Raw genomic sequence first — 56808 nt, 5'->3', positions numbered from 1 at the left:
CAAAAACCAGTTGGATTTCTATATACTAGAAATGAGTAACCTGAAAATAAAATCAAGAAAGCTATTACCATTAAAATAACATCAAAAATAAAAAAATAATATGTAGGAATAAATTTAACCTAGGAGATGCAAGACTTGTACACTACTGAAAGAGGTCTTAAAGGCTACAAACAAATGGAAATACATCCCTTGCTGATGACTTGGAAGAATTAATAGTGTTAAGACAGCAGTACTACCAAAAACAATCTACAGATTCAATGCAATCCCTACCAAATGCTAACAACTTTGTTTACAGAAATGGAAAAGCTAAGAAAACTTACACTTCCTGATTTAGAACTTACTACAAGGCTATGATAAAACAGTGTGGCACTGGCATAAGGACAGAAATATAGATCAACGGAATAGAACTAAGATCTCAGAAATAAATCCATAGATCAACAGTCAATTGATTTTTGACAAGGGTTCCTAGACAACGCAATGGAGAAATGGTGCTAAGGCAAGTGGACATCCACATGCAAAGGAATAAAGTTGGATGCCTACCTCACATCACATACAAAAATTAACTAGAAATGGATTGACAGCCTAAATATGAGCTAAAATTGTAAAACTCTTAGAAGAAAATATACGAGTAAATCTTCATGACCTTGGATTTGACAATAGATTCCTAGATATGTATGACACCAAAAGCATGACCAACAAAGAAAAAATTGCTAATTTGGATTCCATCGAAATTAAAAACTTTTTTGCATTAAAGAACACTATCAACAGAGTAAGAAAACAAGTGACAGAACAGGAGAAAATGTTTGCAAATCATAAATATGACAAGGCTATGGCACCCGTAACATATAAAGAACTATTACAGTTCAACAATAAAAAGACAAAGAATCCAACCAGTAAACAGGTAAAGGACTTGAACAGACATTTCTTCAAAGAAATATGCAAATGGTCAAGAAGTACATGAAAAGATGCTCAACATTCTCAGTCATTAAGGAAATTAAAATCAAAACTACAGTAAGATATCACTTCACACCAACTATGACGGCTACAATTCTTTTTCTTTTTTTCTTTTTTTGTGACAGGCTTGCTCCGTCACCCAGACTGGAGTGCAGTGATAGGTACACTCTCAGCTCACCGCAACCTCTGCCTCCCGGGTTCAAGCAGTTCTCCTGTCTCAGCCTCCCAAGTAGCTGGGACTACAGGCGCCTGCCACCATGCATGGCTAATTTTTGTATTTTTAGTCAAGACCAGGTTTCACCTAGTTGGTCAGGTTGGTCTCAAACTCCTTACCTCAGTTGATCAACCCACCTCGGCCTCCCAGGCGTGCACTACTGCACCCGGCCAATTTTTTTTTTTTAAGTGTTGGAGAGGATGTGGAGAAATCATAACCCTCTTACATCAATGGTTGAAATGTAAAATGTTGCAGGCACTGTGAAGAAAAATTTGATGTTTCCTCAAAAAATCAAACATAGAATTACAATGTGACCCAGCAATTCCACTGACACATACATAACCAAAAGAATTAAGCATAGGTACTCAGGCTGGGTATTGTGGCTCATGCCTGTAATCCTAGCACTTCAGGAGGCCAAGGTGGGCAGATCACTTGAAATCAGGAGTTTGGGGACCAGCCTGGCCAACATGATGAAACCCTGTCTCTACCAAAAATAAGCTGGGCGTGGTGGCACACAACTGTGATCCTAGCTACTCAGGAGGCTGAGGCACGAGAATCACTTGAACCCAGGAAGCAGAGGTTGCAGTGAGCTGAGGTTGCACCACTGCACTAAAGCCTCGCCAATAGAGCGAGATTCCATCTCAAAAAAAAAAAAAAAAAAAAAAGGAAAGAATAGATACTCAAACAAATCCTTGTACACAAATGTTTCTCACAGTATTATTTACAATAACCAAAGAGTGGAAATACCCAAATGTCCACTGATAGATGAAGGAATAAACAAAATGTAGTCTGTATATACAATGGAATATAATTCAGCCTTAAAAAGGAATGAAATCCTGACACATCCTACAACGTGGATGAATTCTGAAGGCATTTTACTAAATGAAAGAAGCATGACACATGCTTCCACATTCCACTCATGTGAAATTATAGTATGTTTATAATAGGTATATCCACGGAGACAGAAAGCTGACTAGCGGTGCCAGAGAGTGGGAGGAAAGAGGAATGAAGAGTTACTGTTTGGTGGGCATGGAGTTTCCTTTGGAAATTAAAATAGTTTGAGGCTAGATAGAGGCAATGGTCACATAGCATTGTGAATTTACTAAGTACCACTGAATTGTTAACTTTCAAAGATTAATATTATGCGATGTAAATTTAACTCAATAAAAGAGAAAAAAAGAACCTGGGCCTTTGAGAGTGACAACATCACCATGGCCATCACCACCATCACCATCACCAACATTGCCACACCATTGTCACGACCACCTCAACCACCATCACCACCATCACCATCACCAACATCACACCATCATCATTATCATCATCACCCGCACCACCACCATCATCATCACCAGGTAAGGTGAGGCAGGACGACTTGAACTGAGGAGGCAGAGTTTGCACCATCACCAATGTTGCTACACCACCATCATCATCTGAACCACTATCATCACCACCAACATCACCACACCATTATCATCTCAACCACTATCATCACCACCATTATCACCATCACCACCGACACCAACATCACCACACCATCATTATCATCATCTCAGCCACTATCATCATCACCACCACCATCACCATCATCATTGACACCAACATCATCTCAACCACTATCATCACCACCACCACAATCACCATCACCACTGACACCAACATCACCACACCATCATCACCTCAATCGCTATCATCACCACCATCACCACCAACACCAACATCACCACCACCATCACCACCGACACCAACATCACCACACCATCATCTCAACCACTATCATCACCACCACCACCATTATCATCATCACCACTGACACCAATATCACCACACCATCATTATCATCATCATCTCAACCACTATCATCACCACCACCACCATCATCATCACCACCATCAACACGGACACCAACATCACCACACCATCATTATCATCATCTCAACCACTATCACCACCAGGATCATCAACATCACCATCACCATCACCACCACCACCACGACCACCATCATCACCATCACCACCAACACCAACATCACCACCCCATCATCATCATCTCAACCACCATCATCATCACCACCATCACCACCAACACCATCACCACACCATCATCATCTCAACCACTATCATCACCACCACCATCATCACCATCACCACGAACATCACCACACCATCATCATCATCATCTCAATCACTATCATCACCACCATCACAAACACCACCAACAACAACATCACCACCATCATCACCATCACTACTGACACCAGCATCACCACACCATCATTATCATCATCTCAACCACCACCACCACCACCACCAACACCAACATTACCACACCTTCATTATCATCTCAACCACTATCACCACCACCACCACCATCACCACCAACACCAACATCACCACACCATCATCTCAACTACTATCACCACCACCAACTTCACCACACCACCATTATCACCATCTCAGCCATTGTCATCAACACCACCATTGTCATTATCATCACCATCACCACCAATACCATCACCATCACCACGCCAGCATTATCATCTCAACCACTATCATCACCACCAGCACCATCACCAACATCGCCACACCATCATTATCATCACCCCCATCGCCATCATTATCACATCAAACACCATCATAATCCTCACCGACATCATCACTATCACCATCATCACCATCACCACCATTACAAACTCCATCATCACTAACTCTGGCTGAGCAGTCACTCTGAGACAGGCAGCATGCCAAGAACTAGTCTAATACCATTATTTTCCAACAATGCTGCAATAATGGGAATTCTTATTTTTAGCCTTATTTACCGGAATAGGGAAATTGAGGTATGAGAAGTTAAGGGCCTGCCCAGACACAGATTAGTCTCCTTATTCATTCATTGGGGATAGTACTGCCCTTGCCCTTAGGGCACTTACATGTGCAAATAAAGCCAGGCAAAGAGATGGGTGGGCCTGGCCCAGAGAAAACATTTGTTAGACAGGGTGAGCTGTTACTGCTAGTGCCCAAAGTATCAGACTAACCCTGCCAGGCCAGCAGGGTCTTGGGCCCTAGATGGGTGTTCTCTTCCACAGCCACCAGTCCTGAGTTCTGAGAACAGAGCGTGAAGCCCAGAAAAAGATCTTGGCAAATTATTTTTGAAAATATAAAGTTCACTGTATCCTAGAATACAAGCTAAAATAAAATCAATGAAGTCCAAAGAGTCAAGTATAAAAGGCAGGCCATTGGCCAGGCACAATGGCTCATGCCTATAACCCCAGCACTTTGGGAGGCTGAGGCAGGAGGATCATGAGGTCAGGAGATCAAGACCATCCTGGCTAATACGGTGAAACCCCCTTCTCTGGTAAAAGTACAAAAAATTAGCTGGTCATGGTGACACATGCATGTAATTCCAGCTACTCGGGAGGCTGAGGCAGGAGAATCGCTTGAACCCAGGAGGCGGAGGTTGCCATGAGCAGAGATTTCACCACTGTACTCCAGCCTGGTCGACAGAGTGAGACTCCGTCTCAAAAAACAAACCAACAGAAACAAAACAAAAACCCTCTAATCCCCGAATGCTTGGACAGACTGATTTGAGTAACAAACTTTGGTCTGCCACACAGCCAGCTGTGCATGAATTACTTTCTCCACTGCGATTCCTCTATCTTGATAACTTGGTTCTGTGTAGGCAGCAGGCAAGGTGAACCCATTGAGCTGTTACAGGACATTTTATAGAGTTAAAGACCTCCCCTTTTTTTCCTTATCTTAGACTCTCAGATTCTTGATAACCTATTTCACAACCCTAGACAGTTATCAGCTAAATAACCTTAAATTTGAATATGAAAGGAAACAATTCAGTTGAAAATCAAATAGCAAAATTTACATCATAAAGTACAGAAAGAAGAAGTCTGATGGTGCTAGAGGGAGACACTAGTATTTTTCTTTGAGCCAAATTAAACATAAAATTAAATTACACTCTTCCTTAAAAACCCAAGATTAGCCTCTCTCGCAATAACTATTTGAGAGAAAAAAAAAGTGAAAACAGAATTCAGTCAACTGAGAAGACAAAAAAAAAAAAAAGACAAGGTCTTGGGTGAGTAAAACAAACACAAAAACCAAAACCATGAAGGCCTTTCATACAAAAACATGCACACATGCACACGCAGCACACACATACATCTTGGAATTTACCCTTTAAATTAAGCTGACTTTTACACAGTTGTTCTCCTTTAAATGAAACTCTTTTCATCTTATTACCATATTTCAGCTAGGACAAAATTCTGCTAAACTAACAACGATCACACAAATTATATGATTTCTGAGGACTCTAAGTGTAAGCAGAAATTAACACCAGCTGGATGTTAAATGTTAACTTTATTCTTCAAACGCAATTTGCAAGACAGAATCCAAAACCAGTTTCTTACCTTGTCATGGGTCTCAGGCTGTAGACTGCTCTCTACCATCCCAGAAGCAGGGAAAAAACAAAGAAACAAACAAAAACGAATTTGCCTGTTGGAAGAAGTGAGCTCAAACTCCGTACAGGAGTCACCTGCCTTCCATCATCACGGAGGTACGAAAACTTGTCTTCTCATTGGACAAGTAAAACTCCAAAAACCGAGGAGTTGTACAGCAAAATAAACTTTAGATCTTGGCCAAATTTTTGGAGATCACGGATTCTCTGGAGGGGGTGCTCTCAGACCTCAGCAAATTGTTCTACTGGTTTGAGCCATAAAGTTAGCTCACGCTGGTACCAAGCAATGATAGGAAATTTGTCAAAGCTCAGGGCATCTCCACTCAGAATCCCCCCGTGGTTACCAAAAGGAGAACTCAGAAAATATGAAACAGGTTTCAGTTAATTTAGACAGTTTATGGCCAAGGTTGAGGACACACTCATTACAAAGCCCCAGAAACTCCTGACATGTGTCCACCAAGGTGGTCAGGGCACAGCCAGGTTTAAACATTTTAGGGAGACATGAGACTTCAATCAATATACATTAAGAAGTACACAGGTTCAGTCTGGAAAAGCTGAACAACTTTAAGCAAAGGCAGCAAGACCGGAAGCAGGGAGGGAGCTCCAAGGTCATGGAAAAGTGATACACAAATAATTACATTATTTTGAGTTTCTGGTTAGCTTCTCCAAAGGAGGCAATCAGATATGCAACTATCTCAGTGACCAGAGGGGTGACTTTGAATAGAATGGGAGGTGGGTTGGCCCTAAGCAATTTACAGCCTGAGTTTTCCTTAGTGATTTTGGAGGACCAAGATATTTTCCTTTCACAACAAAGAGTAAGCACATGTTTGAAAAGAACCACAAAAGTCACCCTGAGAAGTGACAGTCTGTCCAATACAGCGTTTGGGGAACAGGATATCCCTAGGAAAATAACAACATACAGTCTTTATTGTGTGAAATTCACAATAATTCATTCAGCATGAATGAAAGACCTATACCCAGAACTTGAAAAAGTCACTCTCTAAGAAGAAAACATACAGTGTGCAGACACCAGGGCCAACTTGGATCTATGCTCATGGTTTGCCAAGAGGAAAACAAAAAAATAAAGAGGACAGAAAAAAATACAACCAACCAACAACCCAAACTCACTGACAACAGATTGATATGCTAATGAATTTCTTTTACTTCATCTGTTACCAACGTTAACGGAAAACCAGAACACTACACACACCTGAAACTGCATCTGACTACACGGCTTATGGGCAAGAAACAATGAAAACAATGAATGAAAAGAAACATACAAAGGATGATAAGAAGTGTCTGGAGAGAAACACAGGTGATGAGGCATTTTTTGGAAAAAGTATAAGTAACTAACGTTACTAACTAGCAAAAAACACCAGAACAAAGAAATTAATTACCAAACCCAAACTTATAAACCAGAGGCTTTTCTGCAAAGAACACATAAAACTGAAAACAAGTATGCGTGTTAACACCTGGTTAACATCACTAATCACAGCAAAAATGAAAATCAGAACAAGACTCAGACACCACGTCCCTCTTGGTGAAATGAGTATTACAAAGACCTTCACATATCTTAAAAGAAGGGAAACCACAAATGCTGCTGTAAATTTCCAGAGAGGAGAGCTGTCTTATCCACATCTGTTGACAAGGTAAATTAGTATGTATGCTACAGAGGCCACTTGGATGTTCCTCTGAAAACCAAAAACACACCTACCATTTCATTGAGCTGTGCTACTATTGGAAACATATGAAATCAGTACAGGAAAGACATATCTGCCTTCCCATGCTGACTATGGCACCAGTCACAATAGCCAAGATAAGGAATCAACCTACTTGTCCACCTGCAGAGGATGAGATCCAGAAACTGCAGTATCCAGTCACAACCAGATACTCTTCAGCCAGACATGGGTACTGATATCAGGTCATCTGTGGCAACATGATGTAACCTGGAGGACATTATGGTAAATGAAACACACTAGGCAGAGAAAGACAAACCTCGCATCACCTCAATCATGAGGAATCTAGGAAACTATCTCACACAAACCTACGAAGCACCATAGTGCTTGCCAGGGTTAGAACTGAAGGCTGGGCATGGGTGGGCATAGGAAACAGGTACAAAGACACATTGCATAAGAGGAATGAAACTTGCCGTTCTATTCCTCAGCAGGATAACTAGGGAAAACTTTACCAAAGGGTAGTTTTCAAGACAACCAGAAAGGAAGGTTCTCACTCTCCTCAAAGATATGAAAACTCTACAAGGCAAAAAACAATGCTAAATATCCTGATTTCATCACTATGTGATGTATACATGGACCCAAATGTCCCACTCTACCATCTAGTTGTACATCTTAAGGACAGGGCTAATTTTGATTTTTGAAAGCAATGTAGAGAAACAATGCTAAAATTACCATGGGACCACAAGAGGCCCTTAAACTCCAAAGCCAGGCTGGGAGATCCAAACTACATTGGATGGAACGCACTCTCCGATTTCAAATTTCATGGAAGAGCTACAGACCCACTTCCGCCTACACAGAATAGGGAACCCTGAAGTAACCTGACATACCTACAACCATTTGACCTTTGAAACACCAAAGGTCAGATGGACAAAAGGCTCACTATGCAATGAAGGGCACTGGGGTAGGTAGCTAGCCACATGCAGATGAACAACACTGGAGGCTTAACTCTCATCAGATGCAAAAAGTAATCCAAAGTGAATGAAAGATTTCAGCAGAAGACCTCAAACTATAAAAGTCCTACAAGAAACCCTAAGACATACCTTTCTTAATACGGGCTTTGAAAAGCATTTAGATAAGAAGTAACAGCAAGAAAAGCCACAATGGACAGTTGGGCATGAGAAACTGAAACACTACCAGATAGCAAAATAAATCACAAGCATGGTAAATACAGAGTCTACAGGATGGGAGAAAATATTCCCAAACTATGCTTCTGACCAAGATCTAATAAGCCAAACTTTAACATGACCTTAAAAAAACCAGGAGATAGAAAAACAAACCATTCAAACAATGAGTAGACAATATAAACACACAGTTGTCAAAAGAAGATGTACAAGTGACTAACAGACAAGAATAAAACCTCAACATCACTCATCATGGGAGAAATGCCACTCACACACACACTGAGATACCATCTCATGCCGATCAGGATGACCATTTGTCCTAAGTCCAAGCATTAACATGCTGGCAAGGCAGAGGAGGAAAGCAAACACTGCTACACTCCTGGTGGGAATAAAAACTAGTTCTCACACTATGAGAAGTGGTTTGGCAACTCCTCAAAGAACTTAGAACCACCATCCAAATGAGCAATTACATAACTGGGTATCTACACACAGAAAAATAAATCATAAATCCTTCTTTCAAAATGACACAGGCCGGTATGTTCCTGGAAGTGCTATTCACATGGAAATATAAAATAAAATCGACCTATGTTCCCCTTAAGTTGATTCAATGTTTTAAAAGTGTTGTACATAGATGCCACAACATCCCATACAGTCAAAAAAGATAAAATAAAATTCATGCCCTTGGCAGCAACAAGGATGGAGCTGCAGGCAACTATGCTAAGCAAACTAAGGCAAGAACAGAAAATCAGATTCCATATAGTCTCATGGGGAAAGTATCTATAGACAACACAATGACTTTGTGATCCCTTTTTTTTCTCTCTGATGGGACACAGAAATTCCTGCTGACAAAAGCAAATATAAACTTGTGAGACAAACACTTCCGAGCTTCTGCATGGGGGAGAAAACAACAAACCCAAAGAGAAAGCATCTTACCCTGGCGGAAAGGATGATTGGGGTAAAATTAAGGAAAATCATAATTTTGGAAGAGTTGTTATCGAACATATTCAAGCACTATAGCTACTAAGTGGGGAAAAGATTAAATAAATACACAAGCTAAAAATATGCAAAGGACCTGCACAACCTCTTCTGCACAGGACATGAAACTGATTCACAGGTGAAACTAAAGATTCTCCACATAACTAGTCACTCCAAACATGTAAGTCAGAATCACACTCTGATATCAGATACCATTAAACTCCACTGAGAATGAACATTACCAGAAAAAAGCAATAAAAACTTTGGAAGGTAAAAGCAAGTGTAGGCTTACAGAAAGGGAAACTCTTATACACTATTCATGCCAATGTAAATTAGTGAATATACTGTGAAAAAATGTTGGGATGTTCCTTACACTGTGTATATGCATTTAAAGCAAAGGAAACCAGTACCTTAAGGAGTTATCTGACTTCCCATGTTTCATGGAGCACTATTCACAATACAGAAGATATGGAATCAACCTACCTGTCCACCCACAGATGAAGGGATGAAGAAACTGCAGTATATCTGCACAACGCAATACTCTTCATCCGTAACAAAGTAACGTAATTTTCATTTGGAGTCACATGGATGAACCTGGAAAATATGTTACATAAAATAAGCCAGGCATAGAAAGATAAAGACAGATTCATCTCACTTATATCAAATCCAAAAAACTTTGCCTTCACTAAGTAGAAAGTACAGTAGTGGTTTTCCAAGCAGAGGGGAAGGAGAGGATGGAAGGATTGGTTATGGAAACAAAGTTGCAGTTAGTTGGGACAAATACATTCTTGTTTGTGCTCTATACCACAGCTTGGTGTTTCTGGTTAACAAAATACTGTATTTTTCAAAAAACCTGGAAGGGAGCAATTTCAATGTTCTCACAAAAGAACAATAATACCTGTATGAAGGAACAAATATGATAAGTACCCCGATTTGATCATTACTAAAACTATACATGCATCAAAATGTCCCAGAGGAAAAACAGTCCCAGCATACTCTCTTAATTATATACTTTACTATGCACAGAAATGTAACGTGAATACACAATGCTAACGTTCACATGGAAACACAAACGGCCCTGAATGTCTAAGGAATCCTGACAAATAGAAACTAAGTTGGAGGACTCACAATCCCTGATATGCCACTATGCTCCAGCCTGGGTAAGAGAAAGAGACTCTGTCTCAAAAAGATTGTTAAAAATTTTGAGAGAATCATAGAAGTGATAACTACAGGGACTCTGTCACTCACGCTGGAGTGTGGTGGCATGATCATGACTCGCTGCAGTCTTGACCTCCCCAGCACAAGTGATCCTCCCACCTCTTCCTCCTGAATAGTTGGAACTACAGGGCACACACCACCACGCCTGGCTAATTTTTTGAATTTTTTTTATACAGATAAAGTTTTGCCATGTTGCCTAGGCTGGTCTCAAATTCTTTGGCTCAAATGAGCTGCCCATCTCGGCCTCCCAAAGTGCTTGGATTACAGGCATGAGTCATCATGCGTGGCGATAAAAAAAAGAATGGCTAAATCAAAGTGAAAAATTTTTGCAAAAGAAAGGAAACAATGAACCCAAAGAGAAAGGCTGGGACAAGGTTTTGATGAATCACATATTGGCTAAGGGATTGTTATGGAGAATATGCCATATATTAACAGGACTAGGTAGCAAGAAAAAAACAAATGATCCACCCAAAACTCCCTTCCCCAGGTCAGGTGGCCATGAGTAGAGGGAGAGAATTAGGCAGGCGCTTGCATGGAGTGGAGAAAAGTGACCCCTATGTCCTGACAGCAGGGACAGAGATTTAAACATTCAGCAGACCAAGCACACTGGTTCACACCTATAATCCCAGCACTTTGGGAAGCTGAGGCAGGAGGATTGCTTTGAGCTCAGGAGTTCGAGATGAGCCTGGGCAACATGGCAAAACTCCGTCTCTACCAAAAATATTTTTTTTTAAATAGCTGGACATGGTGGCACAGGCTCAGCTACTGTGGAGGCTGTAGCTGGAGAATCCCTTGAGCCCAGAAAATGGGGTTTGCAGTGAGCTGAGATCTGCACTGCACTGTAGCCTGCGCAACAGGGCCAGACCCCATCTCCAAAACAAAACAAAAAAAAAAACAATTAAAAAATCACCAAACTCTGCAGGTTAAGTTGGATCCTTTCCTTCCATCTAAGGCTTGGATGCAAGACAGCCAAACTGGGGCCTGACCCAGGCCGGGCTTCCCCTTCCTCCCACAGCCAGAGCCTTCCTCTCTCTCCAACTACATGGGGAGTTTCTCTCAGAAACAGCCCTAAAGTCTCCTACACTTTCCAACCTCAAAAGCCCTTAAGGAATGAGTACTACTGTAAAATCAATACTAAGATGGCAAGAGAGAAAAAAGAAAAAGAGTGGGAACCTAGCAGGAATACACAGAACATTCCAGAAAATGAAATCTTCTGTACTCACCATGAAGGAAAAATGCCCCAAAGAAGCTGGGCTGTGGAGAAATCACATCGAAGTTGTCCTCAGCAGTCAGCACCAGGGATAGGAGGCCTTCTTCTTCCCCAGGATGCAGCCTCGAAGTTGTCCCAAAGGGGCCATGGCACGTGGTAGCTCCTGAGAACACACGAGCTCTTCTGGTTTAACATAGACAAGTCAATAAATGTAATACACCACATAAACAGAATTAAAAGCAAAATCACATGGTCATCTTGGTAGACACACAAAAGGCATCTGACAAAATCCAGCATCCCTTTATGATAAAGGCCCTCAGCAAAATATGCATAGAAGGGGCATGCCTTATGGTAATAAAAGCCATCTATGGCAAACCCACAGCCAACATTAATACTAAACGGAAAAACTGAAAGCATTTCCTCTGAGAACTGGAACAAGACAAGGATGCCCACTCTCACCATTTCTATTCAACACAGCACTGACAGTCTTAACCAGAGCAATCAAACAAGTAAAAGAAATAAAGGGAAATAAAGGGCATCCAGATTGGTAAAGAGGAAGTCAAACTGTTGCTGTTTGCTGATGATATGATCGTATACCTGGAAAACCCTAAACACTCCTCCAAAAAGCTCCTAAAATGATAATTTCAGCAAATTTTCAGGATACAAAATTAATGTACCCCAATAAGTGGCTCTGCTATACACCAACAACACGTACACCAACAACATGCAAGCTGAGAATCAGATCAAGAATTCAACCCTTTTTACAATAGCTGCAAATAAAGAAATAAAACACTCAGGAATATAACTAACCAGAAGGTAAAAAAGCTGTACAAGGAAAACTAAAAAACACTGCTGAAAGAAATCACAGATGACACAAACAAATGGAAACACACCTCATGCTCATGCTCATGCTCATGGATGGGTAAAATCAATATTGTAAAAATGACCATAATGCCAAAAGCAATTTACAAATTCAAAGCAATTCCCGTCAAAATATCACCATCATTCTTCACAGAACTAGAAAGGATAATTCAAAAATTCATATGGACCCAATAAAGAGCCCGCATAGCCAAAGCAAGACTAAACAGAAAGAACAAATCTGGAGGCATTACGTTACCTAACTTCAAAATCTATACTACAAGGCCATAGTCAGCGGAACAGCATGGTACTGGTATAAAAATAGGCATGTAAACCAATGGAACAGAATAGAGAACCCAGAAATAAATTCAAATACTTACAGCCAACTGGTCTTTGACAAAGCACACAAAAACAAAGTGGGAAAAGGACACCCTATTCAACATATGCTGGGATAATAGGCAAGCCACTGCCAAAAAATGAAACTGGATCCTTATCTCTTACCTTATACAAAAATCAACTTAAACCTGAGACCTGAAACCATAAAAATTCCAGAAGATAACACTGGAAAAACCCTTCTAGGCATTGGCTTAGGCAAAGACTTCATGACCAAGAACCCAAAAGCAAGTGCGACAACAACAAAATGAAGATAAACAGGTGAGAATTAAACCAAAAAGTTTCTGCACAGCAGAAGAAACAATTAGCAGAGTAAACAGACAACCCACGGAATGGAGAAAATCTTCACAATCTATACATCTGACAACGGACTAATATCCAGAATGCACAACTCAGACAAATTAGCAGGCGGGGGAAAAAAAAAGAAAAAAACAAACCATTCAAATAATGGTCTAAGGACAATTCTCAAAGAAGATATAAAAAATGGCCAACAAATATATGAAAAAATGCTTCTAAAAGAATCAGTAAAAAAATAAATAAATATATAAAGTTCACACCAAAAGTAGTAATACTAGGAATAAAAGAGGGCTCAACACTGCAACTACTTAGAGGCAAAAGTTAATAAAGTCTTGTTTTGGGTTGTGAATCTTTGCCTTAAAACATTATACATGGCCGGGCATGGTGGCTCACAGCTGTAATCTCAGCACTTTGGAAGGCCGAGGTGGGTGGATCACCTGAGGTCAGGTGTTCTAGACCAGCCTGGCCAACATAGTGAAACCCTGTCTCTACTGAAAATACAAAAATTAACCAGGCATGATGGCAGGTTCCTGTAATCCCAGCTACTCGGGGGACCAAGGCAGGATACTGCTTGAACCCAGGAGACAGGGGTTGCAGTGAGCCGAGATTGCGCCATCATACTCCAGCCTGGGGGACAAGAGTGAGACTTTGTCTCAAAAACAACAACAACAACAAATACTACACATGATTCCCCCACATTCCTTTTTCTCTTGCAAAGAGGTGGGGATGAATCAGGTTTGCCCATGCGGCTGACAATACTCTTGAAAATGGTGGCAGAGAGCTGGGCGTGGTGCCTCACACCTGTAATCCCAGCACTTTGGGAGACTAAGGCAGGTGGATCACCTGAGGTCGGGAGTTCAAGACCCACCTGGCCAACATGGAGAAACCTGTTCTCTACTAAAAATACAAAATTAGCCAGGCACGGTAGCGCATGCCTATAATCCCAGCTACTCGGTAGGCTGAGGCAGGAGAATCTCTTCAACTCAGGAGGTGGAGATTGCAGTGAGCCAAGATCACCCCATTGCACTCCAGCCTGGGCGACAAGAGTGAAACTCCATCAAAAAAAAAAAAAAGAAGAAAAGGAAAGAAGAGAAAGGAAAGGAAATGAAAGGAAAGGAAAGGAAAAAGGAAAAGGAAAGAAAAGAAAGGAAAAGAAAAGGAAAAAAAAGAAAAGAAAATGGTGGCAGAGAAATAAAATAAAGTGAATACAGTTCACGTAATAATCTCATAAATTAGCACTTACTAGTCCTGTGACTCTTGCAAAGCTCCAGACAACTATGTGAGAGAGATGAAATGGCTCTTTACTACCAATATTTTATGTGATGCTTCGTTTTTTGATACCTTGAATACCTACTTACAACACATTAGCCCATTTATGCCAGAGGTTGCAATTTTTTGAATTTTTGCATGAGTGAAAAATCAGACTTTGTCGATGACCTTGAGCAGTAGGATATAAGTAACTCCCTCATGCTTACCATTCCAATGATGGAACACTAGACATAAGTGGGTTAACACAATCATGAAAGCATAGATATTCAAGTAACTAATTATACAACACAGTTTTGTTTCCTAATCTCTAGAACACAGTAAGGGACCATTTATTTCAAAAATACAACACAGTGACAACTAGTTTCTTTTTAACTCAGTTTTGGTTTGTCGTTTGTTATGGCCATTGCTGGGCATAAAGAAAACAGAGAAGAAGAAACAATAGAAACATGAAATAGAAGCAGCAGCAAAAGAAAATGAAGAGGAACAAGATGAAAAGAAGAAAACACAGGCTAGAAGAAAAAAGAACAGGTGTGGGAATCAGAAGGCCTATTATGAAACCTTTTATCCCCTCTGCAATTCAGGAAAATGTCCAAGACTATCACAACAAAAAAGAAGCAAAAAAGATACACAAATAGTCACCCCCTAAATTTTGTTAAGAATGAGATAATGCTGCCACTTGCCTAGCTCAGTCACCAGCAGGAGGAGGGCACTCTCCAGAGATTGCAGGAGAAGGGGGAGAACTCCTCCTTTCCCTAGGTGCACCTCCACCACTGCCACCAAGGCCACCGGTACATCACCCGCAGGTTCCTCCCCACCCCAGGTCGGGCTGAGCCCTGCAGCACTCCTACTCCCCCTTCCCGGCTCCCAGACTTGCTGCTGCTACCACCACTAGCACCGATGCCAATACAACCACTGTCACCCTCAATGCAGCAGCCCACCCTACAAGGTTCCTAACACTTTGCCCCCGCGGGCATCCTCCTACCACTCCAGTCGAGTTGCAGTCTGTCGCTGCCACCAACCGCGCATGAGGTGATCTGCAGAGCCACGCTATAGGAAAGGCTCCAGCGTAGCACAGGTGACTTCTCCTCCTCCTCCCGCCTGGCTTGCAGCAGCTGGGCAGGCAAAGCCAGAAAAGCCTAGAATGGGACACAGGGAATGGTAGTGTTAGAGCCTCACCTTGTCATGCTGGCAACTGGGTGGCAGGGACCAGTTTCAGTGAAGGCACTCACACCCATCCTCCAAAGCCCAGCCTATCCTTCTGGCAAAAGCTGGCCAGGAACTGGGGCCTGGGGTGGGTGTGAGTGCCTTTGCTGAAACCGGCCCCTGGCCAAGTGCAGCTGGACAGAAATTGCTGGACCCACCAGCCTGCGCTCCTTGCGAAGCAGGAGTGGGAGAAACTCAGACCCAACTAGCCCTCCCCACCCAAGTGCTGGTTCCCATTCCTGACACCTCCACCTACAGTGCCTCGCCCCCACAGTTCCCCATGATACCTACTAATCCCTACCCGGTGGTCTCTGCAACACAGAGCCTGGGGGCATGGCCTAGGGAACCATGACAGGTGTGGAAGCCCTACCCTGCTCAAGACTGCAGGAACAGGAGGAGATCACCTTCTAGAGTTCAGAGTCCAGCAAGAGGAGAATGGTCACCGCAAAGAAAAATGAGGCCACTGCTGACACTGTCACTGCCACCTCCACAGCCCACGAACACCGCTGGCAGTGTAACTTCTGATAGCATCCCTAATCTGCCCCCTGCTGCTGGCAGTGAAGCCCCCAGATAAAACACACCCAACACATCCCGTGCCAACTGCAGGCAATGTAACCCCGATATACCCCCAAAACACCCGATAGTGCCCACAATCTGACCCAGCCATGGGTGTTGCTGCATAGATAGTGCCCCAATACCACCCCACTCCGCCATGGGCAGTGCAGCTCCTGATAGCTCACCGCAAGTAAGGACAGAGCAGCACCTGACAATGCCCCTAAACCACCCCCCACTGCCAACATTGCACCTCCAGATAACCACCCAACCCGCCCCCTGTCGCGGGCGGTACAGCAAAAAATAGCGCCCCAACCCGTCCCCAGCCACTGGCAGTACACGTTAGTGTACACAACTCACCTCCCCCGAGCACCTCCGCCACACCGTGGGCAATGTGGCCCCTGACAGCCAGCCAACCCACCCCACCACCAGCAATGCAACCCCAGAGAGTGCCCCCAACCAGTCCCCTGCCACAGGCAATGCAGCTTCCGGCAATGAGCCCTAATAGGGCATCCAACCCCTGCCCCCAGAGGTGGACAGTGCGGCACCGGATAACTCACCTACCCCATGACATTTCTACCACTCTGGCCGAGCTGCAAGGTCCGAAGTCACCACCAACCGCAGCGAGGCGAGCCGCGGTGGCGGCGCAGCCTCCAGCATGCGTCAGTGCCTCTCCTTTCTACTCGTCTTCCCGCCCGGCAGGAAAAGCTCCTGCTGCTGGCTGCCCTCCAACCGCTCTGTCGCCGCCACCAACCACAGCCCCAGCTCCAGTTGGCAGAAGCGTTGGCCCCTCCTCCTAGTTCCCTAAGCCAGGGACTCGCCGCCAACACCGAACAGCCTGAAATGGCCTAACGCTGCCTCAGCATGCTTTATATACTGATGTTACCCCACACGCAGTTCCTGGACTACATGGTCTGATTGGATGGGAGAAAAGCCTCCAAGCCTACTTTGATTGGACTTTATTTTCATGCTGTGACTGGTTGTCTTAAGACTTGCTCTCACCCAATAAGAACATGATAATAAAGTCCAATCCGAGTAACCCTGGAGGTTTTTTCATGTCCAATCAGAACACGCCATCCAGGAATCCTCATGTATATAAGCTCAGTATATGCACGATGCTGAAGGGAAGTGAGGGCCTTCCAGGTTCCCATACTTTCCCGTAGAGCTGCTTAGTGCCTGGCTTAGAGTATCGGGAGTGGGTAATTACCGGTCGTTTGCTGGAGGCTGGAGCATAGCGGCTCGACTCGCTGCTGTTGGTGGTGGTGGCAACTGAGACAGCAGCGCGTCTGGAGCAATAGGAGGAGGAAAATAGCTTTGGGATAGATGGAGGGGGGTCAAGAGGGTGGTTAGTGCGAAAGGGAAAAGAGGATAGCGAGCAGGAGAAAGTGTTGCAAAAAGACCGTGGGGAAAAAGATGGTGGGAAAAAAAGTTTTTGGGTAGATGGAGGGGAAAAACAGGGTGGGCAAGCGGGAGGGAGGGAAGGTTTTGCAGAAAGGCGGTGGGTAAAAGTTTATGGGTAGATGGAGAGGGAAAAAAGGATGGCAAGAGGGAGGAGGAAAGAGAGTGGGGGGGGAAACGGGGGCGAGCAGTAGGGAGAGAAGGTTTCGTGAAAAGACAGTGGGGAGAAAAGTTTTCAGGTAGATAGAGGGGGAAAAGAGAGTAACAAGTGGGGGAAGGAAAAAGAGGGTAGCCAGCGGGAGGAAAACAAGATTTTGCGAAAAGACAGTGGGCAGAAAAGACAGACGGTGAAGAAAGAAAAGATGGTGGGTAAAAAGAGTTTGCGTAGATGGAGGGGGGAAAGAGGGTGACGAGGAGCAGAAAAGAGGGTGGCTAGAGGGAGCGGGGAAAGAGGGTTGGGGAAAATAGTTTGGGGTAGATAGAGGGCAAAAAAGAGAGTGGCAAGCCGGATAGGGCAAAGAAGAGTATGAGTGGGAAGGGGGAAGACTTTGTGAAAAGACAGTGGGGAAAATTTGGGGGGATAGATGGAGGGGAAAAAGAAGGAGGTGAACAGGAGTTGAGGAGTAGGCTTTGCGAAAAGACGGTGGGGAAATGTTTTTAGGTAGTTGGAGAAGGGAAAGAGGGTGGCAAGGAGGAGCGGGGGGAAATACGATGAGGAAAACAGTTTTTGGGTAGATGAAAGGGGAAAAGAGGGTGGTAAGCAGCAGGAGTGGGGAGAAGGCTTTGGGAAAAGATAGGGGAAATGTTTTTGCTTAGATGAAGGAGCAAAAGAGGGTGAAAAGAGTGGGACGGGGAAAAAGAAGGTGGCCAGGGAGAAGGGGAAAAGACGGTGGGAAAAAACAGTCAAGAAAGAGTTTGGGTAGATGGATGGGGAAAAGGGTGGTGAACGGGAGAGTAGAGAAGGGTGTGCGAAATGACGGTGGGGAAAAAATGGTAGGGAAAAAGTTTTGGGGTAGATGGAGGAAGAAAAAGGGTGGCATGGGGGAGGAGGCCAAAGGCAGTCGGGAAAAGAAGGTGGGGAAATAATGGTGGGAGACAAAGTTTGGGGTAGAATTTTTTTTAAATCAGATTATTTGTATTTTTGCTTTTGAGTAGTTTGAGTTCTTTATATATTTTGTGTCTTAACCCCCTTTACTGATGCATAGTTTGCAAATACCTTCTTCCTTTCTCTGGGTTGTTGCTTCTACTGATTGCTTCCTCTGCTTTGCAGAAGCTTTTAAGTTTAATGTAATTACAACTTTGCTTTCGTTGCTTGTGCTTTTGACAAGTTTAATGTAAATACATCTTTGCTTTTGTTGCTTGTGCTTTTGATGTCTGTTAGAAAATTCCTTGTCCTAACTGATTTCATGAAGCATTTATCCTATGTTTTCTTCTCTAGTAGTTTCATAGTTTCAGGTCCTACATTTAAATCTTTATTTTGAGTAGACTTTTGTATATGGTAAGATAACAGTCTAGATGTATTCTTGTACATGTGGGTGTTGGGTTTTCCTAGCACAGTTTATTGAAGAGATTGTCCTTCCCGAATGTGTGTTCTTGGTGTTTTTGTTAAAAATGAGTTGACTGTAAATGGGTGAATTTATTTCTGATTTCTCTATTCTATTTCATTTGTCTGTGTCTGTCATTACTTTGTTTCTCTCTCTCTCTCCCACCCCTTTTTTAGATCGTACCATGCTGTTTTGATAGTACCTGCCTTACTATAGATTTGTAATATATTTTGAAATCAGGTTGTGTGATGACTCCAGCTTTTCTTTTTATTCCACATTTTTTAATCTATTTGAAGTATTTTGCACTTCCATGTGAATTTTAGGATTTTTTTTTTCTGTATGAAGAATGTCTTGTAATTTAATACGGATTGTATTGATTGTGTAGATCACATTGGGTGATACAGATACTTCCACAATATTCTTCTAGTGCTTGGACGTGGAATATCTTTTCATTTACTTGTGTCTGCTTTAATATCTTTCATCTATACTTTATAGTTTTCATTGTGGATCTTTTGTCTTTTTGGTTACGTTTATCCCTAGATATCATTTTATTGGTAATGAAATAGATTTCTTGATTTCCTTCTTAGTTATTTCACTATTGGTGCATGAGTATGCTACTCATTTTTATATATTGATATTGTATCTTGCAACTTGACTGAATTTATTATTTCTAGTAGGTTTTTTTGTGGAATCTTTAGGGTTCTCTTTCTACGTATGATCATATCCCTTGCAAACAAAGACAGTTTGATTTCCTTTTTTTCCAATTTGGGTGTCTTTCATTGCATTCTCCTGTCTAGTTGCTCTACCTAAGACTCAGTACTATGATGAATAAAAGTGGTGTAAAAGCAGCCACACTTGTTCCAAATCTTAGAGGAAGCGCTTTTGACTTTTCCCTGTTGGTTATGATGTTAGCTGTGGGTTTGTCATATGGCCTTTATTGCGCTGACATATGTTCCTTCTATACTCATGCTGTTCAGTTTTTGTCATGAAGGAATGTTGATTTTTTTGCCAGCATTTACTGAAGTGATTATATGGTTTTTGTTCTTGATTCACTGAATGTGATGTCGCACATTTATTTATTTGTGTTTATTGAATCATCCTCATATTCCTGGAATGAATTCCACTTGATCATGGCAGATCATCTTTTTATGTGTTGTCAAATGCAATTTTCAAGTATTTTGTTGAGGACTTTTTGCGTCTGTGTTCATCAGGGATATTTGCCTATGGTTTTCTTTTTGTGTTGTGCCCTGGTTTGGTTTTTGTACCAGGGTCATGCTGTACTCATAGAACAAGTTTTGAAGCCTTCATTCCTCTTCATTTTTTTTGAGGAATATTTTGAGTAAAATTGGTATTAGCTCTTTTAAAAATGGTAGAATTCAGCAGTAAAACCATGATTATTGTGTTTTTCTTTGATTGAAGACTTTTTATTACTGCTTGAATTGCATTACTCATTATTGTTCTGTTCAGGTTTTTTATTTCTTCATCATTCTATCTTGGGAATTTGTTATGTGTCCAGAAATTTATTCATTTCACCTAGATTTTTCAATTTGTTTTTATATAGGTGTTTTTAATAATCTCTTACCATCCTTCGTATTTCTGTGTTATCAGTTGTAATGTCTCCTTTTTCAGCTATGATTTTATTTGTTTCCTTTTTCTTTTCCTTGGTCTAGTTAAAGCTCATCAGTTTTGATTTTTTTCTTAAAAATCCCAGTTCTTTGTTCCATTGACTTTTTGTATTTTTTGTTTCTATTTTTAAATTTTCCTCTTTAATATTTATGATATTTTTTCTACTAAATTTAGCGTTTCATTTTTCTTGTTTTTCTCATTACTTCAGGTGTACTGTCAGGTTGTTTATTTGAGATCTTTCTACTTTTCTGATGTAGGCATTTATAGCTATGTACTTTTCCTCTTACAACTGCCTTTGCTGCATCCCACAGGAATTTTTATGTTTTGTTTCCATTCTTATTTGTTTCAATAAATTTTTAATTATTTTATTTTATTTATTTATTTATTGGTTGTTCATGATCATGTATTTTAATTTCCATATATTTGTACAGTTTTTAAAGTTCCTCCTGTTACTGCTTTCTAGTACTATTTCACTGTGGTCAGAAAAGATACTTGATATGATTTCAGTTGTTAAAAATGTGTTGTGACTTGTTTTTTGGCCTAACACATAGTCTGTCTTGGAGAATAATCCATGTGCTACTCAGTGGAATGTGCATTGTGCAGTTGTGGAGTGGAGAGCTGTCCATATTAGGTCCATTTGGAATAGAGTACAGTTTAACTGATGATGTTTTGTTGTCTGGATGATCTGTCCATTGATGATAGTGGGGTGTTGGTTATAGTGGAGCATTGAGGTATTCTATTACTGTATTGCAGTCCATCTGTCCTGTAAGGTTTGTTGATATTTGCTTCTGTGTTTAGTGCTTGAGTGCTGGTTGCATATGCACTTATAATTGTTATGCTGCTGTTTACTTCTTTCTGACTATATGATTATCTTCATTTTTTTTCCTTTTTTGACTGAAAGTCTGTTTTATGTAAGTAGAGCTACTCCTGCTTTTTCTGTTTCCATTGGTAAGGGATATCTTGTATCATCCCTTCACTTTCAGTCTATATATTATATATGTCTTTACGGGTGAACTGAGTTTCTTGTAGGTAGTATATAATTGGGTCTTATTTTTTAACCCATTCAGCCCCTAAGTCTTAGAGAATTTAATTCATTTATATTCAAGGCTATTACTAACAGGTAAAAACACACTACTGCCAGGTTTTACTTGTTTTCTGGTTGTTTTGCTACTCTCTTTTTTTTTTTTTTTTGTTCTTTCTCCCTTCCTTCCTCTTTCTCTTCTCTCTGATCTCTCTCTTTCTTTCTTCCTTTCTTTTCTTTCCTCCTTCCATTCCTTCCTGTCGTTATTTGTAGTGAGGTAATTTTTTCTGGTAGTGTGTTTTAATTCCTTGCTTTTAATTTTTGGGGTGTCTGTTATCGATTTTGTTTTCTGGTTACCATGAGGCTAAACAACATAATTATAACAAGTTATTTTAAACTGAAGAATACTTAACTTTGATTGGTCTCAGCTACTCAGGAGGCTCAGATGGGAGGATTGCTTGACACTAGGAGGCCGAGGTTGCAGTGAGTTGAGATCGTGCCACTGCACTCTCCAGCCTGTGTGACAGAGTGAGACCTTGTCTCATAAAATAAATAAATAAAAATGCAATAGCTTATAATGAATTCTGATTGTAAATTTTGAGATGATGATTGATAAGGTATAGAAAAGAAAGTGGAAATCATTCGTAATCTCATTACCCAAAGATGACTACTACTAATGTTTTGGTACATATGCTTCCTAATTCATAACCCTCTCTCCCTCACACACACACACAAATGTACACATACAATAGATACATTTTATACACAAATATAATTTTATTGTAGCATTTTAAGAAAAACAGCTTTGTAATTTTTTATTTAAAATATTGTGAATATCTTTTGTGAATAATATTCATATAAAATATTATACATCTTAGGCCAGGTGCGGTGGCTCATGCTTGCAATCCCAGCACTTTGGGAGGCCAAGGTGGGTGGATCATGATGTCAGGAGATCAAGACCATCCTGGCTAACACAGCAAAACCCCGTCTCCCCTTTTAAAAAAAAAGTTAGCCGGACATGGTGGCACACACCTGTAGTCCCAGCTACTCGAGAGGCTGAGGCAAGAGAATCACTTGAACCAGGGAGGTAGAGGTTACAGCGAGCCAAGTTCGTGCCACTGGACTCTAGCATGGGCGAAAGAGCAAGACTCTGTCTCAAAAATATATATATGTTATACATCTTAGTTTTAAGATTGTGGTTTCTGCTCTTTGGGGTGGCAGGTACACTTCTTGCTAAAATGAATCATCTCAGTGTCTTTGATTTTCCTTCTCTCCCCTAGGCTATTGCTTTTGGAAGGGGGCCCTGGATCTCCCTCCTGTTTACTTGGGGGCAAACATAGTATCATGGGGTTATGAAAACGTTGCCTGCGCCACATAGCAACCCTGGCTCCAGTTCTGAAAATAAAGGTAACGTAGGAGTTTTTGCTCTCTGATTAATACTAAGATGTAAATAAAGTGGTTTTAGATCATTGTAGCAAATGATTTAGATATAACTCTGTGTTCCTTTTAATTAAGAGCTCAGGATTTCTTCACGGTATGTTCATTGCCTGCTTTATCAGTAAAAGTATAGTAGAGACGGGGTTTCACCATGTTTATCAGGCTGGTCTCGAACTCCTGACCTCAGTGATCCACCCTCCTCGGCCTCCCAGAGTACTAGGATTACAGATGTGAGCCACCACACCCAGCTGTCACCTTCTTATTTAGATGGAGTCTTGTGTGAAACACACCATGGAACTCATGTTCACTTACAGCTGGGAAAGGCTGACCACCTTGTGTGATGAGATTGGAGCCTGTCTGCCACACCTCCCTGTGTGTCTCCGCATGTCCTCAGGCCTGCTGGCGGGGCGAGGGCTCCCTTGTCTTGATCTCTTATGCAGAGGAAGGACATGGCATGTGTTGAGAGCCAGCCTGGAGGTGGTACATAGTAACTGCCCAGCCAGTGGAACCCAGCAGGAAAGTGAGAACTGTTCTTGTCCATCCTTTTTTTTTTTTTTTTTTTTGATACAGAGTCTCACTCTGTTGCCTAGGCTGGAGTGCGGTGGCATGATCTTGGCTCACTGCAACCCCTGCCTACTGGGTCCAAGTGATTCTTTTGCCTTAGCCTCCCAAGGAGCTGGGATTGCAGGCGCCCAGCACCATCTCCGGCTAATTTTTGTATTTTAGTAGAGACAGGGTTTCACCATGTTTTCCAGGTAGGTCTCGAACTCCTGGCCTTAAGAGATCTTACCACCTTGGCCTCCCGAAGTGCTGAGATTACAGGCATGATCCATCGCGCTCAGTCTAGAACTTACTTTTCCCTTTTCTCTTCCTTTTCTTTACAAATTTGACACAGAGTCTTGTTCTGTCACCCAGGCTGGAATGCAGTGGTGTGATTGCAGCTCACTGCAACATCCACCTCCCCGGGCTCAAGCAATTCTCCTGCCTTAGCCTCCCGAGTAGCTGGGACTGCAGGTATGTGCCACTATGCCCAGCTAATTTTTCTTTGTATTTTTAGTAGAGACAGGCCAGGCTAGTCTTTAACTCCAGACCTCAACTGATCCACCTGCCTCGGCTTCCCACAGTGCTGGGACTCCAAGCATGAGCCACTGTGCCTGGCCGAACTTCCCTTTTCTTTCCATTTCTTGGTATTTGGAAAGTGAGCAGCCATGGTGTTTTCAGCTGGTGCAGACCCATCTGGTATGCTCGTAAGGCTTCTAGCTGAAGGAAGTGTCCACCCTGCAGTCTCGCTGGCATCCCATCACCTTCCAGAAGCAGGACGCCAGCTGTGTGTGCTCTTGGCCCACACTGAGCCTGTGCTCGGGGTGCTTCTCTTGCCAGTTTCCCCACCCCTTGTTTTGGGTGAGGTCCCTGCCCGGCTGGCATGGGAAACAGGATGGGGAGTGGTCACCACTATGGTTTGTTGCAGAGTGAGTTTTGTGGCTGCCCTGCCTAGGCCTGGCTCCCATGTTTCTCCCACTTGGCTGCAGCTCCAGCCCTACCCCGTCTCCCATGGCTTCCTGCCCAGCCCCGCACGGCAGCCTTCCCAGCACCCAGAAACGGCAGAGACCCCACAGAACTCCAGTGTCCCCTCCCCTAGACCTTTACATACACCTGGTAAGTTGGGCCTGGGGCCCACAGCCCCATCATGTGAGCTGTATGTGGCCTGGTGGTTGAGGTGATAAGGTCACCTCAAAATTACAAAATTTTGTGACAATATTGTTTTTTCAGTTTTTTAAACTATGATCTTTCTTAAATTTTCTGTAATACCAATGCTTTTGATGAATGAATTAATCACGGACACCTGCTTAGAAGACAAAAATATATACAGAATTTTGTGGTCTACTTCCTCAATTATATAAATCATTACATTTTAACGAGCATGAAGTCACCACGCTGAGGAAAATGTAGATGTGTAAACCTCAAGTTTGCCATTATCTTATAGGAATGGGTGTGCTCAGTTACTTGACAGCTGAATTAAACCTTACTCTAGGGCAGCGCTCTCCACTACTAATATAATGAGAATCCCGTATGTTATTTAAAGTTTTCTAGTTACTACATTAAAGAGTAAAGAGTAAAGAGATGCAGGTAAAATTAATTGTATCAATGTTTTATTTAACTGGGTGTATATTATCTATAATTTTAACATGTAATCAATATAAAAGTTATTAATTACATAGTTCATTCTTTTTTTCAATAAAGTGTTTCGAACTTTGGTGTGTCTTTTATACTTACAGCACATCTCGATTTGAACAAGCCACACTTAAAGTGCTCAATAGCCATGTGTGGCTGGCTAGTAGCTACCATGTTAGACAGTGCAGCTCTAGAGTGGGGATCAGGTAACTTTCCTCTAAAAAGCCAGATAGTAAATATGTTAGGCTCTGTGGGTCATACAGTTTCTGTCATAACCATTCAGTTCTACCTTTGGAACATGAAAGTGGCCATAGACAATATGTGAATGAACAGGTGTGGCTGTGTTTAACTAAAACTTTATATTTACAATAGCAAGTGATAGGCTGGATTTGGCCTGTGGATGGCAGCTTGCAGACCCCACTGTGGAGCACTAGGTTTATAGGCAGTCTCTGCTGTGCATGTGGTTTATTGTTTCTTATGTCAACTGCAAGGATGAGATAAATGGATAGAAACACTGGGTGTTTAATGAAACATAGGGGGCTTATAAATACTTGCTTTTTTTCTATAACCTATAGACTTATTTCCTTTGATTATAATGCCATCAACACTTTGATAACTATTTCACTAAAACCCTACAGGGAAACTAAGCTTCTCTCAACTTGTATTCATTATGGTAGAATGCCATTATTGTGTCTGGTTACATCTGCATTCGGTTTTTGATGATGCTAGTAACAATGAACTTTGTGTTGCTGCAGCTCACAAATGCTTTTTTACATCTCCAAGAAATTAACTAGTCATCAAACTCTTAGAAGCACAGAAATTCTCGAGTGGTTGCGGGAAATTTTGATCTGCAGGAATAAATTTCTTCTTAAAAATAAGGTAAGCAAAATGACATCTTTAAAAAATGGAAGAATATTTGGAATGGTAACGGGGAGAGATTAAAAAGTGTTTTCTAGCTAAATTAGTTTCTATTTCAGCTTCTCCTTTCTCCCAAGGTTCTCAAAAGGATACATATGTGCAGAGGACAATGGCTGGCAAGTCAACATTTTAAAAGTTATTCAGAGGCTGTGGCCTTAAAACCACACTGTTGATGAATTCTAGTTCTAGTTGAGTTAAATAGGTCTCTGTGGGGCAGGCCTAGGAAAAGTGGGAACTGCTATATCCAAAGTAGCTTGAGGAGCATGTTCCATCTTTACTCTCAAGTTCATACAGAAGACATAATTCATCCATTGAATTTGATTTAACATGTAGCTTCTATAATGAAGAATTCTGTTATGGCATAGATTTAGGAGTACTTGATTTAATGAGTTTTTGTCCATTTCTAGAATCATAGCTCTGAGAAATTGTAAAGGCCTAGATGTCATGGCTAGACTAGTCCAGAGAATTATCTATCAAGAAGGAAAAGGGAAAATGTTGAGGGTCCTCAATCTAGATTTATTTCTATTCCTCCAATAAGGGTTTCACCTCTTGAAAATATCAGGAGACTTCTTCGTTGGGGTGGAGTGAAATTTTTGAGATTCTGAACTATTGAAACATAGGTTGTGGAGGATAGAGAAGAACCTTAAATTTTTTTTTAACAAATAGTTTCTATAGTTAATCAATTTAGGGATTCTCTTATGGCCTAGTTTTGGGAGTGCCTGATTCAATGAGTTTTTAATCTGGTACTAGCGGCATAGCTGTGAAAAACCTTAAATGTATGAAACTCATATCCTTTTTGTTATTATACTGCTTGTGGTTAATAAATTGTCTCTGTTTAGAAATAGATTAATGGTGAAGTGGTTTTATTCACATCTGGCCTATTTGATGTGTTAATGTAGCAAAATTTGGCATTATTCCAAAGATACAGAAAGAGACTAGACTTCAGACTTTCATGCCCTTGCCTATGGTGTAATCTCCAGAATATGAGTATGAGGAATCCACTAATGAATTCCTAGTGCCCTGGTCAGCACAGTCACACTTGTGACATACTGGGTGTATATACCAGGGTTAATTACTGGTCCAGAATAACTTAATCTCAAGAGTTAATTTCTAGTTATCCCAACATGGCACAGGATAAAATCTTATAGAAAAAACAATCTTTGTCATTGAGATTGAATCATAGTTTTCACATAGTAGATTTACGTTCATGTTTTACTTATATTTGTGTTAGGCTTAATTTATATTTGTAGAATCTACTGTTTCTGATGATTTAGAGAATGGATGGGAAACTGAAAGAAATTTTAAAGACATTAAGTAAACATTAATTGTTCTAATGGGTTTCTAGTGAATCTCCTTCAAGGTGGGGCAGAGAGACTGAGAGGAGAGGTTTTCTAGGAGAGTCTCAGACGGGAAGACAAGTCAAACAAGTTTTTATTCCTCTTGGTGGTCAGTGCTTCAGTAAAGCTTATTTATTTCTTTTTTTCTAGCAGGCAGATAGAAGTTCCCGTCACTTTCTCCTTTTTCATGGAGTAGGATGTGATATTCCGTCTAGTGGAAATACCAGTCAAATGTCCATAGATCATGAAGAGTTACTACATACTCCTAGAGACTCTCTCCAGAAGGGAAAAGGGAACTCCTCCATGGTCAGCTTCTTTTGTAATTTTCCTGTATCATCTTGTGTGTTCTATTTGTTTTCTGAATGAACTTTGGTAAATTTCATCTAGGTAATATAGTGTAATAGTGAAAAACTGATTAGACTCCCGTTCTATCACTGCTCTTTGTAGAACTTTGGGCAAGTTCTTAACATCCTTGTTCCTCAGTTCCTCAACTTTAAAATGGGGGCAATAATAATTCCTGCCCCAGAGTTGTTGTGAGGGTTAAATAAAAGGATGTGTAAATAGCACTTGACACAAGCTGTATCTGATAACTATAATTATTATAAACCTCCACCCCATAAGAAACCATGCATACCACAGAAGTATAGAATTTGTATCACCTAACGAAGATACAGATTTACAGGGATAAAAACAAAGAATATTGCTTCATGTTAAAGATAAGTGTTTCTCCTATCACAGGTGGGAATTGAATAATGAGAACACATGGACACAGGAAGGGGAACATCCCACACCAGGGCCTGTTGTGGGATGGGGGGAGGAGGGAGGGATAGCATTAGGAGATATACCTAATGTAAATGACTAGTTAATGGGTGCAGCACACCAACATGGCACGTGTATACATATGTAACAAACCTGCACATTGTGCACGTGTACTCTAGAACATAAAGTATAATAATAATAAAAAAGATAAGTGTTTCTGTGTTTTGTGTTTGTGTGTATAATTTCTCTTAAATATAAATCATATTTCAAGTGAAAATATCAGATCATTATAGAAGAGTTTATTTTCCAGACCAAAACATTTTTCATCCCTAATTTTTAATACAACCTCACTAAAGAAAAAAAAAAATCTAAGCAGTATTGTATTTACTATTGTCTGTTGTACTTGTAGAATTTGCATTTGTTTATCAATTATTTTCTCCATTTTATGTTTGGGGAATAGATAATTCAGAATCAAGTCTATCTTCTACAGCAATATTTAGTTTTTGTTTATGCCCTTGTTTCAAAGAGTGCTGCAGTGTGCTTATTTTATTACTTCCCTATAGCAAGTAGATAGAATTTTCTGTTACTTCCTCTTTTTTTATTTTATTTTATTTTTACTTTTTTATTTTTTGAAGATGGAGTCTCACTCCATTGCCCAGGCTGGAGTGCAGTGGCATGATCTCGGCTCACTGCAAGTTCTGCCTCCCAGGTTAACATTATTCTCATGCCTCAGCCTCCCAAGTAGCTGGGACTACAGGCACCTGCCACCATGCCCGGCTAATTTTTTGTATTTTTAGTAGAAACGGGTTTTCACCATGTTAGCTAGGATGGTCTCAATCTCCTGACCTTGTGATCCACCCAGCTCGGCCTCCCAAAGTGCTGGGATTACAGGCGTGATCCACACCGCACCCGGCCCAAACAGAAGATTTTTTGTATTTCATCTTTTGTTAGAAATTACATTTGTGGTGGGAGGGAGCTATTTTTTTTGCAGTAAATTATTCTATCCAACATGGAAACAGTAGTATGGATTTAAATATGTTTAATATATTTCAGTAAATTGTCATCTTTAACCAAGTTCAAATTATTACACTTTTGGCCAGTGGGGGCCTCTTTAAAATTCATTCCTAACCATTTTTTACTTGACCCTTATTAGTCAGTGTTGCTGTCTGGTATGACAAGATGTTTCAGGGTCATTATGTCTTTTTTATTTTTCCTTTCACTCCATACATATAAGCAGCCATTTCCTAAAGGAGTCCAGATTCCTTTTACTGGGAAATGGTAGTTCAAGATTACAATTGGGTGAGGGTTACTGTGGGATTAGTCACTAGTCATTGCTATGGGATTGATCATTAGTCATTAGTATGGGATTGGTCATTGTTTCTAGGCATTTTCAATGGAGATAAGTAAAATTATGTTTTCTTAGTACAAAATAAAATATATTGACTTTATATAGTTACTTCTATTTCAAATTCAAGACTACATGTTCTTTACCATTACTTTCATCTCCCATGCTGAAAGTCTTGGGTTTTTAGAGACACTAGGAGTGATAGAATTACAATACCACAGAAGTACCTGTTGCCTTGATTCTACAATACATGCAGGATCAAGATTTATCTTTGTTTTGTCACTAGAGTATATTCTACTAGCAATATACAGTTAATATTAACTTGAAATCACTGAGAATACTTCCTCTCTTTATGATTCTTCCATTAAAGAATTTGATACAGATTACCGTTCATTTACTTTTGACTTCCAGACTTCTTAAAATTTTAATTTTATGTTTATGTAAGTTGCATAGTTCTAAAATGAAATCTATAAAACAATATGTATTCCATATAGAATATGGATTCTCTTCTTGTCACTTCTACTTTCTTTTTATTTCCTAAAGGCAACCACTAATTTTTTTTAACATTTCATTCTTCTACTGTTTTGTTTTGCTTCTTAGTATAAGAAACATATATTTCTATCTCCTCCCTTGTCTTAGATGAATGGAACATATTGTGTATATTTTCTCCATCTTGTTTAACTTAAGATATATTCTGGAGATTATTCCATTGTTTAATAAATTTAGACTTTTTTTGTTTTATGTTACATTTAATTTTAGACATGTCTTTTATTTAAGTGTCATTGTGTCATCCATGTTATTTGCTCTTTTGGCATATATAAAATACATATATACATGTGTACACATATATACATACATATATACATGTGTACACATATATATATATGTGGGAGTGTGTGTGTGTGTGTATATATATATATATTTTTTTTTTTTGAGACAGTCTTGCTCTGTTGCCCTGGCTGGAGTGCAGTGGAGCTTAGCTCACTGCAAACTTTGCCCCCTGGGTTGAAGCAATTCTCATGACTCAGCCTTCCAAGTAGCTGGAACAACAGGCGTGCACCACCATGGTCGGCTAATTTTTGTATTTTAGTGGAGACGGAGTTTCACCATGTTGGCCAGGCTGGTCTCGATTGCCTGCCTTGGCCTCAGTATGTATTACTGTATTTAGAAAGATTTGTCATTCAGACTAGCACTCAGACTGTGTAATGATAAGGAATTTATTGTAGAAATTAGATTGTATACAATTTTGAGGGGACTAAGTGAGTTGTGTGTCTGGAACAGGGAATCGGAGGATTAGAGGAGTCCACTAACCAGATAGTCCAAATCAATGAGAATGGGTAGACAAGTTGGAGCTGTTCGGGAAATCTGAGAAGTCAAGTATATCCAGCCACTGAAGTGAGATTATGAAGGAGGAGCTTGAGGAGGGCACTGTGGGAAACACAATCACTAAGACAGGGTTTCATCATATTGGCCAGGCTGGTATCAAACTTTTGACCTCAAGTGATCCTCCTGCCTCGGCCTCCCAAAGTTCTGGGATTACAAATGTGAGCCACCACACCTGGCTGTTTCTCTGATTTTTATGGAATACTTAGGGAGATCCACAAGCTGCATTTCAGCTCCTACCATCTTCTAAAAGTCCCATTTTCGGCCCTTCAGGGTTTTTTTCCTCCATAATGTTTATAATCAACTTTAAGAAGTTCTGTACTTTCTGTTCTGCCCTCTCCTTTATACTCTAAAAATGCCCTCGCATTTTATTTAGTACTTTTTTTTATTTTTATTTTTTGGAGATGGAGTCTCACTCTGTCACCAGGCTAGAGTGCAGTGGCATGATCCCGGCTCACTGCAATCTCTGCCTCCTGGGTTCAAGCATTCTCCTGCCTCAGCCTCTCAAGTAGCTGGGATTACAGGTGCATGGCAATACACCCAGCTAATTTTTGCATTTTTAGTAGAGACTGGGTTTCACCATGTTGGCCAGGATGGTCTCGATCTCCTGACCTCGTGATCTACCCGCCTCGGCCTCCCAAAGTGCTGAGATTACAGACATGAGCCACCGTGCCCAGCCTATTTAGTATGTCTTTTTTTTTTTTTTTTTTTTTTGAGATGGAGTCTTGCTCTGTTGCCCAGGCTGGAGTGCAGTGGTGCGATCTCCACTCACTGAAGGTCCGCCACTGGGTTCACGCCATTCTTCTACCTCAGCCTCCCGAGTAGCTGGGACTACAGGTGCCCACTACCATGCCCAGTTAATTTTTTGTATTTTTAGTAGAGACGGGGTTTCACCGTGTTAGACAGGATGGTCTCGATCTCCTGACCTCGTGATCCGCCCGCCTCGGCCTCCCAAAGTGCTGGGATTACAGGCGTGAGCCACCGCGCCCAGGCAGTTTTGTATTTTTAGTAGAGACAGAGTTTCACCATGTTTGTCAGGCTGGTCTTGAACTCCTGACTTCAGGTGATCTGCCCGCCTCGGCCACCTGAAGTGCTGGGAATACAGACGTGAGCCACCGTGCCTGGCCTCTAAATTCATGTTATGGAGAATCATTTTCATGGTTAAAGTATCCTGAATTGACTGTGGCCTGTTGGGAGGTGGGATGGAGGAAGCTACTTGTGGAAAATGAAGAAAGGGAACCACACCAGAAGCAAGAAAGTGTCATCAATTTTTAAATCAAAGGCTCCATGAAAAAGGACAGTACAAATAGCCTGTTTTTGTAGCTGACCATTGGACTGTGGACGGCACCTGCATCTACCAGGTTCTTCTGGATAGTCCCAATTTTAAATTTTTGACCTGATATTCATGAACACAGTGCTACTGGTTAGACCTTTGTCCAAGTGTTTTTTTTCTTTTGTTTTTTGTTTTTTGTTTTTTTGAGACGGATTCTCACTCTGCCGCCCCGGCTGGTATGCAATAACATAATCTCGGCTCACTGCAAGCTCCGCGTCCCATGTTCACACCATTCTGCTGACTCAGCCTCCTAAGGAGCTGGAACTACAGGTACCCACCTCCATGCCTGGCTAATTTTTTGTATTTTTAGTAGAGACGGGGTTTCACAAAGTTAGCCATGATGGTCTCGATCTCGTGACCTCATGATCCACCTGCCTTGGCCTCCCAAAGTGCTGGGATTACAGGCGTGAGCCACCATGCCCGGCCACCTTTGTCCAGGTTTAAGCTTTAGAAAATAAGGTCTTCATGCAGTGGGAAGCCTGGTTAGGGTTATGATTCTGCCCTGGGGCATCTGCCACTTCTGACCTGGATGTAAACTTGGCATTTACTATTTACTTCCACACTTGAACAGCCAAAGATGGGCTGAGCACAGAGGCTCACATCTGTAACTCCAGCACTTTGGGAGGCCAAGGCACAAGTATTGTTTGAGGCCAGGAGGTCAAGACCAGCCTGGTCAACATAGTGAGATCTTGTCTCTGTAAAAGCACACAAACAAAACCGAGGATGGGTGTGTGGCAGGTAGCAGATCAACCTGGAAAACCATTAATCTGAGAGCTGAAAGGACCCTTAGACTTGCCCCCAATTAACAGATGAGACTCTGCCCGGGGGTCATAGCCTAAGATAATGCATTGAGCTTTTCTAGAGATTTGAAAATAACCAATCCTAAAACCCCGAAGCATACTGCTACTGTTTGCTACTTAATATGTTTTCTAGTCTGGGTGTGGTGGCTCACGCCTGTAATCCCAGCGCTTTGGGAGGTTGAGGCGACTAGATCACCTGAGGTCAGGAGTTCAAGACCAGCCTGGCCAACATGGTGAAACCCTGTCTCTACTGAAAATACACACAATTAGCCAGCCATTGTGGTATGTGCCAGTAATCCCAGCTTCTTGGGAGGCTGAGGCAGGAGAACCATTTGAACCCGTGAGGCAGAGGTTGCAGTGAGCCGAGATTGCGCCATTGCACTCCAGCTTGGGCCACAAGAGTCAAATTCTGTCTCAAAAATAATAATGATAATAATAATATTTTCTACAAGCAAGGGATTACTTTGTACTGCAAACTGGTGTGAAGGAATCCACCATGTATCAACTTTTGGAATGATGACAGTTATTTCTAGATCATGGAGGTGGGAATGCTTGTTGGTCATCTACTTTGTTCTTTGTTATATTGATTGATTTTTTTAAAACTAGCATTTTTATAACAATAAAGTCATAAAAATAAATAACTAAAATAAAGTAAAATAATCTAAAAAGGCCAGGCACGGTGGCTCACGCCTGTAATCCCAACACTTTGGGAGGCCGAGGTGGGTGGATTACTTGAGGTCAGGAGTTCGAGGCCAGCCTGGCAAACATGGCGAAACCCCATCTCTACTAAAAATACAAAAATCAGCTGGGTGTGGTGGCAGCCTCCTGTAATTCCAGCTACTTGGGAGGTTGAGGCAGGAGAATCGCTTGAACCTGGGACAAGGTGCTTGCAGTGAGCTGAAATCACGCCATTGTACTCTAGCCTGGGTAACAAGAGCTAAACTCAGTCTCAAAACAAAAAAAAACAAAATTTAATATAATTGAGTTGAATATTTAAACTTTTTACTGACATTTCGAATTAGATTCTAATTCAATTGAAAAGAGAATCTCATAGAAGCAGATGTACTCAATTATGTTACCTCTGTGGTTTCATTTAAGCAATTTGTTTTGTGAAGGGACACTAATCCAACCAGATTTTAACAGTGTATAAATATGTATGTATTAATTTAATTACAATGACAATACTCTCAACTCTCCATTTGAATAAAGGAGAACATCTGATCTCTGTTCTGGGGCACTGTGCACTACAGGTGTGTGGAAATACCGATGCCCTCAGCTGTGTGGCAGTCTCAGTGGGACCTGGAGTGCTGGAGACCCTGGGCCATTCACCTCTAGCCACAAAAGTCTTTGTCCATTTACCCCCACTGCTATAGAAATATCATATTCAGTGGTTGTTATGATGCAAAAGAAAAGAAGAAGGGAAATTTATTAAACCTTTACATATAAGTTATGTTAGTAAATAAAGTCAGCTTTCTTCTGGTTTAACTAAAAAACTATACTATACATATTTATGCCTTCTGGAAATTTTAAATATTTTGAAGCAAAGCAACTCATTATTGGTAAGACAACCAATTAAAACTGCAGAATTGTAGAGGTTATGGGTTACATGTATAAGAAAATTTCATAGCAATAATCTTTTAAGACTATGTGAAGAGACTCCACAGTGAAGCAGAAATCAGAAGAGGCTCCTAGACAGAAGAGACTTGCCTTGTCTCAGATGAGACTTTGGACAGTGGACATTTGGGTTAATGCTGAAATGAGTTAAGACTTTGGGGTACTGTTGGGAAGGTATGATAGGTTTTGAGATGTAAGGACATGAGATTTGGAGGGGCCAGGAGTGAAATAATATGGTTTGGCTATGTCCCTACCCACATCTCGACCTGAATTGTATAGCTCAGAATTCCCACGTGTTAGGGGAGGGACCCAGGGGGAGGTAGTTGAATCCCTAGGGTCTCTGAAATTAGAACAGAATTAAGAATACTGTGTATGCTCTCAGTTCACCAATTTATCAAAAGTAGTTTTATGATTCAGGAGGGTGTCTGTTCTGCAATTAGAAGAAAAGAAAGAATATTTTATATCTTGACTCTTTGAATTTTCTTCACTAACAGTATTTCCAAGGCTAGGTAAGGGAGTTGCAAGTAGCACCAAGAGAAAAAAGCAGGCTTGAGCAGCTTTTTAAAAATGGTCTTAAAATATGCAAAATGGAGCCAGGTGTGGTGGCTCACTCTTGTGGTCCCAGCAATTTGGGAGCCTGAGGTGGGAGGATTGCTTGAGGCCAAAAGTTTTGAGACCAGCGTGGGCAGCATAGTAAGATCCCCATCGTTAAAAAAAATAATAATTTTTTAAAAAATTAGCTGGATGTAGTGGTGCATGCCTTAGAGTCCTAGTTTCTTGGGAGACTGAGGTAGGAGGAGCTCTTGAGCCCAGGAGTTCAAGTCTGCAGTGAGCTACGATTGCACCACTGTCCTCAAGCCTGGGCAACAAAGTGAGACACTGTCTCTCTCCATATATATAAGTATATAAATAAATATACATAAATAAATATATACTTATAAATATATAAATAAATATATATTATAAATAAATAAATATATGTATAAATATATATTACATAATATATAAAAAATATATATATACACATGGAAAAGGGAAGAGGCCAAATTATCAAAGACATTACTGAAGAAGAAGAAATATTTGTCCTGCCAAATATCAGAACTTTTATAAAGCTACAGCAATTAAGACAGTGTGGTCTTCACTGATTAACTGACTAATGAAAGAGAACAGAGCGCTCCCAAATAAATCTCCACAAATTTAATCTTTGATATGTGATGTAGATCACATGGCAGATCAGCAAGAAAAGAAGGGACTTTTCAATAAATAGAATAGAAAAATAGGGTTATTGATGTAGGAAACAAAATGAAATTATATTTCTACTTTGCTCTATATGCAAACATTAAATTCCAGATGGACCAGACTTACATGTCAGAAATAAAACTTTAAAACTTTTAGTAGAAAATGTAAGTGAATGAGACACAAAAAGCCATTTAACCATTAAAAAAGAATAGACATTTTGACTATCACAAAATTAAGAACTTTCCCATCAAAAAGTGGAAAGATGGGCTGGACATGGTATCTCAAGCCTGTAATCCCAAACACCTGAGGTCAGGATTTTGAGACCAGGCTGGCCAACATGGTGAAACCCAGTCTCTAGTAAAAATACAAGAAATTAGCCGGGCATTGGTGGCAGACACCTGTAATCCCAGCTACTTGGGAAGCTGAGGCATGAGAATCATCTGAATCCAGGAGGTCTAGGTTGCAGTGAGCCACTGCACTCCAGCCTGAATGACAGAGCGAGACTCTGTCTCAAAAAAAATTTAAAAATTAAAAAATAAAAGTTAAAAATTGAAAAGATAAACTATAAACTAGAGGAAGATATTTGCAGTACCTAAAACCTATGAAAGATTAATATCATACTGACGAAGTATAAGGAGCTCCTATGAATTAATTTTGAAAATAGCAACCCAACAGAAAATTGGGAAAAGACATTAATAGGGATTTCACAAAAGAGAGAGTCCCCAAAACATAAAAATTTTCTCACCCTCGTTAGTAATCAGGAAAATGCACAAGATGCTACATATCTATTCTCTTCAAAAATATTAAGAAGTTTGACAATACCAAACGTACTAGTCCACATTCACACTGCTGATAAAGACATATGTGAGATGGGGAAGAAAAAGAGGCTTAATTGGATTAAGGGTTCCACGTGGCTGAGGAGGTCTCAGAGTTATGGTGGTGGATGAACAGCACTACTTACATGGCAGTGGCAAGAGAATGTGAGAAGGAAGCAAAAGAAGCAAAAGACAGAACCCTTGAAAAACCCATCAGACCTTGTGAGACTTATTCACTATCACAAGAATAGCATGGGAATCTCCGGCCCCAGGAATTCAGCTACCTTCCCCTGGGTCCCTCCTCGAACACGTGGGAATTCTGAGTGATACAACTCAAGTTGAGATGTGGGTAGGGGCATGGGCAAACTATATTATTCTGCTCCTGGCCCCTCCAAATCTCTTGTCCTCAGATTTCAAAACCTATCATGCTTCCCCAACAGTCCCCCAAAGTCTTAACTCATTTCAGCATTAACCCAAATGTCTGCTGTCCAAGGTCTCATCCAAGACAAGGCAAGTCTCTTCTGCCTATGAGCCTGTAAAATCCAAAGCAAGCTAGTTACTTCCTGGATACAATGAGGGTACAGGTAATTGAGTACATACAGCTGCTCCAAATGGGAGTAATTGGCCAAAACAAAGGGGTTACAAGCCCCATGCAAGTCAGAAATCCAGCAAGGTAGTCAAATTTTAAAGATCCAAAATGATCTCCTTTGACTCCATATTTCACATCAAGGTCATGCTGATGCAAGAGGTGGGCTCCCATGGTCTTGGGTTGTTCTGCCCCTGTGGCTTTGCAGAGTATATCCCACCTCCTGGCTGTTTTTATGGGCTGATGGTGAGTGTCTGCAGCTTTTCCAGTCTCACGGTGCAAACTGTCAGTGAATCTACCATTCCGGGGTCTGAAGGACAGTGGTCCTCTTCTGAGAGCTCCACTAGGAAGTGCCCCAGTAGGGACTCTGTGTAGGGGCTATGACCCCACATTTCCCTTCTGCACAGCCCTAACAGAGGTTCCATCAGAGCCGCACCCCTGTAGCAAACTTCAGCTTGGACATCCAGGAGTTTTCATACATCCTCTGAAATCTAGGTGGTAGTTTCCAAACCTCAATTCTTGACTTCTGTGCACATGCAGGCTCAACACCATGTGGAAGCTGCCAAGACTTGGTGCTTGTACTCTCAAAGCCATGGCCTGAGTTCTATGTTGGCTCCTTTCAGCCATGGCTGGAGGTGCTGAAATGCACCACACTAAGGCCCTAGGCTACATACAGCAGAGTCAACCTGGGCCTGGCCCAGAAAACAATTTTTTCCTTCTAGGCCTCCAGGCTCATGATGGGCAGGGCTGCTATGATGACCTGTGAAATGTCCTTTAGACATTTTCCCCATTGTCTTGGGGATTAACATTCAGCTTCTCATTATTCATGCAAATTTCTGCAGACAGCTTGAATTTATCCTCAGAAAATGGGATTTTCTTCTCTATCACATTGTCAGGCTGCAAATTTTCCAAACCTATATGCTCTGCTTCCTTTATAAAACTGAAGGCCTTTAACATCACCCTAGTCACCTCTTGAATGCTTTACTGCTTAGAAATTTCTTCCAGCAGATACCATAAACCATCTCTCTCAAGTTCAAAGTTTCACAAATCTCTAGGGCAGGGGCAAAGTGTTGCCATTCTCTTTGCTAAAACATGAGAGTCACCTTTGCTCCAGTTCCCAACAAGTTCCTCATCTCCATCTGAGACCACCTTAACCTGGACCTTATTGTTCATAACACTATCAATATTTTTGTCAAAGCCATTCAACAAGTCTCTAGGAGATTCCAAATTTTCCCACATTTTCCAGTCTTCTTCTGAGCCCTCCAAACTGTTCCAACCTCTGCCTGTTACCAAGTTTCAAAGTCACTTCCACATTTTGGGGTAACGTTTCAGCAGCACTCCACTCCACTGGTACCAATTTACTGTATTAGTCCGCTTTCACACTGCTGATAAAGACATACCTCAGTCTGAGAACAAAAAGAGGTGTTAAGAAAAATAACTGTAATTGGATTTACAGTCCTACGTGGTGGGGGAGGCCTCGGTCATGGCAGGATGTGAAAGGCACTTCTTACATGGCAGCAGCAAGAGAAAATGAGGAGGAAGCCAAAGCAGAAACCCCTGATAAACCCATCAGACCTCATAAGACTTATTCACTATCACAAGAATACCACAGAAAAGACTGGCCTCCGTGATTCAATTACCTCACCCTGGTCCCTCCCACAACATGTGGGAATTCTGGGAGATAGAATTCAAGCTGAGATTTGGGTGGGGACACAGCCAAACCATATCACCAAATATGGAGAGACTGTGGATCAACAAGATCATCTCGAACTTATGCAGAAGGTGAGAGTTTAAATTAGAACAACCACTTTGGAAAACAATTTGGATTATCTTATAAAGATGAGCATACTCATATGTTATGGCAAAGTAATCCCTCTACCATAGGCCCTGGAGAAACTCTCGTGCATATGTCACTGAAGTAGTAAAAAAAAAAAAAAAGAAAAGAAATGCTCATGTAATACCATTCATAATAGTAACAATCTGGAAATAAGCCAAATGTTTATTAATAAGAAAATGGGTAAATTAATGGGAGAATGGGTAAATAAATTATACTCTTAAAAAACTAAATAACATGTCATTTAGGGCAATCATATATATGCAATAAAACAAAGGTTTTTTAAAGGAAGGGAATCCTAAACATAAATTCAGGGTAGTAGTTACCCTGGGGCTGAAGGGTGTAAATCAGGAAAAAGGACAGAGGAGGAGCAGATGTTAGGATCAGGACCTTAGTTCTTGGTTGTGTTGTGAGTTCACAAGTGATTACCATATTATTCAAATACATTCAAATACATTTACATAGATGACTAGGCACAGACAAGGATTAAATAGGAGCCAAGGTATGCTATGAGCCAAGGATTATGATTAATCAAATTTTATGCACTTTAAGCCATTTGAAAAACAGAAAAGCAAAACAGCAAAATAATTTTTAAGAAATTGAATATAGGATGCTATGTTCTGAATGTTTCCCCTAAAATTAATCACCAATGTCATAGGATTAGGAATAGGGCCTTTAGGTAGTGATTCAGACATGAAGGAAGAGTCTTCATAAATGGGTTTAGGGTCCTTACACAAGGACTGGAGGAAGCGGGCTTTCCCTGTTTTGCCCTTCTGCCTTCTGCCATGTGAGGGCACATTGCATCCCCTCCTGAAGACACAGTGCACAAGGCGCCATCTTGGATGCAGAGACCAAGCCCTCACCAGACACCAATCCTGCTGGTACCTTGATGTTGGACATCCAGCCTATGGAACTGTGTGAAATACATTTTTGTTCTTCAGAAATTACCCAGCCTTGTGTATTTTCTTATATAATAACACAAACTCATTAAGGCATAATGCCTCTTGTCATTTTCTTCTGCAATTTTCTTTATTGCCTCTTTACACTGGGTCACTTTATATTTGATCCTTCATAATATCTCTCACTTTTGGTTTTTCACATTTCTGTTCCAAGTGTATTCTTAGATACATATTTTTCACTATTTGTTAGTATCCAGGTCAGAAAGTCCAGGATACATTATCTCAAGGGTTTAGTTTCTGCAACAACATAAGTATTAATGCCTCCCGCAAACTAGGTATTTCCTATCCAATTGTAACTGCCATCTGGAAGCAAAGTGTAATTACAGTCTATGAATGCAGGGTTGATTTTTAGTGTACCCAGGGTGTGGTTCAATGCTAATTTTTAATCATGCAGATATATTATATATTGAGTGCTTGGCACACAAGTGTGTCAGTTGCCAGTTATCTCTGAATTTATCCATACTGTTACAGAGTGAAGGCACAGACTGTGAAGTTGGACCAGGTATCACACCCACAACATTTGGGGATCTTTGATTTTTTTTTTAACCTTTAGCTGCTTAACTGTCACATGTAGCAGCTCAGCTGAAAGGCACTTTTATTGTGGGGACTTTCCCTTAGTGCTCCGTGGTGCACAAGAGCAGATCTATGTAGAAGTATTTAAATATTTTGTGCATCAACAGGAAAATTAAAGGAACAACTTCTTATTGTGTCTTTTAGTCCCTGAATACAAAACCACAGTGACAATAACTAGGTCATGGCATTGTATTCAGAGAGGGTCAGCCTTGGCCTTTGAGAGTGAGTCCCCTTTACCCCACTGAGCAGGCCAGGCGCTGTGGCTCATGCCTGTAATCCCAGTACTTCGGGAGGTCAAGGCAGGCGGATCACGAGGTCAGGAGATTGAGACCATCCTGGGTAACATGGTGAAACCCCATCTCTACTAAAAATACAAAACATTAGCCGGGCATGGTGGCGGGTGCCTGTAGTCCCAGCTACTCAGGAGGCTGAGGCAGGAGAATGGCGTGAACCTGGGAGGCGGAGACTGCAGTGAGCCAAGATTGCACCACTGCACTCCATCCTGGGCGACAGAGTGAGATTGTGTCTCAAAAAAATAAAAATAAAAATAAAAAACAATAAAAACTCAATGAGCAGTTGGGAAAGTTCAGGTGGAACAGGCAGTGAATAGCAAACATGGTGGGGGCGCTCACTGTCATGAGCGGCCTTGCCGGCCATAGTCAGCAGACCTGTCTTCTGCTTGACAGCAGGCAGGTTGATAAGCATTTTCTTGGAGAGTTTCTTGATTCTTCCGATTTGTGGCAGGATGGACTGAATTAGAAGAGCTCAGGAAGGTCGTTAAAGAACACAGAAAAACAAGATGAATTGTACTCCTCAGCAGGCCTAGGTTACAGCAGCATGTCCTTGAAGCCTCAGCCTCTCCTGGGACACAGCATAATGCCCCTAATGATTTGAAATTTGGTGGAGAGTGGGTTGCTAATCCCTGTGTTCAGGGAAAAAAAGGACATCAATAGCAAAAGGTTATAAAATAAGTGGGCCTAACATCAGCTTATTGCAGGAGGTAGGGATTTAAGATGTAAGAATTTAGCTGCATGTGGAAGCTCACACCTGTAATCTCAGCACTTGGGGAGGCCAACGCAAGAGGACGGCTTGAGGCCAGGAGTTTGACATGAGCCAGGCAACATAGTAAGTCCCCATTTGCACAAAAATGTTTTTGAAGAAAAGTAGTTGAGTGTGGGGGCACATGCCTATAGTTCCAGGTACCTGGGAGGCTGAGGCAAGAAAATCGCTTAAGCCTGGGAGATTGAGGCTGCAGTGAGCTATGATCACAATGCACACCAGCCTGTGAGTCAGGAGACCCCAGTTGGTGCCCCGAAGCTCCCCTTCCACTGGTAGATGTCAGCTCGAGTAGGTCCTGAGGACAAGAGTCTCGGGGGTCCGGCCCTGGAGGCCCCGAAGCCCCCACTCACACAAAGACCCCTACTATATCCGCGCTCCAGCCGCCAACAGGACTGCCACAGAAGCCCCCGCCCAGGCGTCAATGAACCTATTTAAAAGGGCCGCAGCCGGAATTGGAACAGCAAAGGAGTCGACCTGGGCAATGCGCATGCACGTGGTGCTAGCCCGTTCTCCTGTCACAGTGACTCCAACGGTTGGCTGAGGACAACTCCCTGAGCCTTAACAAAACAGGAGCCCTCCGTGGCAGTGCCTCAGTGTCGAGGCACCAGCCTGACCAATCCAGGGAGTCGTAAAAACACAGGACACTACGCTACACGGAGGGCTGACCAGGATGCAGAAACAGCAGACAGAGTACAGGGAAAGCAGAGCGGAATCCCAGACTCAGGCCTCCCGGACAGCATTCAGGTGAGACCCCCAAAAGCCGTGCCTTCGTGATCTCGAGACAGGTCTGCTTGTGTGCCTGTGGGCTGCTCTCTCATCTGAGGGTCGTGCTCCCGAAGAACAGAACCCCTCAGCCTCAGGTATTATCTGGGGGGGGGTGTGTTTCTTTGCCGCTGCTGTATGTCTGTGTGCGTGTGTCTCGTCTTCTCTCTCTCTCTGCCTCTCACTGTCTATCTGTTTCTCTCGCTTTCTTTGTTTGTCTCTCTGTGTTGTGTGCCTGTGTGCGTGTGTGTTGGGAAGAATGTGTTCAGTGCGCTACAAAGCAATTTCTTGCAGGAAGGCCGGTCTTCGGTGGGCCTCTTTCTGCGTCCCGGGCTGGGTCATGTGACAGTTGTCAATCACGTCCGTACCAGTTCCACTCTGGATTTGTGAAGGCCTCCATAATGTGAGGAGATGTGTCCGTCTCAGGTAAATTGAAATTTCGGACCGATCCTGGGCTGCTTCTTTTCCACGATCAAGATGACCACACTCCAGCCAAAAAAAAGAAAAGCCTCAAAGAACACATTGTCCTACAGAAGGGGAGCAGACCGAGGGGAAAGGAGATGGTTATATCCCTTCACGTCGTTCTCAGAGAAATGAAGACACACCACGAAACAATCTTAAAGAAAAAGCTGAGAACGGAAACGACAAGGATGCCTGTCAAAGCAACAGAAGCCTCTCAGGACCAGCAAACTGATTTGGAATTCTCCCCTTATGCCTGGAGCAATGGTTTTCAGGAGTTCTTGAATGGTTTCTGTCTGCTCTAGGGGGCGCCACTGCCATGCGTGGTCACATTGGAATTAGCTCGGAAGCGCCACTGGACCTCTTTAAATGTGTGCTAGAAAGCAGGAACAGTTTGAAGGAGACGCAGGTCATTCAGAATCAACGAAGGCCACTGCTCTTTCAAAGGAGGGAGGCAGAGGGCTTACGGGTCAGTGAATTTTCAGCTGACACCACGCCTTGAGGCCCATGGGATGATTCTGGGCTGCAGCCAGGCCCCGCCTGCCTCAGTCGATGTGCTCAGCCCATCCATTTTCACCCGGAGGGGTCCGGAATCGGATCTGACGGGGAGTCGTGAGATGACCCCAGCAGGTGCCCTGAAGCTCCCACTCCCCGGGGGAAATCGGCCCAAGGAGGTCCTGAAGACAGGACTCCTGGGGGTCTTGGCTTTGGACCTGGGACGCCGCCCGCGGCCCCCTCTCCCACGCGGCGCCATACCGGACCCCGGATCCAGCCGCTGCCAAGGCTGCAGCAGGAGAGCCCCTGGCGACCAGCGGCCGCTATCATTTAAAGGGGACGCAGCCTGACTGCCCGCAACGGAGCGCGGGGCGGCCAAGCCAATACGCATGCGCAAGGCGCGAACGGGCGCGAGTGGCTGCCATCAGAGTGGTTCCCACGGTTGTCACGGAAACCACGCCCCGACGCGTAGCAAACAGGAGCCCTCCGTAGCAGTGCTTGGGTGTCGGGGCTCCGAGGCTCCAGCCTGACCTCTCCACGGGGTGGACAGGACTGTCTCCGGACGCCAAGAGTCCTGGCAAAGGGTTGACAGGATTGTTGAAAGCACAGGCGGAGTCCCAGGGTAACAGCGCCGCATCCCAGCCTCAGGCCCGCCCGGACGCTGTTCCGGTGAGTCTCTCCAGAAGTCGTGCCACCGCAATCGCGAGGACGGGTCAGCCTGCAGGCCCGTGGGCTGCTCTCTCGACCGAGGGTCGTTCTGGTGGAGAGTCGAACCCCGTAGCCACAGCGGCTGCCTGGGGGTGTTTGTTTCTGCGCCCCTGCTCTATGACAGTTTGTGTGTGTGTGAGTGTGTGTGTGTCTCCCATGTTCGATTCTCTCTGTCTGTCACTGTGAGTTTCCTGCCCCCTCTCTGTCGCTCTGTCCGTTGACGTGTAAGAGTGTGTGTGTGTGTGTGTGTGTGTGTGTGTGTGTGTTTACAGGAATGTGCCCTGTGCGTCAAAAACCGATTTCTTGCCGGTCGGCATGTCTTTCGTAAGCGTCCTTCCCAGTCTCTGCCTGGGTCGTGTGTCCCCTTTTCCACCGTTTCCTCGGCGGTTCCACTTGGGATTCTGAAGGCCTCGACCACGTGAGGAGATGCGTCGCTCCCGGAGCGGTTGAAATCTCATCCCCATCCCATGCGGCCTCTTTTCTGGGATCAAGACGAACACACTCCAGCCACGGACAACAGCCGCACGGGAGCTCATTGTCCTGCAGGAGAGGAGCAGGCCCACATCACAGAAGAGGCTTGCATCTTTTCAGGGCTCTTCTCTGAGAAAAGAAGCCACACCACAACACAGGCTGAAAGAGGAAGCCGGGAATGGGAGATGGCCACAATCCCAGTCACTGCAACGCTGGCCTCACTGGACAAGCCACCCGTTAGGCACCACTCCCCTTAAGCCTGTGGGGGTGTCATGGTGCTGTACCCTGCCTGGGCTCTGGCCTCTGCTCCGTCGTCCCTCTGGCTGTGTATCCCCTGTTTCTCAGGGGCATCGATGCTTCTTGGTCTGGCTGGATGTCTTCCATGAGGATCATTTCCCAGTCCATCAGGGAGACACTTCCTGGAGATCCCTGTCATGATCGTTTCTCTCTCCAAACCTGCTTCGGTTTGGGCCGATTTCCACCGGGGGAGGGGGAGCTTCAGGGCGCCTGCTGGGGTCTCAGGACACCGCTTCAGATCCGATTCCGGACCCCTCCGTGTGAGAAAGCATGGGCTGAGCACACCTAGTGAGGCGGGCAGGGCCTCGCTGCAGCCCGCAATCATCCCATGGGCCTCAAGGCGTGCTGTCAACTGAAAGTTCACTGACCCATCTGAGCACTCTGCCTCCCTCCTCCTTCGAAAGACAAGTCCTTGTCTTCTGAGACAGGTGCTGTCGCCTTTCCTCTGCACATCCAGTCTCATTCCTGAGAGTGAGACTCCCATCTGCTCGTGGGTGGACTGAGCCCCTGAAACTTTTGGCCTGCTGCTAGATCCCAGGCGTTCTTTGATTTTCCCTGGCATTCATGGAAAGATCACCTGTGCCCCCCTTCCACCGGGCACATGCCTGGACACCAGTGTTTCTTTCGCCATCGCCCCGTGTGCCCTCAGTGACACACGTTCACCCCATCTGCCCTAGGGGACGCCAGTGCCCCGCATTGGCTCCACCTCGGAATCGCCCCTGGACCTGTTTACACGTGTCCTGGAAAGCACAATCAGCTTGAAGGAGCCCCAGGCCCTTCAGAATCACGGCAGGCCACTGCTCTTTCAAAGGAGGGACGCAGAGGGCTCACGGGTCAGTGAATTTTCAGCTGACACCACGCCTTGAGGCCCATGGGATGTTTCTGGGCTGCAGCGAGGCCCTGCCTGCCTCAGTCGATGTGCTCAGCGCATCCATTCTCACCCGGAGGGGTCCAGAATCGGATCTGACGGGGGGGTCGCGAGATGACCCCAGCAGGTGCCCTGAAGCTCCCCCTCCCCCGGTGGAAATCGGCCCAAGGAGTTCCTGAGGACAGGACTCCTGGGGATCTTGGCTTTGGAGCTGGGACGCCGCCCGCGGCCCCCTCTCCCACGCGGCCCCCTACCGGACCCCGGATCCAGCCGCTGCCAAGGCTGCAGCAGGAGAGCCCCTGGTGCCCAGCGGCCGCCATCGTTTAAAGGGGACGCAGCCTGTCTGCCCGCAGCGGAGCGCGGGGCGGCCGAGCCAATGCGCATGCGCGAGGCGCGAGCGGGCGGGGGGCTGCCGTCACAGTGGTTCCCACGGTTGTCACGGAAACCACGCCCCGACGCTTGGCAAACAGGAGCCCTCCGTGGCGGTGCTTGGGTGTCGGGGCTCCGAGGCTCCAGCCTGACCTCTCCACGGGGTCGACAGGACTGTCTTCGGACGCCAGGAGTCGTGGCAAAGGGTTGACCAGATTGTTGAAAGCACAGGAGGAGTCCGAGGGAAGCAGCGCCGCATCCCTGCCTCAGGCCCGCCCGGACGCTGTTCGGGTGAGTCTCCCCAGAAGTCGTGCCCCCGGGATCACGAGGACGGGTCGGCCTGCAGGCCCGTGGGCTGCTCTCTCAACCGAGGGTCGTTCTGGTCGAGAGTCGAACCCCGTAGCCACAGCGGCTGCCTGGGGGTGTTTCTTTCTGCGCCCCTGCTCTATGACTGTGTGTGTGTGTGTGTGTGTGCGTGTGTGTGTGTGTGTGTGTGTGTCTCCCATTTTCGATTCTCTCTGTCTGTCACTCTCTGTGAGTTTCTTGCCCTCTCTCTGTCGGTTGACGTGTAGGAGTGTGTGTGTGTGTGTGTGTGTGTGCGTGCGTGTGTGTGTGTCTGTGTGTTTGCAGCAATGTGCCCTGTGCGCCAAAAAGCGATTTCTTGCCGGTCAGCATGTCTTTGGTAAGGGTCCTTCCGAGTCTCTGCCTGGGTCGTGTGTCCCCTTTTCCACCGTTTCCTCGGCGGTTCCACTTGGGTTTCTGAAGGCCTCGACCACGTGAGGAGATGCGTCGCTCCCGGAGCCGTTGAAATCTCATCCCCATCCCGTGCGGCCTCTTTTCTGGGATCAAGACGAACACACTCCAGCCACGGACGACAGCCGCACGGGAGCTCATTGTCCTGCAGGAGAGGAGCAGGCCCACATCACAGAAGAGGCTTGCATCTTTTCAGGGCTCTTCTCTGAGAAAAGAAGCCACACCACGACACAGGCTGAAAGAGGAAGCCGGGAATGGGAGATGGCCACAATCCCAGTCACTGCAACGCTGGCCTCACTGGACAAGCCACCCGTTAGGCACCACTCCCCTTAAGCCTGTGGGGGTGGCACGGTGCTGTACCCTGCCTGGGCTCTGGCCTCTGCTCCGTCGTCCCTCTGGCTGTTTATCCCCTGTTTCTCAGGGGCATAGATGCTTCTTGGTCTGGCTGGATGTCTTCCATGAGGATCATTTCCCAGTCCATCAGGGAGACACTTCCTGGAGATCCCTGTCATGATCGTTTCTCTCTCCAAACCTGCTTCGGTTTGGGCCGATTTCCACCGGGGGAGGGGGAGCTTCAGGGCGCCTGCTGGGGTCTCAGGACACCGCTTCAGATCCGATTCCGGACCCCTCCGTGTGAGAAAGCATGGGCTGAGCACACCTAGTGAGGCGGGCAGGGCCTCGCTGCAGCCCGCAATCATCCCATGGGCCTCAAGGCGTGCTGTCAACTGAAAGTTCACTGACCCATCTGAGCACTCTGCCTCCCTCCTCCTTCGAAAGACAAGTCCTTGTCTTCTGAGACAGGTGCTGTCGCCTTTCCTCTGCACATCCAGTCTCATTCCTGAGAGTGAGACTCCCATCTGCTCGTGGGTGGACTGAGCCCCTGAAACTTTTGGCCTGCTGCTAGATCCCAGGCGTTCTTTGATTTTCCCTGGCATTCATGGAAAGATCACCTGTGCCCCCCTTCCACCGGGCACATGCCTGGACACCAGTGTTTCTTTCGCCATCGCCCCGTGTGCCCTCAGTGACACACGTTCACCCCATCTGCCCTAGGGGACGCCAGTGCCCCGCATTGGCTCCACCTCGGAATCGCCCCTGGACCTGTTTACACGTGTCCTGGAAAGCACAATCAGCTTGAAGGAGCCCCAGGCCCTTCAGAATCACGGCAGGCCACTGCTCTTTCAAAGGAGGGACGCAGAGGGCTCACGGGTCAGTGAATTTTCAGCTGACACCACGCCTTGAGGCCCATGGGATGTTTCTGGGCTGCAGCGAGGCCCTGCCTGCCTCAGTCGATGTGCTCAGCGCATCCATTCTCACCCGGAGGGGTCCAGAATCGGATCTGACGGGGGGGTCGCGAGATGACCCCAGCAGGTGCCCTGAAGCTCCCCCTCCCCCGGTGGAAATCGGCCCAAGGAGTTCCTGAGGACAGGACTCCTGGGGATCTTGGCTTTGGAGCTGGGACGCCGCCCGCGGCCCCCTCTCCCACGCGGCCCCCTACCGGACCCCGGATCCAGCCGCTGCCAAGGCTGCAGCAGGAGAGCCCCTGGTGCCCAGCGGCCGCCATCGTTTAAAGGGGACGCAGCCTGTCTGCCCGCAGCGGAGCGCGGGGCGGCCGAGCCAATGCGCATGCGCGAGGCGCGAGCGGGCGGGGGGCTGCCGTCACAGTGGTTCCCACGGTTGTCACGGAAACCACGCCCCGACGCTTGGCAAACAGGAGCCCTCCGTGGCGGTGCTTGGGTGTCGGGGCTCCGAGGCTCCAGCCTGACCTCTCCACGGGGTCGACAGGACTGTCTTCGGACGCCAGGAGTCGTGGCAAAGGGTTGACCAGATTGTTGAAAGCACAGGAGGAGTCCGAGGGAAGCAGCGCCGCATCCCTGCCTCAGGCCCGCCCGGACGCTGTTCGGGTGAGTCTCCCCAGAAGTCGTGCCCCCGGGATCACGAGGACGGGTCGGCCTGCAGGCCCGTGGGCTGCTCTCTCAACCGAGGGTCGTTCTGGTCGAGAGTCGAACCCCGTAGCCACAGCGGCTGCCTGGGGGTGTTTCTTTCTGCGCCCCTGCTCTATGACTGTGTGTGTGTGTGTGTGTGTGCGTGTGTGTGTGTGTGTGTGTGTGTCTCCCATTTTCGATTCTCTCTGTCTGTCACTCTCTGTGAGTTTCTTGCCCTCTCTCTGTCGGTTGACGTGTAGGAGTGTGTGTGTGTGTGTGTGTGTGTGCGTGCGTGTGTGTGTGTCTGTGTGTTTGCAGCAATGTGCCCTGTGCGCCAAAAAGCGATTTCTTGCCGGTCAGCATGTCTTTGGTAAGGGTCCTTCCGAGTCTCTGCCTGGGTCGTGTGTCCCCTTTTCCACCGTTTCCTCGGCGGTTCCACTTGGGTTTCTGAAGGCCTCGACCACGTGAGGAGATGCGTCGCTCCCGGAGCCGTTGAAATCTCATCCCCATCCCGTGCGGCCTCTTTTCTGGGATCAAGACGAACACACTCCAGCCACGGACGACAGCCGCACGGGAGCTCATTGTCCTGCAGGAGAGGAGCAGGCCCACATCACAGAAGAGGCTTGCATCTTTTCAGGGCTCTTCTCTGAGAAAAGAAGCCACACCACGACACAGGCTGAAAGAGGAAGCCGGGAATGGGAGATGGCCACAATCCCAGTCACTGCAACGCTGGCCTCACTGGACAAGCCACCCGTTAGGCACCACTCCCCTTAAGCCTGTGGGGGTGGCACGGTGCTGTACCCTGCCTGGGCTCTGGCCTCTGCTCCGTCGTCCCTCTGGCTGTTTATCCCCTGTTTCTCAGGGGCATAGATGCTTCTTGGTCTGGCTGGATGTCTTCCATGAGGATCATTTCCCAGTCCATCAGGGAGACACTTCCTGGAGATCCCTGTCATGATCGTTTCTCTCTCCAAACCTGCTTCGGTTTGGGCCGATTTCCACCGGGGGAGGGGGAGCTTCAGGGCGCCTGCTGGGGTCTCAGGACACCGCTTCAGATCCGATTCCGGACCCCTCCGTGTGAGAAAGCATGGGCTGAGCACACCTAGTGAGGCGGGCAGGGCCTCGCTGCAGCCCGCAATCATCCCATGGGCCTCAAGGCGTGCTGTCAACTGAAAGTTCACTGACCCATCTGAGCACTCTGCCTCCCTCCTCCTTCGAAAGACAAGTCCTTGTCTTCTGAGACAGGTGCTGTCGCCTTTCCTCTGCACATCCAGTCTCATTCCTGAGAGTGAGACTCCCATCTGCTCGTGGGTGGACTGAGCCCCTGAAACTTTTGGCCTGCTGCTAGATCCCAGGCGTTCTTTGATTTTCCCTGGCATTCATGGAAAGATCACCTGTGCCCCCCTTCCACCGGGCACATGCCTGGACACCAGTGTTTCTTTCGCCATCGCCCCGTGTGCCCTCAGTGACACACGTTCACCCCATCTGCCCTAGGGGACGCCAGTGCCCCGCATTGGCTCCACCTCGGAATCGCCCCTGGACCTGTTTACACGTGTCCTGGAAAGCACAATCAGCTTGAAGGAGCCCCAGGCCCTTCAGAATCACGGCAGGCCACTGCTCTTTCAAAGGAGGGACGCAGAGGGCTCACGGGTCAGTGAATTTTCAGCTGACACCACGCCTTGAGGCCCATGGGATGTTTCTGGGCTGCAGCGAGGCCCTGCCTGCCTCAGTCGATGTGCTCAGCGCATCCATTCTCACCCGGAGGGGTCCAGAATCGGATCTGACGGGGGGGTCGCGAGATGACCCCAGCAGGTGCCCTGAAGCTCCCCCTCCCCCGGTGGAAATCGGCCCAAGGAGTTCCTGAGGACAGGACTCCTGGGGATCTTGGCTTTGGAGCTGGGACGCCGCCCGCGGCCCCCTCTCCCACGCGGCCCCCTACCGGACCCCGGATCCAGCCGCTGCCAAGGCTGCAGCAGGAGAGCCCCTGGTGCCCAGCGGCCGCCATCGTTTAAAGGGGACGCAGCCTGTCTGCCCGCAGCGGAGCGCGGGACGGCCGAGCCAATGCGCATGCGCGAGGCGCGAGCGGGCGGGGGGCTGCCGTCACAGTGGTTCCCACGGTTGTCACGGAAACCACGCCCCGACGCTTGGCAAACAGGAGCCCTCCGTGGCGGTGCTTGGGTGTCGGGGCTCCGAGGCTCCAGCCTGACCTCTCCACGGGGTCGACAGGACTGTCTTCGGACGCCAGGAGTCGTGGCAAAGGGTTGACCAGATTGTTGAAAGCACAGGAGGAGTCCGAGGGAAGCAGCGCCGCATCCCTGCCTCAGGCCCGCCCGGACGCTGTTCGGGTGAGTCTCCCCAGAAGTCGTGCCCCCGGGATCACGAGGACGGGTCGGCCTGCAGGCCCGTGGGCTGCTCTCTCAACCGAGGGTCGTTCTGGTCGAGAGTCGAACCCCGTAGCCACAGCGGCTGCCTGGGGGTGTTTCTTTCTGCGCCCCTGCTCTATGACTGTGTGTGTGTGTGTGTGTGTGCGTGTGTGTGTGTGTGTGTGTGTCTCCCATTTTCGATTCTCTCTGTCTGTCACTCTCTGTGAGTTTCTTGCCCTCTCTCTGTCGGTTGACGTGTAGGAGTGTGTGTGTGTGTGTGTGTGTGTGCGTGCGTGTGTGTGTGTCTGTGTGTTTGCAGCAATGTGCCCTGTGCGCCAAAAAGCGATTTCTTGCCGGTCAGCATGTCTTTGGTAAGGGTCCTTCCGAGTCTCTGCCTGGGTCGTGTGTCCCCTTTTCCACCGTTTCCTCGGCGGTTCCACTTGGGTTTCTGAAGGCCTCGACCACGTGAGGAGATGCGTCGCTCCCGGAGCCGTTGAAATCTCATCCCCATCCCGTGCGGCCTCTTTTCTGGGATCAAGACGAACACACTCCAGCCACGGACGACAGCCGCACGGGAGCTCATTGTCCTGCAGGAGAGGAGCAGGCCCACATCACAGAAGAGGCTTGCATCTTTTCAGGGCTCTTCTCTGAGAAAAGAAGCCACACCACGACACAGGCTGAAAGAGGAAGCCGGGAATGGGAGATGGCCACAATCCCAGTCACTGCAACGCTGGCCTCACTGGACAAGCCACCCGTTAGGCACCACTCCCCTTAAGCCTGTGGGGGTGGCACGGTGCTGTACCCTGCCTGGGCTCTGGCCTCTGCTCCGTCGTCCCTCTGGCTGTTTATCCCCTGTTTCTCAGGGGCATAGATGCTTCTTGGTCTGGCTGGATGTCTTCCATGAGGATCATTTCCCAGTCCATCAGGGAGACACTTCCTGGAGATCCCTGTCATGATCGTTTCTCTCTCCAAACCTGCTTCGGTTTGGGCCGATTTCCACCGGGGGAGGGGGAGCTTCAGGGCGCCTGCTGGGGTCTCAGGACACCGCTTCAGATCCGATTCCGGACCCCTCCGTGTGAGAAAGCATGGGCTTGTGCACACCTAGTGAGGCGGGCAGGGCCTCGCTGCAGCCCGCAATCATCCCATGGGCCTCAAGGCGTGCTGTCAACTGAAAGTTCACTGACCCATCTGAGCACTCTGCCTCCCTCCTCCTTCGAAAGACAAGTCCTTGTCTTCTGAGACAGGTGCTGTCGCCTTTCCTCTGCACATCCAGTCTCATTCCTGAGAGTGAGACTCCCATCTGCTCGTGGGTGGACTGAGCCCCTGAAACTTTTGGCCTGCTGCTAGATCCCAGGCGTTCTTTGATTTTCCCTGGCATTCATGGAAAGATCACCTGTGCCCCCCTTCCACCGGGCACATGCCTGGACACCAGTGTTTCTTTCGCCATCGCCCCGTGTGCCCTCAGTGACACACGTTCACCCCATCTGCCCTAGGGGACGCCAGTGCCCCGCATTGGCTCCACCTCGGAATCGCCCCTGGACCTGTTTACACGTGTCCTGGAAAGCACAATCAGCTTGAAGGAGCCCCAGGCCCTTCAGAATCACGGCAGGCCACTGCTCTTTCAAAGGAGGGACGCAGAGGGCTCACGGGTCAGTGAATTTTCAGCTGACACCACGCCTTGAGGCCCATGGGATGTTTCTGGGCTGCAGCGAGGCCCTGCCTGCCTCAGTCGATGTGCTCAGCGCATCCATTCTCACCCGGAGGGGTCCAGAATCGGATCTGACGGGGGGGTCGCGAGATGACCCCAGCAGGTGCCCTGAAGCTCCCCCTCCCCCGGTGGAAATCGGCCCAAGGAGTTCCTGAGGACAGGACTCCTGGGGATCTTGGCTTTGGAGCTGGGACGCCGCCCGCGGCCCCCTCTCCCACGCGGCCCCCTACCGGACCCCGGATCCAGCCGCTGCCAAGGCTGCAGCAGGAGAGCCCCTGGTGCCCAGCGGCCGCCATCGTTTAAAGGGGACGCAGCCTGTCTGCCCGCAGCGGAGCGCGGGGCGGCCGAGCCAATGCGCATGCGCGAGGCGCGAGCGGGCGGGGGGCTGCCGTCACAGTGGTTCCCACGGTTGTCACGGAAACCACGCCCCGACGCTTGGCAAACAGGAGCCCTCCGTGGCGGTGCTTGGGTGTCGGGGCTCCGAGGCTCCAGCCTGACCTCTCCACGGGGTCGACAGGACTGTCTTCGGACGCCAGGAGTCGTGGCAAAGGGTTGACCAGATTGTTGAAAGCACAGGAGGAGTCCGAGGGAAGCAGCGCCGCATCCCTGCCTCAGGCCCGCCCGGACGCTGTTCGGGTGAGTCTCCCCAGAAGTCGTGCCCCCGGGATCACGAGGACGGGTCGGCCTGCAGGCCCGTGGGCTGCTCTCTCAACCGAGGGTCGTTCTGGTCGAGAGTCGAACCCCGTAGCCACAGCGGCTGCCTGGGGGTGTTTCTTTCTGCGCCCCTGCTCTATGACTGTGTGTGTGTGTGTGTGTGTGCGTGTGTGTGTGTGTGTGTGTGTGTCTCCCATTTTCGATTCTCTCTGTCTGTCACTCTCTGTGAGTTTCTTGCCCTCTCTATGTCGGTTGACGTGTAGGAGTGTGTGTGTGTGTGTGTGTGTGTGCGTGCGTGTGTGTGTGTCTGTGTGTTTGCAGCAATGTGCCCTGTGCGCCAAAAAGCGATTTCTTGCCGGTCAGCATGTCTTTGGTAAGGGTCCTTCCGAGTCTCTGCCTGGGTCGTGTGTCCCCTTTTCCACCGTTTCCTCGGCGGTTCCACTTGGGTTTCTGAAGGCCTCGACCACGTGAGGAGATGCGTCGCTCCCGGAGCCGTTGAAATCTCATCCCCATCCCGTGCGGCCTCTTTTCTGGGATCAAGACGAACACACTCCAGCCACGGACGACAGCCGCACGGGAGCTCATTGTCCTGCAGGAGAGGAGCAGGCCCACATCACAGAAGAGGCTTGCATCTTTTCAGGGCTCTTCTCTGAGAAAAGAAGCCACACCACGACACAGGCTGAAAGAGGAAGCCGGGAATGGGAGATGGCCACAATCCCAGTCACTGCAACGCTGGCCTCACTGGACAAGCCACCCGTTAGGCACCACTCCCCTTAAGCCTGTGGGGGTGGCACGGTGCTGTACCCTGCCTGGGCTCTGGCCTCTGCTCCGTCGTCCCTCTGGCTGTTTATCCCCTGTTTCTCAGGGGCATAGATGCTTCTTGGTCTGGCTGGATGTCTTCCATGAGGATCATTTCCCAGTCCATCAGGGAGACACTTCCTGGAGATCCCTGTCATGATCGTTTCTCTCTCCAAACCTGCTTCGGTTTGGGCCGATTTCCACCGGGGGAGGGGGAGCTTCAGGGCGCCTGCTGGGGTCTCAGGACACCGCTTCAGATCCGATTCCGGACCCCTCCGTGTGAGAAAGCATGGGCTGAGCACACCTAGTGAGGCGGGCAGGGCCTCGCTGCAGCCCGCAATCATCCCATGGGCCTCAAGGCGTGCTGTCAACTGAAAGTTCACTGACCCATCTGAGCACTCTGCCTCCCTCCTCCTTCGAAAGACAAGTCCTTGTCTTCTGAGACAGGTGCTGTCGCCTTTCCTCTGCACATCCAGTCTCATTCCTGAGAGTGAGACTCCCATCTGCTCGTGGGTGGACTGAGCCCCTGAAACTTTTGGCCTGCTGCTAGATCCCAGGCGTTCTTTGATTTTCCCTGGCATTCATGGAAAGATCACCTGTGCCCCCCTTCCACCGGGCACATGCCTGGACACCAGTGTTTCTTTCGCCATCGCCCCGTGTGCCCTCAGTGACACACGTTCACCCCATCTGCCCTAGGGGACGCCAGTGCCCCGCATTGGCTCCACCTCGGAATCGCCCCTGGACCTGTTTACACGTGTCCTGGAAAGCACAATCAGCTTGAAGGAGCCCCAGGCCCTTCAGAATCACGGCAGGCCACTGCTCTTTCAAAGGAGGGACGCAGAGGGCTCACGGGTCAGTGAATTTTCAGCTGACACCACGCCTTGAGGCCCATGGGATGTTTCTGGGCTGCAGCGAGGCCCTGCCTGCCTCAGTCGATGTGCTCAGCGCATCCATTCTCACCCGGAGGGGTCCAGAATCGGATCTGACGGGGGGGTCGCGAGATGACCCCAGCAGGTGCCCTGAAGCTCCCCCTCCCCCGGTGGAAATCGGCCCAAGGAGTTCCTGAGGACAGGACTCCTGGGGATCTTGGCTTTGGAGCTGGGACGCCGCCCGCGGCCCCCTCTCCCACGCGGCCCCCTACCGGACCCCGGATCCAGCCGCTGCCAAGGCTGCAGCAGGAGAGCCCCTGGTGCCCAGCGGCCGCCATCGTTTAAAGGGGACGCAGCCTGTCTGCCCGCAGCGGAGCGCGGGACGGCCGAGCCAATGCGCATGCGCGAGGCGCGAGCGGGCGGGGGGCTGCCGTCACAGTGGTTCCCACGGTTGTCACGGAAACCACGCCCCGACGCTTGGCAAACAGGAGCCCTCCGTGGCGGTGCTTGGGTGTCGGGGCTCCGAGGCTCCAGCCTGACCTCTCCACGGGGTCGACAGGACTGTCTTCGGACGCCAGGAGTCGTGGCAAAGGGTTGACCAGATTGTTGAAAGCACAGGAGGAGTCCGAGGGAAGCAGCGCCGCATCCCTGCCTCAGGCCCGCCCGGACGCTGTTCGGGTGAGTCTCCCCAGAAGTCGTGCCCCCGGGATCACGAGGACGGGTCGGCCTGCAGGCCCGTGGGCTGCTCTCTCAACCGAGGGTCGTTCTGGTCGAGAGTCGAACCCCGTAGCCACAGCGGCTGCCTGGGGGTGTTTCTTTCTGCGCCCCTGCTCTATGACTGTGTGTGTGTGTGTGTGTGTGTGTGTGTGTGTGTGTGTGTGTCTCCCATTTTCGATTCTCTCTGTCTGTCACTCTCTGTGAGTTTCTTGCCCTCTCTCTGTCGGTTGACGTGTAGGAGTGTGTGTGTGTGTGTGTGTGTGTGTGCGTGCGTGTGTGTGTGTCTGTGTGTTTGCAGCAATGTGCCCTGTGCGCCAAAAAGCGATTTCTTGCCGGTCAGCATGTCTTTGGTAAGGGTCCTTCCGAGTCTCTGCCTGAGGTAACGTG

At 46.1% G+C, this 56808-nt stretch overlaps 2 long non-coding RNA genes across 2 annotated transcripts; one reads left to right on the top strand and one right to left on the bottom strand.

The window, feature by feature from the left end:
• Nucleotides 1-9941: 9941 nt before the first annotated feature.
• LOC139361497 (uncharacterized) lies at nucleotides 9942-17286 on the bottom strand. The gene is made up of 4 exons (XR_011619046.1): nucleotides 17020-17286; nucleotides 15687-15840; nucleotides 11901-12050; nucleotides 9942-10053 (listed from the first exon to the last, which is right to left on the bottom strand). It is a non-coding gene; the product is annotated as an uncharacterized lncRNA (long non-coding RNA).
• A 315-nt stretch (nucleotides 17287-17601) lies between these two features.
• LOC139361493 (uncharacterized) lies at nucleotides 17602-28836 on the top strand. Its single transcript, XR_011619041.1, has 5 exons — nucleotides 17602-17658; nucleotides 23329-23455; nucleotides 24401-24499; nucleotides 26413-26536; nucleotides 28063-28836. It is a non-coding gene; the product is annotated as an uncharacterized lncRNA (long non-coding RNA).
• The last annotated feature ends 27972 nt before the right edge of the window (nucleotides 28837-56808 follow it).

This window comes from Macaca nemestrina, unplaced genomic scaffold, assembly GCF_043159975.1.
Source record: "Macaca nemestrina isolate mMacNem1 unplaced genomic scaffold, mMacNem.hap1 Scaffold_53, whole genome shotgun sequence".
NCBI lineage: Eukaryota > Metazoa > Chordata > Mammalia > Primates > Cercopithecidae > Macaca > Macaca nemestrina.
This window is presented reverse-complemented; position numbering and strand designations above follow the sequence as displayed.